The 72,089-nt window shown below is 36.6% G+C and overlaps 4 protein-coding genes and 1 pseudogene across 9 annotated transcripts; 1 reads left to right on the top strand and 4 right to left on the bottom strand.

Annotated features, from left to right (window-relative positions):
- Positions 1 to 18,575: 18,575 nt before the first annotated feature.
- Positions 18,576 to 23,336, top strand: LOC110817646 (EEIG1/EHBP1 protein amino-terminal domain protein). 4 transcript variants are annotated; one of them, XM_088207648.1, is made up of 3 exons: positions 18,576 to 18,782; positions 19,225 to 21,513; positions 21,635 to 23,336. In XM_088207648.1, exons 2-3 carry the CDS (start codon positions 19,238 to 19,240, stop codon positions 22,776 to 22,778), a joined length of 3,420 nt encoding a protein of 1,139 aa, XP_088063774.1. In that variant the 5' UTR covers positions 18,576 to 18,782; positions 19,225 to 19,237; the 3' UTR covers positions 22,779 to 23,336. The 4 variants fall into 4 exon arrangements, 3 of the variants coding, with proteins under 3 accessions (XP_088063774.1, XP_088063775.1, XP_088063776.1); XM_088207649.1 differs by having other exon boundaries at positions 18,918 to 21,513; XM_088207650.1 differs by having other exon boundaries at positions 18,900 to 21,513.
- Positions 23,337 to 25,889: 2,553 nt separating this feature from the next.
- Positions 25,890 to 32,986, bottom strand: LOC148252978 (uncharacterized; annotated as a pseudogene).
- A 4,232-nt stretch (positions 32,987 to 37,218) lies between these two features.
- On the bottom strand, positions 37,219 to 43,871 carry LOC110817645 (PHD finger protein ALFIN-LIKE 4-like). 2 transcript variants are annotated; one of them, XR_002540234.2, is made up of 6 exons: positions 43,507 to 43,871; positions 43,309 to 43,341; positions 39,430 to 39,658; positions 39,060 to 39,195; positions 37,521 to 37,849; positions 37,219 to 37,355 (listed from the first exon to the last, which is right to left on the bottom strand). XR_002540234.2 is itself a non-coding variant. In XM_022046275.2 (5 exons), the coding sequence occupies exons 1-5, from the start codon at positions 43,601 to 43,603 to the stop codon at positions 37,586 to 37,588; spliced, it is 759 nt and encodes a 252-aa protein (XP_021901967.1). In that variant the 5' UTR covers positions 43,604 to 43,870; the 3' UTR covers positions 37,338 to 37,585. The 2 variants fall into 2 exon arrangements, 1 of the variants encoding a protein (XP_021901967.1); XM_022046275.2 differs by having other exon boundaries at positions 37,338 to 37,849; positions 43,507 to 43,870.
- Positions 43,872 to 47,518: 3,647 nt separating this feature from the next.
- On the bottom strand, positions 47,519 to 52,138 carry WAV2 (alpha/beta-Hydrolases superfamily protein). Of its 2 annotated transcripts, XR_002540249.2 has the most exons (9): positions 51,761 to 52,138; positions 51,146 to 51,181; positions 50,875 to 50,953; positions 50,681 to 50,735; positions 50,471 to 50,587; positions 49,206 to 49,370; positions 48,518 to 48,761; positions 48,274 to 48,374; positions 47,519 to 47,874 (listed from the first exon to the last, which is right to left on the bottom strand). XR_002540249.2 is itself a non-coding variant. In XM_022046359.2 (8 exons), exons 1-8 carry the CDS (start codon positions 51,996 to 51,998, stop codon positions 47,858 to 47,860), a joined length of 951 nt encoding a protein of 316 aa, XP_021902051.1. In that variant the 5' UTR covers positions 51,999 to 52,138; the 3' UTR covers positions 47,519 to 47,857. The 2 variants fall into 2 exon arrangements, 1 of the variants encoding a protein (XP_021902051.1); XM_022046359.2 differs by lacking the exon at positions 48,274 to 48,374.
- Positions 52,139 to 53,034: 896 nt separating this feature from the next.
- Positions 53,035 to 59,126, bottom strand: LOC110817685 (phospholipid:diacylglycerol acyltransferase 1-like). Its single transcript, XM_022046325.2, has 7 exons — positions 58,210 to 59,126; positions 56,208 to 56,430; positions 55,791 to 56,071; positions 55,335 to 55,656; positions 54,624 to 54,883; positions 53,894 to 54,386; positions 53,035 to 53,386 (listed from the first exon to the last, which is right to left on the bottom strand). Exons 1-6 carry the CDS (start codon positions 58,725 to 58,727, stop codon positions 53,903 to 53,905), a joined length of 2,088 nt encoding a protein of 695 aa, XP_021902017.2. The 5' UTR covers positions 58,728 to 59,126; the 3' UTR covers positions 53,035 to 53,386; positions 53,894 to 53,902.
- Positions 59,127 to 72,089: the final 12,963 nt, after the last annotated feature.

The following is a 72,089-nucleotide window of genomic DNA, read 5'->3' as shown; positions in this document are numbered from 1 at the left end:
ACCCTTCTTTGCCAAGTGTTGTGGTTGAAGTTTTGCAGGAATTTAGCGATGTCTTTCTCGATGATCTATATCAAGGTTTACCACATTTGAGAAGGATTGAGCATCAAATTGACTTCATTTCCGGGGCTGCCATACAAAATAGACTAGCCTATAGGAACAATCTTGAGGAGACCAAAGAGCTTCAAAGGCAAGTGGATGAGCTCTTATAAAAGGGATACATTCGAGAAAGTTGAAGCCGCAGTGCCCGTCTTATTAGTACCCAAAAAGATGGTAGTTGGTGTATGTGTGTTAATTGTAGAGCCGTTAACAAAATAACGGATATGTCGTGAGTGCAAAAAGAATCGAGGTAGATAGTGAAAAGGTAAAGGCTATTCAAGAGTGGCCGACACTTAAAAGTGTAAGTGAGGTGCATAATTTTCATGGTTTGGCAAGTTTCTATAGGAGATAAGTAAAAGATTTTAGCACCATTTTTGCCCCTTTATCTGAAATTATAAAAAAAGATAAAGGGTTTGTTGGGGAAAAAGAACAAGAACATGCATTTTCCTTATTGAAAAAAAAGTTATGTAATGTGCCTTTATTAAGATTGTCTAATTTTGATTCAACTTTTGAAATTGAATGTGATGTCTTTAGGCTTTGGATAGGTGTTGTTCTTATGCATGATAAAAAACCCATTGCTTACTTCAGTGAGAAGCTCAATTGTGCACAATTGAATTATTCCACCTATGACAAAGAGTTTTATGCTTTGGTAAAAGCATTAGAGACATGGCAGCATTATTTGTTACCAAAAGAATTTGTGATTCACACCGATCATGAATTTTTGAGGCATTTGAAAGGGCAAGGCAAGCTTAATAAATGACATGCAAAATTGGTGGAATTCATAGAGTCCTTCCCATAGGTGATCCAATATAAGCAAGGAAAAGAAAATGTGGTAGCTGATGCGCTTTCAATAAGGTGCAGTCTTATCTCTGCTCTTTCTACAAAGTTATTAGGATTTGAGCATTTCAAATAATTGTATGTGCATGATAGTGATTTTTCAAATATTTATGTGGCTTGTGAATATGTGGCATTTCAAAACTTTTATAGGCATGATGGTTTTCTATTTAAAAAGGAAAAATTATGTGTGCCTAATAGTTCTATTAGGGAGTTGCTTGTTCGTGAAGCACATAGTGGTAGTTTAATAAGACATTTTGAGATCGATAAAACTTTTAGCATTTTATATGAACATTTCTTTTGGCCTAATACGCGCAAATATGTTGAGAAAATTTGTGTGCAGTACATCTCATATAGGCAAGCTAAGTCTATAGTTTAAACACATGGATTATATATGTTATTACCCATTCCTACACATCCTTGGGTTGATACTTCTATGGACTTTTTGTTGGGTTTGCCTAGAACTAGAAAATGCTGAGACTCAATATTTATTGTTATTGATCGTTTTTTCAAAATGGCACACTTTATACCATGTCATAAAACAAATGATGTCACACACATAGCGGATTTGTTTTTCCGCGAAGTTGTTAGAATGTATAGCATTCCTAAAACCATTGTGTCCGATAGGGATGTTAAGTTTTTAAGCCACTTTTGGCGAGTTTTGTGGTCCAAACTTGGGACCAAACTTTTATTTTCTACTACTTCACATCCACAAACGGATGATCAAACTGAAGTAGTAAATAGAACACTTGGTACATTATTATGTGCTTTAATTGGAAGGAATGTTAAAACTTGGGAAGATGTGCTACCATTTGTTGAATTTGCTTATAATCGGAGTATACATTTTTCTACCGGGTTTTCTCCTTTTGAAATTGTGTATGGTTTTAATCCCTTAACTCCACTTGATTTATTGCCTATTCCTATAAGTGACATTTCTCATTTGGATGGAGATAAGAAAGCCAAAATGGTTAAAGCAACTCATGAAAAAACAATACAGAACATTGAAAAGAAAAATGAACAAGTAGTATCACATGTCAATAAAGGAAGGCACAAGATTTCATTTGAACCCTGAGATTGGGTGTGGGTTCATTTGCACAAGGAACGATTTCCATCAAAACAGAAATCTAAGTTGGATGCTCGTGGGGATGGTCCATTTCAAATCATAGCCAAAATCAATAAAAATGCCTGCAAAGTGGACCTATCAGGTGAGTACAGTGTTTCAGCTACATTTAACATATCTGATTTATCCCCTTTTAAAATTAATACAGGAATTGATTCGAGGACAAATCCTTTTGAGGGGAGGGGGAATGATACAAACAATGCTAAAAGCACTCAAGATACTCAAAGAGCATCAAATGGTGACTTGGAGCAAATTTCAAATGATGTAAACACAAATAGATATCACACTATATCATCCGGTCAACATCTTCCCTAAGCGAACATCCCAAGCTGCTCGGTTTAAGGGGGGTCTTCCTCTCCTCATCTCTCTGTACCTGTATTTCACAAGGAAAGATTAAGTGATAATTCATTATTTTGATCTTTTCCTAAGTATTATTGTGTAAGGAACAGGTCCGAGGAACTTGGCTCTAATACCAACTGTAACGGCCCCGAAAATCCAAAAAGAAAGATATAATAATTTAAGTGCAGAAGCAAAATAAAAGGTTATGGTTTACATCCCTTACACAATAACTTAAAAGTACTAAACAAACATTACGGAATGAATTCTCTGAAAGAAACACGAGAAATAATAAAAGTAATGGAAAATATAAAGTATATAGCATCTACTCGCAATCTTCTTGCGAATCGGGCTCTGAAATCTGGTCCTCTTGATCTGAAATAGTTAAATAAAGGATGAGCTACACTAGCCCAGTAAGGATATCACACTATATCACCCATACAGAAATAAATGTTGGTATAAAATCAAAACAACTAATTGAGCACTAAATTTAGCAAATTCGTTTATCAATCATAAAATCATTTACCGTTCACTTACCATAGTGGAATTTATGAAAACAACCTATAAAGACAATAATATCATACAGATCATAACTTTATGAATAATCAACAATATAGAACATATCATAGATTCGTATCCATTAACAATAAACCAAATCATAAATGTTTCTCATTTCACCAGCCTACTAGTATCCACAGGGATTCATAGGGATGTTTTCGCTACACGTGAACTCTTTTCTTTAACAATCTCAATTACAGTGTCGTCTCCATACCCCATCCGGTATGAGTACCGAGACATTAAACCTCAATACCTCGTCTGGTATGAGGGTGAAACGGGCCGTCCCCATACACATCTGGTATGAGTGCCAAATTACCAAGTCTTCATACCCTGTCCGGTGTGAGACAACATTCACGGTAGGGTTCTTCATGTACCAGATCCATCCACCATCTCCTAGGATATCTAGTGAGGCTGTCATTCCATCTGTTTATTTGATCACTCCCTTTCTTGTTTTCCTTTAGTCTCCATTACCAAATCAAATATAATCACATAAACAAATAAATATGCATCCGGTAATGCCATCATGTCTCAAACCCCAAATCAAACAATGGTCAGGTAAGGAAGTAATACATGCATTTATACCATAAAATAGATAAATCAGATACTATCACACTTTTAGACTGTAAAATAAATCAACAGAGAACAACGTCCGATTCGGGCTCCATTAGAAATTCGTAATTACTTATGCACATTATTTAATTTGTACAAAATATCATATTATTATTTATTTAAACTTCAATTCTATGATAGGGAATATAGGGTGAGGAATCCTTACTCGATTTAACGCCGAAAAATTAAATAGTTTACTGCATCTACGGGCGGTCCCTAGGTTCCCTGAATTTTTCTCCGGGAACTGAAACGCGCTTATAGTACCTACAAATGTCCAAAATAAACCCAAAATCAGTCCTAGAGCCTACACGACCAATTTCGAAAATCCAGCATAGCGGCTCCCCCGTGCTCTAACAATAGCACCACCGCCTGCGATGGCGGTCCGCCTTGGGTCGGTGCTATTTTTGGCTGATTTTACATCGATTCCTGCAAGCACACACGCTAAAGGGTCTCGGTGGGCTAAAAAAATACGAAAAACTGAAACTCACTGACGGTGAGCTCTCCGGTGCGGCGGCTCCTCCGGCTCACGTTGCAGTTGGGTGTTTCACTTTGGTCAACCTGCAAAGAAGAAAATAGTGATCACAACGGTGAAAAAATTACGTAAAACAAGAATCAAAAAGGGTCTCATCGGAGACGGTTTGTGAAATTCCCCGCGGCAACGCTGTCGGGCTTCGTCGATGTTTTTTGGTTAATTGGCGGGTTCTTTCATTAAGATTTGGCCATGGGTGGGTTTAAAATTGAATTTCATTCAAAAAGGAAAATTTTTACCTTTTTTGGCGGTCGAAAAGGGTTCCGGTGCGACAAAGGGTGGCGGCGGTCGACTCCCCAACAGCTAGGTTGTCTTCTCCAGCGAAGGGTTCTGGCAGCTAAGGTTAGGGTTTGGGTGCGGATGGGGTTATTTATACTCATCTGCTTTTGATCTGGGTCATCCGTGCGCGTGGGAACGGACCTCAACCGTTTGATCGCGCACACGCGGATCGCCCACGTGGCTCTCCCCCATGTCAGCGCCTCTGCCACCTGGCGCATCCTGGTTGGTCGGGGCTGCTGACCGAGCTTTGACGTGGTAAAATTTTTTTAAATTACATTTTTACCTCTGGTTTCTGATTTTTCTTTCAAAAATACCCCCATAACCCAAAGTTTCACCCCTTTTTCCCAAAATTATTTTCAATTTAATCCTTTATCAATTTACTCAATTTTTTCCCATTAAATTAAAATAAAACAAAATATAATAAAATAAATTAAATAATTCAATAATTAAAAAATTATATTTATTAATAAAAAAATAAAAAAAAATATTTTAGGTGGGTGTTACAGCTTCCCTATTCTCTTCAATATTAGCCCTTATCATGGCTATCTCCATCTCTTTGTAGTAGTCTTCTACACTCTTACTCCGTTGTATAAGGCCTTATAATTTTTTATGTAAGTCCCTATAGTAGTGAGTAGGAACAAAGCACCTTCTCATGATAGCCTTCATTTCGGCCTAAGTGGAAATAGGTCTCTCTCCATTTCTCCTTTTACTTGTGATGAGTTGATCCCACCACACAATGGCATACTCTCCAAACTCCACGGCTGCAAGCTTTATCTTTTTCTCCTCCGAATATTTGTGGCACTCAAAAATAAACTTCATCTTGCACTCCCATTCAAGAAAAGCATTCGGATCATTCTTGCCTAGAAACGATGGGATTTTCATTTTGATGCTCCTAATGTTTTTATCAAGATCATTTCGACCCCTACCATAATTTCGACCTTTATTGACCAAAGTAGCTGAGGAATCAAATTCTTCCTCCACTTCCTCATCAAAAGGTGGTGTTGGAAGTCTTATTGCCCTTGGATTGGTTTAGGAAGCTTCCCCTCTCATAAAATTTAACTCACGTTGTTGTTTCTCTAGTTTCTCATTCACGTTGCCAATAGCTAGTTGAATCCTCTCAAATTATTGTTGCATTGCTTTGAGGATGAATTCTTGATCTTTAGATGTTCTTTCACTCCCTTGTGGCTCCATCTTCAAATCTGAAATTTTAATGACAAACAAAATAGATTGCAACCTCACAAATCACTCCCTCACGTATTTACTCTTGTAGTTTGGGCACTCGTGTTTTACTAAATTTTAGTTTTTACCTTCTTTTGAGCTCACACTCTCTTGCTTTTTATAACTATATACAAAAGAATCAATTCAAACAATAATTAATTATCACTATGTACTTAATTTTAATTAGAGATAACAAAGAATTCTTAAAAAAATAAGATACACGAATTCAACTTTAGAAGTAAGCTAGAACAATCTAAACAATGAAGAGCATACACTTGATAGAGAAATAAGTGTATGATGATTTTTATGTTAATTAGGCAACAACAAATCAATATTATTACCTCAAGATGTAATAAGAAGGAAATGGGCAGAAATATTAAATGAAAACTAAATATGCAAGAAAAAAAATGATAAATCTGAAATTTAATGCACGAAACTCGTAATTCTCTAATAGAACCACAAATTATCACCCAAAACACTCAAATTAAGTGAAACAAATAGTTTTGGATGAAACAAACTCAAATTGAGGTGAGTTGTTTCTAAACAGCCTCAAAAATTACACAAACAATCTCAACCAAACAAACAGCCTTGAAACGAGTTTCTCTTTTAAATTTTAAATGTATTTGAATGTTATATGAGATAAATAAAAGGAAAATAACAGCATGTGTTTCAATTACACAAGGTATAATTAGTTGAAGTGTGTTTTGCACAATTAAGCAAATTAGGCTAATCTGATTTTTTTTTGTTGAATGCAAATTTGTCTCTTTCTTTTTTTTTTGCAAGAAATAATGAAAATAAAGACAACAAAATAGGGATAGACTAATTTACTTGGTGAACCAATGCTCAGATACCAAATGATGCAGAACCCCAATACCCTTACTTGAACCTTAGAACTCTTCAATCGGTTTAAAACAGAATTTAGATCACAAGTAAAAAAGAATCAAATTTGTTCAATCACCCAAATGGTAGAAGTTAAATAGAACCCAAGAAAGATAAATGATATCCCTTGAACCCAATCCAAACAAGCACCAAGAACAATTAAAATAGAAAATCAAAATTAAAATACAAGTGATAACAATTGTATTCCAAATCAACACCTTGTGCATAAAGTGAAACAACTCAATTTTAAAATATTTGATTACAACTCTTGATGTCCATAAAGAAGAGTTCCTTTGGTATTTATAGCTAAAGAAATAAATGATAAGTTACAACACAATAACTATAATTATAACTTCCACAATAACTAGGCTAATTATGTGATAATTACAATTGTAACTCCAACAATAACCAGGCTAATTATAGGCATATAATTGTTATGTAACTCCTTCTAACTCCAATCTTCTTGTCAGTATTGATGGCAAGAAGGCAGATTTGGTGAGGCCTATTCATGATAACGCTATAGCTCAAATTGAGAAGAAGAATGAGCACTATACTAACCAAAAGAATAGGGGAAGGCGTGTGATGCAATTTGAACTGGAGATTGGGTGTGGGTGCATCTTCACAAAGAGAGGTTTCCATTTAAAAGAAAATCTAAGTTGGATGCTATGAGGTGATGGTCCATTCCAAGTGCTGGAGAAGATCAATGACAATGCCTACAAGATTGATTTGCCAGGTGAATATCAGTGCTACTTTTAATGTTGTTGATCTATCTTCGTTTGATATTGCAGACTATCTGATGCGGAACCCAATTAAAATTACGAATTTGGACTGTTCAAAATGCTCACATTTGAACTTTCCACAATTGGCCAGTCCATCATCCACATGTTTTTGAGTGAAAACTTGGAGCAACTCTTTAAGCTTCTTTGCCTTTGATCTTGTTACAGGTCCGCTGAAACTTTCCAAGTTTGGAACTCTATTTGTGTTTACGTCATTTAAAATTTGCTCCAAGTCACCTTTTTTATGCTCTTTGAGTATCTTGAGTGTTTTTATCTTTGTTTGCATCATTCCCCCTCCCCTCAAAAGGATTCGTCCTAGAATCAATTCCTACATCAATTTTAAAATGGGATAAATCATATATATTAAATGTAGCCGAAACACTATACTCACTTGGTAGGTCCACTTTGTAGGCATTTTCATTGATTTTGTCTATGATTTGAAATGGACCATCCCCATGAGCATCCAACTTAGATTTCCGTTTTGATGGAAATCGTTCCTTGCGTAAATGAACCCACACCAAATCTCAAGGTTCAAATGAAATCTTGCGCCTTCCTTTATTGACATGTGATGCTACTTGTTCATTTTTCTTTTCAATGTTCTGCATTGCTTTTTCATAAATTGTTTTAACATTTTGGCTTTCTTATGTCCATCCAAATGAGAAATGTCACTTATAGGAATAGGCAACAAATCAAGTGGAGTTAAGGGATTAAAACCATACACAATTTCAAAAAAAGAAAACTCAGTAGAAGAATATATACTCCGATTATAAGCAAATTCAACAAATGGTAGGATATCTTCCCAAATTTAACATTCCTTCTAATTAAAGCACGTAATAATGTACCAAGTGTTCTATTTACTACTTCAGTTTGACCATCTGTTTGTGGATGTGAAGTAGTAGAAAATAAAAGTTTGGTCCCAAGTTTAGACCACAAAACTCGCCAAAAGTGGCTTAAAAACTTAACATCCCTATCAAACACAATGGTTTTAGGAATGCCATGCATTCTAACAACTTCATGAAAATAAAAATCCGCTATGTGTGTGGCATAAAGTGTGTCATTTTGGAAAAATGATCAACAACAACAAATATTGAATCTCGGCCTTTTCTAGTCCTAAGCAAACCCAACAAAAAGTCGATATAAATATCAACCCAAAGATGTGTAGGAATGGGTAATGACATATATAATCCATGTGGTTGAACTCTAGACTTAGCTTGACTACATGAGATGCACTGCGCACAAATTTTCTCAACATGTTTGCGTATATTAGGCTAAAAGAAATGTTCATGTAAAATGCTCAAAGTTTTGTTAATCCCAAAATGTCCCATTAAACTACCATTATGTGCTTCACGAATAAGCAACTCCCTAATAGAACTATTAGGCACATAATTTTTTCTTTTTAAATAGAAAACCATTATGCCTATAAAAGTCTTGAAATACCGCATGTTCACAAGCCACATAAATATTTGAAAAATTACTATCATGCACATACAATTCTTTGAAATGCTCAAATCCCAACAACTTTGTAGAAATAGTAGAGATAAGACTGTACCTTCTTGAAAGTGCATCAGCTACCACATTTTCTTTTCCTTTATTATATTGGATCACATATGGGAAGGATTCTATGAATTTCACCCATTTTGCATGTCGTTTATTAAGCTTGCCTTGCCCTTTCAAATGCCTCAAAGATTCATGATCGGTGTGAATCACAAATTCTTTTGGTAACAAATAATGCTGTCATGTCTCTAATGCTCTTGCCAAAGCATAAAACTCTTTGTCATAGGTGGAATAATTCAATTGTACACCATTGAGCTTCTCACTGAAGTAAGCAATGGGTCTTTTATCCGTTATTTTATTAACGGCTCTATAATCAACACACATATGCCAACTACAATCTTTTTTGGGTACTAATAAGACAGGCACAGTGCATGGGCTTAAACTTTCTCAAATGTGCCCCTTTTATAAGAGCTCCTCCACTTTCCTTTGAAGCTCTTTAGTCTCCTCGGGATTGTTCCTATAGGCTGGTCTATTTGGTATGGCAGCCTCGAGAATGAAGTCAATTTGATGCTCAATCCCTCTCAAAGGTGGTAAACCTTGAGGTAGATCATCGGGAAAGACGTTGCTAAATTCCTGCAAAACTTCAACTACAACACTTGGCAAAGAATGGTCAATTTCGTCAGTTGAGAAACAAGCTTCCTTGTACATGAGTACAATCATTGGCTTATTAGAAAATAAAGCTTTTCTCACATCTCTCATTTTAGCATAAAAGCTCATTTTCTTTCCGTCATTATTTTCTATGGTCGAATGCACCTCTCTTTCTTTTTCCTTTTGATCTTCATTTTTCCACTCTAATTTTCTCTTTCTCTCTTTTCTTTTCTCTTTTTTTTTTCTTTTCTTTTTCTCTCGACCTCTCTTTGTGCGAATTCATCATGGGACTTTTCAAGTTGCATTTGGTCTTCAAAAACTTGTTTAGGGGTTAAAGGAAAAAGAGTATACTTTTTGCCCTCTTTTTCTACCATGTACCTATTGAGATTCCCATCATGCATCACTCTCCTATCCCATTGCCATGGTCTACCTAACAAAATATGACTAGCTTGCATAAGAACTACATCACATTCACCTCATCACTATACCTCCCAATAGTAAAAGGCACCCTCACTTGCTTATTAACTCTCACCACCCTACTATTGTTAAGCCATTGTAATTTATAGGGTTTAAGATGTTTTGTAGTTTCCAAATCCAGTTTATCAACAAATAAGGTACTAGCCACATTTACACAACTACCCCCATCAATAATCATGCTACACAATTTTTCATTCACTAGACATTTAGAATGAAAAATATTCTCTCTTTGCAACGTAACCCCCTCATCATCATTCCTTACTTGCGTATTTACCTTCCATAGGTGTTTCCCCATCACTACAATCCTCTAAATGAGGTATTTCATCCTCCATATCACTCTCATCATACGTTTCAACACCATCACCATGCATCACCATTACCCTTTTATTTGGACATTGGGATGCAATATGACCAAAACCCAAGCATCTAAAACACCTGATATCTCTATTCCTAGGAGTTTGGGAGTTAGAAATACCTTTGTTTTTATTATCATTAGCATCTTTTGACTTGGTTTTGTCATCTCTTTTGAATTGGACAGCCTTGTTATCTCCCCTCCAATTCGACCTCCAATTGAAACTTTGGGCCGAATAAGTGTTGGTTTGCCTTGTGTTCCCCTTTCGCTTTAATTGTCTTTCAATCTTCATAGTCATGTGCACCATATCATCAATCTCTACATAATGTTGAAGCTCTACAATGTTGGCTATGTCTTTGTTAAGGCTATTTAATAACCTTGCCATAGTAGCTTCGCTATCCTCTTCAATATTAGCCCTTATCATGGTTATCTCCATCTCTTTGTAGTAGTCTTCTACACTCTTGTTCCCTTGTATAAGGCCTTGCAATTTTTGATGTAAGTCCCTATAGTAGTGAGTAGGAACAAAGCGCCTTCTCATGATAGCCTTCATTTCGGCCCAAGTGGAAATAGGTCTCTCTCCATTTCTCCTTTTACTTGTGATGAGTTGATCCCACCACACAATGGCATACTCTTCAAACTTCATGGCACTCAATCCAAATAATTGTGGCACTCAAAAATAAGCTCCACCTTGCGCTCCCATTCAAGATAAGCATTCGGATCATTCTTACCTAGAAATGATGGGATTTTCATTTTGATGCTCCTAATGTTTTTATCAATATCGTTTCGACCCCTACCATAATTTCGACATTCATTGACCAAAGTAGCTTGGTTATCAAATTCTTCATCAACTTTCTCATCAAAAGGTGATGTTGGAAGTCTTCTTGCACTTGGATTGGTTTGGGAAACTTCCCTCTTATGGAATTTAAATCACGTTGTTGTTTCTCTAGTTTCTCATTCATGTTGCCAATAGCTAATTGAATCCTCTCAAATTGTTGTTGCATTGCTTTGAGGATGAATTCTTGATCTTTTGATATTTTTTCACTCCCTTATGGCTCCATCTTCAAATCTAAAATTTTAATGACAAACAAAATAGATTGCAACCTTACAAATCACTCCCTCACGTGATTTGGTATCAGAGCATTGGTTCACCAAGTAAATTAGTCTATCCTTATTTTTTTTTCTTTATTTTCATTATTTCTTGCACACACAAAAAAGACAAATTTGCATTCAGCAAAAATAAATAAATAAATCAGATTAACCTAATTTGCTTAATTGTGCAAAACACACTTCAACCAATTCTACCTTGTGTAATTGAAATACCTGCTGTTATTTTCCTTTTATTTATCTCATATAACATTCAAATACATTTAAAATTTAAAAGGAAAACTTGTTTCAAGGCTATTTGTTTGGTTGAGATTCTTTGTGTAATTTTTGGGGCTGTTTGGAAATAACTCACCTCAATTGAGTTTGTTTTCTTCCAAAACTGTTTGTTTCACTTAATTTGAGTGTTTTGGGTGATAAGCTGTGGTTCTATTAGAGAATTACAAGTTTCGTGCATTAAATTTCAGATTCACCATTTTTTCTTCTTGCATCTTTAGTTTTCATTTAATATTTCTGTCGTTTGCTTCTTATTACATCTTGAGGTAATAATATTGATTCGTTGTTGTCTAATTAACATAAAAATCATCATACACTTATTTCTATATCAAGTCTGTGCTCTTCATTATTTAGATTGTTCTAGTTTGTTTCTAGAGTTGAATTCGTGTATCCTGTTTCTTTAGGAATTCTTTGTTATCTCTAATTAAAATTGAGTACATAGTGATAATTAATTATTGTTTGAATTGGTCCTTTTGTATAAAGTTATAAAAGATTGCCTGAGTGGTAAAAAATAAGAGAATGTGAGCTCAAAAGAGGGTAAAAGCCAAAATTGAGTGAAACACAAGTGCTCATACTACGAGAGCAAAACGTGATTAGTTGTAATTAAATATTTCAGAATTGAGTTGAGAACGTTTTGGCTTTCTTTCACTTTATGCACAAGGTATTAATTTGGAATACAATTGTTATCACTTGTATTTCAATTTTGATTTCCCATTTCAATTATTCTTGGTGCTTGTTTGGATTGGGTTCAAGGATGTCATTTATCTTTCTTGGGTTCTATTTAACTTCTACCATTTGGGTGATTGAAAAAATTTGATTCCTTTTTACTTGTGATCTAAATTCCGTTCTAAACCGATTGAAGAGTTCTAAGGTTCAAGCAAGGGTCTTGGAGTTCCGCATCACTATCATTCGAGGTTGAATGCTTTTGAGGAGATGGGGAATGACACAGATATTAAGGGAAATCAAGAGGATTGCCCAACGTTGAGGCCTGGTCCAATTACTAGAAGTATTTCCAAACAATTGAAGACCAACATTCAGAGCTATACGCAAAGGATGCTTTCTAATTATCCTGGATCGAGTTATGGAGACAATATCTAAGAATCCAATTTGGTGCATTTAATTGGGCCTTTGGGCCACGACCTTGCTTAAGCCGAATTGGATTACAAGCTCATTCTTTGTGTTTTGAACATCAAGAAGATAATGGGCTTGCACAATACATTAACAACAACTATACAAGTAGTTCAGCGTCATCATTGTGATTACTTGGGCTCCAAGAAGCTTATTTTCATTATGACCAGCCCATGTATATTGTTTGGGCCTTAAGTAGCTGCTTTTTTTAGCCTACATTCAAGTTGCTTGCTGACCAAGAAGCTTCCCTAGAGTCTTGGACGAATTTATGCCTATTTTAAAGGATTTGTTTCCTTTTTTTTTATTTTGTATTTCCTATCTTAATAGGGAGTTTAGTTTCAAATGGAAGCATTATCTTTGACCAGATATTAATCCTATTTAGGTTAGGATTTCTATTTTTTTTTTGTAATTAGGAATATGTTATTTCGGAATTACCATAGCTTGACTAAACCCTAGCCCTATATATATGGGTGTTCGGATTATTCATGGCAGAAAAATTTTTTAAAAATTCTCTTTGATTTAAGTGAGCTTTGTCTTTCTTAATCATATGTTAAGGTGTTTCAACCTGTTTAGTTAAGTTTAAACTTAATAAATAGAATTGATTCTTCCTATTTAAAACATCTTTGAAAGCTTTGTCAATTAGGTTTAGGTTTCAGTCTAAGTTTAATTGAAAACGTGTTTCAAGAGTGTTTTGACAAACCCTTTTGATTACTTGAGTTCAGCAAGAGTTGGCAGTACCTTGGTGACCAAAAAGTTGAGGAAAAAATCATTGGTTTCCGCATCAAAAACTACTTTCTAAAATGAAAAAATATATATATACACATATAAATTTTGAATTTACAGAAGGCTAACTTATTGAATTACAGTTTTCTTTAAATCTTAGAAAGCATCATGAAATTTATATAAATGTCTAATCAATTTTTTTATTAAATAATTACTCATGTTTTAAAAAATATCTCGTAATAATCATTTATTCAAAAGTAAAAGTTAATTTTTGAGTTCATGCACAATCTGGCCCGCACTGATTTTTCTACTTGAATTATTACTCCATTTTTTTTAAAGAATTCCTACTAATCATAACTTATACAAATGATAAAAATTAGTCTTTAGATATTCCTATACAATTTAGTATTCTCACATAATGTAGAAATTATAAATATCAAATTTGTCTTATTGGAGCACCTCTCTCCAATATGTCTTGTTTAATCTTTATATTTGAAGCATTTATCTTTTATTATTGATGTATTTTTTACCAATCTCTAATTATTGATTCACTTCTTACTAATCTCCAATTATTGATGTACTTCTCACCAAAATTTGTTATTAATTTTCTTGGAACACTTCTCTTTAGTTTTCAAAAAGAGACTCTCATTCTTGACAAAAATTTGCTTACTTATTATTAAACCTGTAATTTTTTGTATATACCCAAATCTTTTACAATTAAAGCACTGTAGTTTATCGTTACGCCAATAATCTTTCTCATCATGGTTCTCTTTCTTGCATACTCTGCATGGTGAAAATTTTTGCTTTTCTGATGTTGATGAAGACTTGTTTGGTGTCTTAGCGATGAAGGCTCCCTCCATTATGTTTTCATCTCTCATTCCTCTTCTCTGCTCCATGGCTTGTAAAGTGTTGATTAATTCTACAACTGTAATTTTTGAGAGTTTCTTGGAATCTTTAAGTGATGAAATGTTTGACTCAAACTTTTTAGGCAAGCTTACAAGAATTTTTTTTCAACAATTCTATTGTCTAAAAACACTTCACCAAACAATTTAATTTTGTTAACAGTTATCATGAGCTTATTAATATACTCATTGATTCTTTCCCATTCCTTCGTCTTTTGAATCTCAAATTCTCTCTTAAGATCGAAAACATGCATCAATTTGGTTTGCTTATTACTTAAATACTCAGTTTTAAGTAAATTTTATATTTCTTTTGGAGTTTCACAAGTCATGACATTAGTGAAAATCACTTCAAAAACTGAATAGTACATACAAGTTTTTTATTTGAACTTCTTGGATTCTTTATTGTGACTCTTTACTTGAGGTATAGTTGAATGAAATGGTAATAGTGAGAGTTCACCATCATTTTTAATCACATCCCACAAATTTAAAAAAAAAAATTGCAAATATGTTTGTATTTTAACAACCCATAATTGATAAATTTTCCAGATGAAAATTGGAGGTGAAGCTAAAAGAGAAGTGTTTGGTACTATATTTAATGTAAGGGATTCATTTATTTTCTCTCTATTTTTTTATTCTCATAGACCCATGAATAAGAAAGACTCTAATATCAATTGTTGGAGTTTTTCTTAGTGAAGAAAACTTGAATTTCAATTAACTCAAAATTGACAACTAAATATGTCTTTAAATAGACTTACATATGAACAAATCTCGAAAAAAAATAAGCTCCCACTAACTGCATGATATCTAAAAGATAAACATGAATTAAATCTTTTAAAAATAAACTTCATTAATTATATGAATTTAAAAGATAAGCATGAACCAAGTCTAATTAAAAGATAAATTCTATTTGACTATAAATTAATAAATAAATAAATTATAATTTATGCATTAATCCTTAATAATTTTTGAATGATTTAATCGAATAGAATGTTTAAAAAAATAATTGAGTTATAATTTTATGTAAACAAAGATTTTTTGATTCAGTGTCTACCATATAAATGTTCATATCAATGGCGTGCATAAATCCAAAGTTTAAAATGTGAATTTTGAACATAAATAATGGTCACTTTGGGTTTAGTTGTGTTTATTTTATATATACACATAATTTAAAAATCTAGAAATCGTGGTTTTGATGCTAATAAATATAAGAATTTAAGTATATGGTAACACAAGATGTGTTGAAAATTAGATTACAAATTTTTTAATTTCTATACAGTCAATTCAAGTTAATGGTAATAAATTGAATATGTTTATATGTTACAGGAGATATTTTGATTAAACATGAGAGAATTGAGAATTGTAGAGATATATAGTTAGCCCGACTTGTACAAGTAGGAGCTCCATATGGGTGAAAATTACCAATAAGCACCTAGTACCTGGGCCCACAAACAAGAATTCAGAAAAATTATTGAATTATATATATAATATATAGAAAGCTAACTTATTGAATTACGTTTTTTTTTTTTTTATAAAGGATCATGAAATTCATCCCTATACATGTCTCATCAATTTTTATTAAATAATAACTCACATGTTTTTAAAAGTAAAAATATCTTGTAATAATTATTTATTCAAAAGTAAAAGTTAATTTTTTGAGTTCATGCACAATCGTTACTTTTTTTAATTGAATTAGAGTTATTACAAGCATTTTTAAAATAAAATTCTTAACAGTTATATTCATTCAAACGAACTATAGAAATTATTAATTTTTAAATATTCATACATAATTTAGCTAGTATACATTTTAATTTTTGAATATTCATGCACAATCTGACTAGTTACTTTTTTTAATTGAATAATTACTATAGTTTTTAATAAATTCTTACTAATCATCATTTATTCAAATGATAAAAATTGATATTTGGATGAACATTCATGCAGAATGTGTTTTTATAAAAGAATTTGTTTTATTTCTATTCAATAAATAAATCAAGAGTCTAATGGTGGGCGCGTCATTTTGAAATTCGTGGTGGGCCCACGTTTGCTTGATTTGATTTTGAATAATTCATGAGATTGGCGTGATGCATGTATAATATAATGTTTAATTATTAATGATCCGCGCCGTTTTCGGCCTGGCAATTTTCAATATATATTTTTGAAAATATTTGGAAGAAAGCATAATACTTTGTATATAACTCATTTTAAATCATAATGGATTTTTTTTTTCCTTGAATCTTTTAGTATTTGGTATTTTACCACATTTTTTGGGTAGATGACCTGAGGCTCTTTAAGCCTCTATTTCTTAATAATATATAATCTATGTTCAAGTTTGTTTCATTTTAAATTATATTTTAATAGTCAAAATTCCAAATCTATAATCTCGTAATCGCTTTTCATTAATTAATTCATTAAATTTGGAGCAAGGAATCTATCTTCGCCAAAAATATATTTTTTTTTAAAAAAAAAAAGGTCAAAAATATGATTATGTGAAATTGAAAAACAAGAAAATAGTTTACCAAACAATTCCAGCATAAAATTAAAGAATTTAAGAATATTTTCTTATTATTTTTCTCCAAAAATCCTACTAAGACGTTTTTAAAATTCATAAATATTGGAATTTATTGATATATAATGATAACAATATTTAATAGGTAGTTTAAAGAAATTTGTTTATTATTATTACATTAAATTAAAAAAAATAATACAATAAATATTTCCAATATCAAAAATATAATAACATTTTTCCTTCATTTTTAATAATAAAAAAAAACTATGTAAAGGAGAGTTTATTGAATAAAGAAAAAAGTTAATATACTTTATGAAGATGTGATTTTATATTGAATATTTACTGATAAAATAATAATAATTAATTAGAATCAATAATTATTTTATAATTATATTATCTCTTACTTAACAATTTAGATGTTAACATGAGCTTTATTAACTTACACATGTGACCTTTATACTTCTCTAGTTTTCACAAGTGTATTTGAAAATAAATTTAATTTTCTCAAGAATAAATTTTATTTTACAATCATAGAGGTAAAATCTATAAGAAACATAAAATCTGTAAGAAACATTATTATTTCAACTGTGACATACTATTCATATAAATTATAGATTTTATTAAGTATTTTTTAAATAAAATTTAATTCTCAAGTATCACAATAAAAATAACTCACGTCATATATAAATAAATAATATTTTCCTACATGATACTTTTTTTTTTTCCAACAAAATGTAAAGAAAAAAGTAAGTCCCTCATAATTCTATTAATTCCAATCATATCCCCAAAATATGTTACAAATTCTTTTTCTTAACAATCTCCTTAGTTAATAAACCTTCTAAATATTACATAATTTAGTTACTAGAAAATGGACTACATGCTTATGATCAATGTAATTATATTTTTTTTCAAAATATTTTTTATATCATGAGACTAATAGAGAAAAATGTCATCACATGTTTTTGTAATTTTCATACCTAAGATAAATTATGCCTCACTAAAATCTTTAATATCAAAATGACTTCTAAGAATATATACTTGTAGACAAAAATGATATTTTGAATTTTTTTAAAAAAATATTATAATAAATGCATTTATCACATTCGTTTGTGCATTGTAAGGTACTTGTAATCATGTGAGTGCAAGCTTTTAATGCCACTATTTAGAAGCTTGTTTTTAAATTGCAAGGGAATTTAATAAGTTTGCACTCTTTATTATTTATTTATTTTTTTAATCAAGCTTTATAAACTCTTTGTGTTAATTAATATATATATTTTATTTAAATATTTATTTTAAAATTTTATTTTGACATCTATAATTAACTCTAGAAATTTGATCAAATAAATATTTTTTTTAATTTTTTTTTTAAAATGATGTGATAAATGTATTTATTATTATAAAAGTATTATTTAATTATTAAAATATATAAATTTTTATTTAAAATTTAAAACATAATTAATTAATTATATAATTTATTAAAGAAAATATTTAATACATACATTACATAAGTCTATTTAACATAACTATATTAAATTAAAAACATAGTAATAAATATTTTTAATATTAAAATTATAAAAATTAAGTCAACCATAAAATAAATTCAACGTATCTGCCAACTTATCTAATATCTTATTTTAGTTAACAAAATAATATTTTATATCTGTAAATATCTTTTTTTTTAAAATATTTTTTCTTCTAAAAATGTAATTTAACCTCAAAATATAGACAAGAGCCGAGGGGGAGATTAAGATAATAATCTTGCAAATGTTGGGTAAAGAATAACATAGGACGAAACAGTGTTCAGGAGATCGTATTTGTTCAAAAATGGAGGGGCACCAATCGTCAAATACTTCGTATTGACTAGCCCTCTTGGTTTGAAGCGTTGATAGAAAAAGGCAGCGGTAATTTTCACAGATAGAATTTGCCAAGTAATCTGCCCCTGTAAGATACCGATATCTCTCTCATCTTGTTTCATTTTAAATCTATTCGTTGATATCTTTTGTTTATTTGTATTTTGTTTTTAATTCTTTTGAACCCCTCTTCCTTTTCATGCGTAAGTCGCAATTTGAATTTCAGATTGAGAGAGTCAGAGAAGGTGGGGCGATATTTTCGATGAAGTAATTTAGGGTTTCTCTTTATTTTTTTTTTTAAATTTTATTCCAGTACCGGTAATTCAAATTTTGGGTTGTGGATGTTTTAGTTTTCCTTTTTTCCTTCTTCTTCTTCTTCTTCTTCTTCTTTATTTTGGTGTTTGCGTTGCAAAGGCAGAGAAGAGAAGGATTGTGCTGTAACATTGAATCTTCCGTTTTTGTATTTATTTGATTTATATAGAGGAGCTTTAGTTAATCTGATTAGAGATTCTGTGTTTGGGTTTGGTTTTTAGCTTGAAATAAAAGATGATGTTGTCAAAAGTTGACTCTGGGAAGAAGATAGGTGACGATTCTGGTAATAGGAGGTTGTTGAATGAAATAGAAGCTATAAGCAAAGCTCTGTATTTGGACAAAACCGCTGCACGGAAAGCAATTGCTTCCCCTAGTTCACGGTCAAAATCAACGGGAAAAGCCCGTTTTCCTGAACCCAAATCCGAGCGTAATGGTAAGTATGGAAATGAGGACCCATCTCGAAAGGACAAGAAATCCATTTGGAATTGGCCCTTGAGAGCTTTTTCACAAGTACGTAACCGGAGGTTTAACTGTTGTTTCACCCTTCAAGTCCACTCCATCGAGGGATTGCCTCCTAGTTTCAATGGCGTTAGTATTCGTGTGCACTGGAAGAGGCGGGATGGGGGTTTAGTAACTCGTCCAGTGAAGGTTCTTAATGGGACGGCTGAATTTGAGGAGAAGTTGACGCACTCATGCTTGGTTCATGGAAGTAGGAGCGGACCTCACCATTCAGCCAAGTATGAGGCAAAGCACTTCTTGCTGTATGCTGCTGTAAACGGAGGACCAGAGCTTGATTTGGGGAAGCATCGGGTTGATCTTACGAGGTTGCTTCCTCTCACGCTGGAGGAATTGCAGGATGAAAAGAGCTCCGGGAAGTGGACAACAAGTTTTAGGTTGTCAGGAAAGGCCAAAGGTGCGACCATGAATGTTAGTTTTGGATATCTGGTAATTGGGGATCATTTTATTCCCCCTGGAACTAAGCAGAATGCTGCTGAAGTGTTAAAAGCAAAGGAGAACGATCTTGATGTTGTGAAAGCAGTCAATAAATCTGATCAAGGTGGTGGCCAGGGCTCAATGAGGCGTGCTGGAAGTCTTCCTGCTATCACTAATCAGCAATCAAGTGCTTCATCACAGTTCATGGAGGACATAAAAGAACTTCATGAAATTCTGCCAACATCACAGTCAGAACTAGCCACTTCAGTGAGTGTGCTATTTCAGAAATTCGATGAAGAAAAGATGAATCAATCAGTTCCTTCTGGTGTTGGGTTTGGTAATGAAAATCTTGAGCCCCCTTCGTCTCCAGTGGCTGGTTCTGATAAAGAAGTAATTGAAAATGAATGTGAAGGCAGTGACTTTTCTGTAATTGAGAGAGGGATAGAATTACCTTTAGAGGAACATATCAGCTTGGAGGAATTCCCAAAGAAAGCTTCTGATATGGTAGCAAGTCCTGAAGTTGTTGAAGTTGATACTGGTGTACAAGTAGCTTGTGAAGAGGGCAGTGAACTTCATCAGCTGAATGAGGAAAGTGATAACTGTTTGGATCAACATGTGGTGCATGATTTCCATTCTCAAGAGGATGCCGGATTTTCAAAAGAAACATTGATGAAAGAATTGGAATCAGCTTTAGAGATTGTATCAAATTTAGAGACAGCAGCACTAGATTCTCCTGAAGACCAAGAAGACTATATGGAAGTTAAAACAAGTTACAGATCAAGTCAGAAAGGGAGGTCACTCAGCTTGGATGATGTTACTGAATCTGTGGCGAGTGAATTCCTAAACATGCTAGGGATTGAACACAGCCCATTTGGTCTGAGTTCTGAGAGTGAGCCTGAGTCCCCTAGAGAGAAGTTGTTGAGACAGTTTGAGAAGGAAACCTTAGCTGCTGGTTGTTCTTTATTTGATTTTGATCTAGATAATGTGCACCAGGCAGAATCTGGCTATAATGCTCCAAGAGTGTCTGAGCGGGGAAGCTTGAATGAGGATTTTGAACTGTCGTCAGTTATTCAGGATGCTGAGAAGGACCATGAGATGGCAGCTCAGGTGATGGAGAACAAAACAGGGGCCACGTTGTTGGAAGACTTAGAAACTGAAGCTTTAATGCGGGAGTGGGGGTTGAATGAGAAGGTTTTCCAGTATTCTCCACCTCACAGAGCTACCACTTCTGCACCAGTTGATTTAGCTCTTGAAGAGCCACTTGAATTACCTTCTCTAGGAGAAGGTTTGGGCCCATTTCTTCAAACAAAGAATGGAGGGTTTTTGCGGTCTATGAATCCCACACTTTTCAAAAATTCGAAAAATGCTAGCAACTTGGTCATGCAAGTTTCTAATCCAGTTGTGGTGCCTGCCGAAATGGGTTCTGGTGTTATGGAGATACTACAGCAATTGGCCTCAATTGGAATTGAAAAGCTCTCTATGCAGGCAAATAAGTTAATGCCTTTAGATGATATAATGGGGAAGACCATGCAACAGGTAGCATGGGAAGCTGGAGCCAACCTGCCGGAACCTGATAGGTTTGTCAGTCCCTTTCTAGTCAAGTCATGCTTTTTAGAATAAGAAAATAGTTCATATCTTTTCTAAAATGTTGTTTGCAGAATGATATCTATGTTTTATTTTTTTTTTTCTTTCATGCAGATTGAATATATTGCAGCATGAATCTAATATTGGGCAAGATATATCTGTTGGGCAAAAGAGACCTTCAGGCAGTTCCTCCCTATCTAGCAAGCTTAATTCAAACTCTGGTAATGAGGGATGCTCAGAATATGTATCCCTGGAAGATCTTGCTCCTTTGGCTATGGATAAGATTGAAGCACTTTCGATAGAGGGATTGAGAATACAATCTGGCATGTCAAATGAGGATGCTCCTTCAAACATCAGCGCTCGCTCTATTGGAGAAATTTCAGCTCTTCAGGGTAGGGGGGTGAACATAAGTGGGTCCCTTGGTTTGGAGGGAGCTGCTGGATTGCAATTGTTGGATGTAAAGGACAGTGGAGATGATGTTGATGGATTAATGGGTCTGTCACTAACTCTTGATGAATGGATGAAGCTGGATTCTGGTGAAATTGGTGATGAGGATGAGATCAGTGAGCGTACATCCAGAATTCTTGCTGCCCATAATGCTAGTTCCTTGGACTTAATTCGTGGAGGATCCAAGGGAGAGAGGAGAAGGACGAAAGGACGTGGTCGTAAGTGTGGTTTGTTGGGGAATAACTTCACTGTGACACTAATGGTGCAACTTCGTGATCCTTTACGAAACTATGAGCCTGTTGGTGCACCGATGCTTGCTCTGATTCAAGTAGAGAGAGTTTTTGTCCCACCAAAGCCAAAAATATACAGTACGGTCTCAATGTTGACAGGAAACAGTGAAGAAGATGATGAATCACAGTTAGTGGCGAAAGTGGAAGTAAAGAATGAGGTAAAAGAAGAAAAGGAGGAATCAATTGCTCAGTTTAAAATTACAGAAGTCCATGTTGCTGGCTTGAAGTCTGAATCGGGCAAGAAAAAGCTTTGGGGTAGTGCAACACAGCAACAGTCCGGTTCTCGTTGGTTGGTTGCTAATGGGATGGGCAAGAGCAATAAGCATCCACTTATTAAGTCAAAGGCTGTCCCTAAATCGTCAGCCCCTTCGACAACAAAGGTGCAGCCTGGTGATACTTTGTGGAGCATCTCGTCACGAATTCACGGTACTGGGTCTAAATGGAAGGAACTGGCAGCACTTAATCCACATATAAGAAATCCCAATGTTATTTTCCCAAATGAGACAATCAGATTGCGTTGAGTCGAAAGAGTTCCATTCTTTTATGGAAAAAATAATCTATTTCTCAATTTGTATTATTCCGATGGAACAAAGGGTAAAGGACTTCCTGAGGGAGGAAAATTCTACTATGTCTATAGTAGAATAGGCGTACAGTACAGATGACAGTCTTTAGAAGACTACAAAAAGGCTAATGGGTTCAGCTTATTGAGTTCTTGTGTAAAGTTTGGTGAATCAATAATCACCATCAAATACAAGATAAATACAGGTGATTTTTGCTACATCTGCATTTTTTTTTTTATAAATCTTGTGATAACATTCCCTTGTGCATTGATGTCGATGTCACTGGAAGGAATAATATTTTGTTTGATAGCAGTTGTGCAAGCAGCCAAGCACTGATAGTAGTATTGATAGTGAATCAGAAACTTGATGTACTTTGAATGGCCGTATCGCGGGCACTACATGATACTCATGGATTTCTGTTTATGTAAGTTCTATTCCTTCCTGTACTTGGTTTGATACTACTGATAAAATTGTGGCTTGTACTGGTTAAAAAGGCTTTGGTTCATCTTATTTTTGGTACGAGAATCTGTCGTGTAATAAGTTTTTCTACAAACTGAAGTAATTAGTACAAAATTAAAAAGACATGACCTAAAAACTTGTTTAGGATTTGGTTAATTATTATCTTATATCGGTTTGTTGGTCAATTTGCATGTTCAATCACATTAATAAATTAAATTTTCAATCCTACTAATATATACATAATTGTAAGGCAAATATAATGCGAATTATTCTTTAACATTTTATTAAAAAAATTTACATATTCATTATTTTAAGTGGTATACACCCATTTCATTTAATATATGTAATTTTTGAAATTATTGAAATATAATTGTTAAATACTTTTACTTTTCTTTTAAGTTTATTTCAAAGAATATCGGTTATCTTTCTTGTACTAATCACTAAGAGCAAAAACTAACGGAAGTGCTTATATATTTGATGCAGAGGGCAAAAATGAAAGTACTGAGACTTTTTCTTATTATTATCAACACCTTTCAAATTCAAAAAGTGGAATTCTTGAAGTTTTCTTCTATTCAATGGATGAAATCTATGTATTTTCAGTCAACAAAATTCATGGTTGAATTCCTTTTATTCAATTCCGTGTGCACCTGCACCTGTAACGCCCACAACTTTTATTTTATTTTATTTTAATTTTTATTAGAATTTTGTTTTATTTTATTTTATTTTAATAATTAATTTATAAAGTTTTAATTTAATTTAATAGAAATAATAATAATAATAATAATAAAATGAGATAAAATTATTTTTGGAATTTAATTGAAATTGATTTTTGGAAAAATGGGTGAAAATTTGAATTCTGAAGATGTTTTTGAAAAGAAAATCGAAAATTGTGAGTCAAAACACAATTTAAAAAAATAGTGCCACGTCAGCAGTCCCGGCCAACCAGGACACGCCGCGTGGCAGGGACGCTGACGCGGGGAGCCACGTGGGCAATCCGCGTGCACGCGATTGGATGGCCTAGATCCGTTCCCGCGCGCACGGACAGCCCAGATCAATAGCGCGTGCGGATGACCCAGATCAAGAGCGCGTGCAGACAGCCCAGATCTCACGCGTGCAGACGACCCAGATCTCACGCGTGCAGACGGCCCAGATCGCATCGCGATGGACGGTCCAGATTCATTCTTAATTTAATCGCGATCAGACGACCCAGATTAAATCATGATGGACGGCTCAGATTAAAAGGGGAGGGTTATAAATAATCGCATCCACACCCAACCCCAAACCCTAGGTGCCAGAACCCTCGCCGGAGAAGACGATCCAGCCACCGGAGGAATCGGCCACCGTCACCTGCCGCCACACCAGAGGATTTTTCGGCCGCCAAATGAGGTAAAATTTCGTCCCTTGGCTCATTTTTCAATGCTGAACCTCCCTGTGGCCAAATCGGAGCCAAACTACCAGCCAATTAGTCGAAAAATACCGTTGAAGTCCAGCTGCGCCACCGCAGGTTTTCTTGGTTTTTGCCTCCGATGAGGCCCTTTTTGGTTCCCGTTTGATGTAATTTTTATACCACTGTGACCACCGTCTTTTTCTCTACAGGTTGACCGGAGCAAAACACCACATCGCGACTCGCGCCGGAGGAGGCGCCGCACCCGAGATGTAACGGCCCCGAAAAATATTAAAATGAAATGAGTATTTAAATATATCAAATGCGGAAGCGGGATCAAAATTTCAGTTAACATCCCTTACACGAAAAACCAGAAACGTACTTAAAATATAAAAGATTAAACTAACTAAGAGAGAAACTCGAAAATAAAACTATGAGTATGACTACAGAGTCTCTAGGTATCCCCTTCGTCGTCCTCCTGCGGAACGGGCTCGGGAACCATGTCTTCCTGATCTGAAATGGTTAAATAAGGAGTGAGCTACACTAGCCCAGTAAGAACATCACGATATCTCACCGTCACGGAGGTAAAGGTGGGTAGAAAAACACAAAAAGACCAATGGAGCATAATTTACAATAAACTCGTTTATTAACATGAAAACCTTTACCATCCACTTACCTTGGTGGAATTTATGAAAACAATATGAGAAAAACTATAACATCATCATAATCATTGAATAATCTAAGCTGTAAAACATAACACTTATCACGCCTCTTGTAATTCAATCATTGTACAACATATCTTTTTCTCATTTACCAGCCTACTAGTATCCGTGGGGGTCCATAGGGGTTCCGCTACCCGTTAACCTTTAACATTCATAATCAGTTTCCAGGACCGTCCCCATACCCCGTCCGGTATGGGCGCCAAAACCATAAACCTCAATACCCCGTCCGGTATGAGGGTGAAACGGGCCGTCCCCATACCCCGTCCGGTATGGGCGCCAAAACCATAAACCTCAATACCCCGTCCGGTATGAGGGTGAAACGGGCCGTCCCCATACCCCGTCCGGTATGGGCGCCAAAACCATAAGATCTCCATACCCCGTCCGGCATGTGAGACCACAATCCCGGTAGGGTTCCCTACGGACCCGGTCCGTCCACCATCTCCCAGGATATCTAGTCAGGCTGACCCCATCATACAATTATCAGTCTATACAATGTTTCATTTCCCTTTTTCCTCAATAAGCATCATCAATTCACATTTAAACAAGCAAATCGTAATTCATGCCGAACAGACAACATACAGTATCAGTTCTTCAGTCATTCAACCCATAATTAATGAAACAGTAATATATGCATTCGAAACTATAAAATGAACACATCAAACCCCATAATGCATTTAAAGCTGTAAAACAGGCCAAATAACAGTAAATCATCAATCACACTAGACTCGGGCTCCATTAGCAACCTTAAGCAATTTCACACATGCGTTAATTCAAGAAATACCGTTTTATCATTTTGAACTTTAATACCGTGATAGGAAATAGGGTGAGGGGTCCTTACTTGTTTTCGGGATCCGAATACGATTCACAGTGCGCCTGCAGGCTGTCCCTAATTTTCCCTGAATTTTTCCCGGGGAACTGAAACACACTAACAGTACCTGCACGTGTTCCAAAAAAAATCCAAATTAGGCCCAGGGCCTCTTTCGGCCCAAATCGCAACTCCGGCAAGGCGGCTCCGCCGTGCTCCGGCGACGGCGCCGCCGCTGGCGGCGGCGAGTCGCCTCGGGTTGGCTGTTTTCGGCCGTTTTCGGCCGAATTCGGCCACACTCGCATTGGTCCTTGTCAGAAAACAACCTTAGGGCCCTCGGGGGGCCAAAAAATCACGGAAAAACGGAGCTTACCGGCGGCGGCGCTCTCGGGTGCGGCGACTCTCCGGCGAGGTTCGTGTTTTGGTGATTCGGCTCCGGTCAACCTGTAGAGAAAAGAATGGTGATCACGGTGATATAAAAATTGCATCGAACGGAGGCCGGGAAGGGCCTCGTCGGAGGCAAAAACCGAGAGGGGGCGCGGCGGCGCCGCTGGGCTTCGGCCGCGTATTCCGGCCGTTTGGCCGGGATTTCGGCTTCGATTTGGCCATAGGAGGAATCAGTGGGGAAAAACGAGTCGGGGGTATGAAATTTACCTCGATCGGCGGTCGGAAATTTCCCCGGTGCGGCGGCGAGTGGCGGCAGGTGGCGGCGGTCGGCCTCTGGTTCGTCTTCTCCGGCGAGCGGCTGGCGGCTAGGGTTTGTGGTCTGGTGTGGAGGTTCTATTTATAACCCCTTGCCTTTTGATCACAGCCGTTCATTTTGTTTTAATCTGGGCCGTTCGTTTTTGATTGAATCTGGGCCGTCCGTGCGATTGAATCTGGGCCGTCCGATCGCGTGATTGATCTGGGCCGTCGGATCGCACCCACGCGGATCGCCAACGTGGCTCCTTTTGGAGTGACGCGGTCTTGCCACGTGGCAGGCCCTGGTTGGCCGGGACTGCTGACCGGGCCTGCTGACGTGGCTGCTGACGTGGCCGCCTTTTTTTTTTTTTTTTTTTTTTTTTTTCTTCTCCTCCTTTCCGGGTGCTACAACTCTCCCCCCCATAAAGAAATTTGGTCCCCAAATTTGCCTCATTACTCTTGATCAAACAGATGAGGATATTGGGCCCTAAATTCTGATTCCAGCTCCCAAGTCGCCTCCCTAGGCGTGTGGTTCTGCCACAAGACTTTTACAAATGATATTTCCCGGTTACGGAGTATTCTGCTTTCTCGGTCCGTGATACTGACCGGTACTTCTTCATAAGACAAGTCCTCTCGGAGTGAAAGCGGTTCATGAGCCACGACATGAGAAGGGTCCGGATTGTACTTGCGCAGCATAGATACATGAAACACATTGTGAACCCGGGAGAGCTCAGGGGGCAGTGCAAGTCTGTAGGCAGTGGTACCAATCTTGTCTAAGATTTCAAAGGGTCCAATGTATCTGGGGTTTAATTTTCCCCTTCTGCCGAACCTACTAATTCCCTTGAAGGGGGTGACTTTAAGAAACACACGGTCACCTTTCTCAAAGGCCAGGTCTCTCCTCCGGGTATCAGCATAGCTCTTTTGCCTACTCTGAGCTGTCTGGATGTTCTTCTTGATCTTAACTATCTTGGACGTGGTTTCTTCCACCAAATCCGGGCCAAACAATCTTCTATCGCCCACTTCCTCCCAACAAATCGGTGACCTGCACGGACGCCCGTATAGCGCCTCGTATGGGGCCATGCCGATGCTTGCTTGGTAACTGTTGTTGTAGGCAAACTCTATCAGGGGTAGGTGGTCGTCCCAATGGCCTCCGGAGTCAAGGACACAAGCTCGGAGCATATCCTCCAGCGTACGGATTGTCCTCTCTGATTGTCCATCGGTTTGGGGGTGGAAGGCAGTACTGAGGGACAGCTTTGTTCCCATAGCTTGCTGGAAACTATTCCAAAACCGAGAAGTGAATCTGGGATCCCTGTCGGATACCACTGTTACTGGGACCCCATGCAGTCTGACTATTTCCCGGACATACATTCTTGCCAACTTGTCCAACGAATCAGTCATTCTAATGGCCAGGAAGTGGGAAGACTTAGTGAGTCGGTCAACAATTACCCATATGGCATCGTGTCCCGATCGTGCCTTGGGTAGTCCCGATACGAAGTCCATGGTGATGTGTTCCCACTTCCATTCTGGAATCGGTAAAGGCTGAAGCAACCCCCCTGGGCGTTGATGTTCTGCTTTGACCTGCTAACATACCAAGCACTTAGATACAAAGTCGGCTATATCTCTCTTCATCCCATTCCACCAGAATCGGGGTCGCATAGTTTGGTACATTTTTGTACTTCCTGGATGCATGGCGAACCTTGAACTATGGGACTCTGTCATGATGTCTCTTTTTAATTCATTGTCGTCTGGGACACACATTCTGTCCTTGAAACGAATCAATCCGTCGGCAGAGATCTGAAATTCTGAGTTCACTCCCTGTTCTGCATCCTTCTTGCGGTTTACTAGGGCGGGGTCGATTGACTGGGCTTCCTTTATTCTTTGGATTAACTCGGGTTGGACTGCTAGGTGGCTCAAACATGTGGCCCTTTTCAGATCTTGCAGTCGAACCTGCTGCGTAGCCCCAATGGACCTGCATTCCGAAACCATCAGATGGGCTAGGGTGCCTGCACTCTTCCTGCTGAGGGCATCGGCTACTACGTTGCCCTTACCTGGATGGTATAGGATGTCACAATCATAGTCCTTGAGGAGTTCCATCCACCTTCTCTGACGCATGTTGAGATCCTTCTGAGTGAAGATGTGCTTCAAGCTCTTATGATCGGTGTAGATCTGAAAGGTCTCTCCATACAAATAATGGCGCCAGATTTTCAAGGCGTGTATGATTGCGGCAAGCTCCAAGTCATGGGTAGGATAGTTCTTCTCATGATTCTTTAGCTGTCTAGACCCATATGCTATAACCTTTCCATGCTGCATCAGGACACAACCCAGGCCCAGATAGGAGGCATCACTATAAACTGTATACCCTCCTGATCCGCTCGGTAGAGCCAGCACGGGTGCAGTAGTCAGTCGCTTCTTCAATTCTGAAAAACTCCTTTCGCAGTTCTCATTCCAATCAAACTTTGCATTCTTCTTTGTGAGTCGGGTTAGAGGGGCCGCTAGACTGGAGAACCCTTCGACAAACCGGCGGTAATAACCCGCCATCCCTAGGAAACTGCGAATTTCCTTAACTGTTGTCAGCCTTTTCCAACCAAGTACCGCTTCAACCTTTTCGGGGTTCACCGACACCCCTTCCTTCGATATAACATGTCCTAGGAAGGCGGTTTGCTCGAGCCAAAATCCACACTTGCTCAACTTTGCATACAACTTCTTTTCCCTGAGTACCTGGAGGACTTGGGCAAGATGATGAGCATGTTCTTCTCTACTTTTTGAGTAGACTAAGATATCATCGATGAACACGATGACAAATTTATCCAAGAACTCTCTGAAGATTCTGTTCATTAGATCCATAAAGATGGCCGGGGCGTTGGTTAGCCCAAACGGCATAACCAGGAACTCATAGTGTCCGTACCTGGTTCGGAATGCCGTCTTGGGGATGTCTTCTGCTCTCACTTTTACCTGATGGTAACCTGATCGTAGATCTATTTTAGAAAAGACCTGTGCACCCTGCAACTGATCGAAAAGGTCATCAATCTGGGGGAGAGGGTACTTGTTTTTAATTGTTACCTTGTTTATCCTTCTATAATCAATACACAGTCTCAACGTTCCATCTCCTTTCTTTGCAAAAGTAACCCCGGCACCCCATGGGGAAATGCTGTGTCTAATGAAGCCACTGTTTTGTAGCTCAGTGATTTGTTTCCTTAGCTCTTCCATCTCGATGCGGCTCATTCGGTAAGGAGCTACCGAGATGGGTTGGGTTCCTGGCTGTAAGTCTATGGTAAACTCGACCTCTCTGTCCCCTGGTAGACCGGGCAGTTCATCCGGAAATACGTCTGGAAAGTCTCGGACTACTGGAATCTCTTGGATACAAACTTCCTTCTTGGGTTTACCTAGTTAGGGAAAATACAATATCAACACACTGGGAATTAAGAAGAAAAGAATTTGTCATTAGGGAGAATCAGTACCGAATAATTTTATTAACTTGTAAATGGCTCCTCGTTGGGAGGATTAAATACAATCTTTTTATTAAAGCAGTCTATGGTGGCGTGATACGCCGCCAGCCAATCCATTCCTAGGATTACATCAAAATCCCCTGTGTCTAACCCTATCAGGTCTACCCTCAATTTCCTATCTGCTATCTCCACGGCACATGCCCTGTAGACAACCTCTCCTAGTAATGTCTCCCCCCCAGCGGTAGATACAAACAATAATGAATCAAGTCTATCAGGTGGTACACAAATTTTGGAAGCAAGAACATGTGAAATAAAAGAATGTGATGCACCAGTATCAAACAAAATATGAGCAATGTGGCCAGAGATAGTATACATACCATGTACCACGTCCGGGTCTGCATCAGCATCCTTCTGGGTAAGGTTGTAAACTCTGCCCTGGATTGGAGGCCTCCCTTGATTCTGGTTCCTAGGACACTCCCTCGCATAGTGCTGGGCACTGCCGCATATGCGACAGGTGTTGTTGAGGCGGTAGCAGGGTCGGTCCCCATGATCCCTGCCGCAGTACTGGCAGATCTTCCCACGAGCTGCCCCCATAGCCTGAGGAGGGCCCTGAGCGGCAGGCCTGGGTCTCTTGCTGGGTTGGACCGGCATGGTAGGCGCTGGCCTGCGGAGCGGGGCTGAAGGTCGGGAACTTCCCGCTAGCTGAGGGCGGGTGTCGAAGCTCCTTTCTATGATCTGCGCCTTTGCCAGGACTGCCGAATATGTCTCGAGCTCCATCACCAACAAGTGCTGTCTGATCGCCGGGCGGAGACCCCACTGGAATTTCCTGGCCTTTCGGCCCTCATCCAACAATGTCTCCGGGGCATGTCGGCCCAGCTCCAGGAACTTGCGGGCATACTCCGACACTGTCATATTACCCTGGACCAACTGAGCAAATTCAATTTCCTTTAAATGTTGGATGTGCTTAGGGAGATACTCCGCATGGAAAGCCGCTAGGAACTGCTCCCAAGTAACTGGTACAGGCAAGGTGGCCCGCTTGAGCTCCCACCAGCGTACTGCTTCCCCTACCAGCATGTAGGAGGCAATGGCAGCCCTCTGCTCAGGAATTACTCCCAAGGTCTCAAATGCTCTCTCAGTCTCCGCCAGCCAGTATTGGGCCTCTTCGAAAGAGGATCCCCCTGAAAAAGTAGAAGGGTTCAGTCTCCTGTACCTCTCTATGAAGCCGGGGTCGATCAAGGAGGGAGCGGGGTCCCGAGGTAAAGGAACCGGGGCCGGCTGAGGGTGAACTGGGGGACCCTGTGGTGGCGCCTGCTGATGGGGTGGGGGCACTGGAATATGCTGTGGCGGTACCTGTTGGTACTGTGGCTGTGGTACCGGGTCGTACCGCGGCTGTGGTGCCGGGTGGTACTGTGGAGGAACAGGCTCCTGCCGGGGTGGCTCGGGATCAGCCTGCTGTAACGGGGGCTCAACCTGCGCTAGCGGAGGAGGTCCGGGTAACTCCCTTCTCTCCTCTTGCCTTCGCTGGGCAGCTACGAGAGCTTCCACCATCTCATATAATCTGTCCAAATCCTCCCGAAGTGAATTATCTTGGGCCGCTCGGTTTAGTGGGGGCCTTCCTCTCCTCATTTCTGTGTACCTGCATTTACAAGGAATGGTTGAGTAACGACCCATCGGTGAGTATTTTTTTTTTTAAAGGACTATAGTGTAAGGGATGGGTCCGAGGAAATGCGGCTCTGATACCAACTGTAACGGCCCCGAAAAATATTAAAATGAAATGAGTATTTAAATATATCAAATGCGGAAGCGGGATCAAAATTTCAGTTAACATCCCTTACACGAAAAACCAGAAACGTACTTAAAATATAAAAGATTAAACTAACTAAGAGAGAAACTCGAAAATAAAACTATGAGTATGACTACAGAGTCTCTAGGTATCCCCTTCGTCGTCCTCCTGCGGAACGGGCTCGGGAACCATGTCTTCCTGATCTGAAATGGTTAAATAAGGAGTGAGCTACACTAGCCCAGTAAGAACATCACGATATCTCACCGTCACGGAGGTAAAGGTGGGTAGAAAAACACAAAAAGACCAATGGAGCATAATTTACAATAAACTCGTTTATTAACATGAAAACCTTTACCATCCACTTACCTTGGTGGAATTTATGAAAACAATATGAGAAAAACTATAACATCATCATAATCATTGAATAATCTAAGCTGTAAAACATAACACTTATCACGCCTCTTGTAATTCAATCATTGTACAACATATCTTTTTCTCATTTACCAGCCTACTAGTATCCGTGGGGGTCCATAGGGGTTCCGCTACCCGTTAACCTTTAACATTCATAATCAGTTTCCAGGACCGTCCCCATACCCCGTCCGGTATGGGCGCCAAAACCATAAACCTCAATACCCCGTCCGGTATGAGGGTGAAACGGGCCGTCCCCATACCCCGTCCGGTATGGGCGCCAAAACCATAAACCTCAATACCCCGTCCGGTATGAGGGTGAAACGGGCCGTCCCCATACCCCGTCCGGTATGGGCGCCAAAACCATAAGATCTCCATACCCCGTCCGGCATGTGAGACCACAATCCCGGTAGGGTTCCCTACGGACCCGGTCCGTCCACCATCTCCCAGGATATCTAGTCAGGCTGACCCCATCATACAATTATCAGTCTATACAATGTTTCATTTCCCTTTTTCCTCAATAAGCATCATCAATTCACATTTAAACAAGCAAATCGTAATTCATGCCGAACAGACAACATACAGTATCAGTTCTTCAGTCATTCAACCCATAATTAATGAAACAGTAATATATGCATTCGAAACTATAAAATGAACACATCAAACCCCATAATGCATTTAAAGCTGTAAAACAGGCCAAATAACAGTAAATCATCAATCACACTAGACTCGGGCTCCATTAACAACCTTAAGCAATTTCACACATGCGTTAATTCAAGAAATACCGTTTTATCATTTTGAACTTTAATACCGTGATAGGAAATAGGGTGAGGGGTCCTTACTTGTTTTCGGGATCCGAATACGATTCACAGTGCGCCTGCAGGCTGTCCCTAATTTTCCCTGAATTTTTCCCGGGGAACTGAAACACACTAACAGTACCTGCACGTGTTCCAAAAAAAATCCAAATTAGGCCCAGGGCCTCTTTCGGCCCAAATCGCAACTCCGGCAAGGCGGCTCCGCCGTGCTCCGGCGACGGCGCCGCCGCTGGCGGCGGCGAGTCGCCTCGGGTTGGCTGTTTTCGGCCGTTTTCGGCCGAATTCGGCCACACTCGCATTGGTCCTTGTCAGAAAACAACCTTAGGGCCCTCGGGGGGCCAAAAAATCACGGAAAAACGGAGCTTACCGGCGGCGGCGCTCTCGGGTGCGGCGACTCTCCGGCGAGGTTCGTGTTTTGGTGATTCGGCTCCGGTCAACCTGTAGAGAAAAGAATGGTGATCACGGTGATATAAAAATTGCATCGAACGGAGGCCGGGAAGGGCCTCGTCGGAGGCAAAAACCGAGAGGGGGCGCGGCGGCGCCGCTGGGCTTCGGCCGCGTATTCCGGCCGTTTGGCCGGGATTTCGGCTTCGATTTGGCCATAGGAGGAATCAGTGGGGAAAAACGAGTCGGGGGTATGAAATTTACCTCGATCGGCGGTCGGAAATTTCCCCGGTGCGGCGGCGAGTGGCGGCAGGTGGCGGCGGTCGGCCTCTGGTTCGTCTTCTCCGGCGAGCGGCTGGCGGCTAGGGTTTGTGGTCTGGTGTGGAGGTTCTATTTATAACCCCTTGCCTTTTGATCACAGCCGTTCATTTTGTTTTAATCTGGGCCGTTCGTTTTTGATTGAATCTGGGCCGTCCGTGCGATTGAATCTGGGCCGTCCGATCGCGTGATTGATCTGGGCCGTCGGATCGCACCCACGCGGATCGCCAACGTGGCTCCTTTTGGAGTGACGCGGTCTTGCCACGTGGCAGGCCCTGGTTGGCCGGGACTGCTGACCGGGCCTGCTGACGTGGCTGCTGACGTGGCCGCCTTTTTTTTTTTTTTTTTTTTTTTTTTTCTTCTCCTCCTTTCCGGGTGCTACACGAGAGCTCCGCCGTCAATAAGTCTCGGTTTTTTGTAATTTTTTGGCCTACCGAAGACCCTAGGGGTGTTTTATCACAGGAACCAATGCAAATTTGGCCGAATTCGGCCGAAAACGGCCAACCTGAGGCGGATTGCCGCTGTGGGCGGCGGCGCCCTCGCCGGAACACGGCGGAGCCGCTGTGCCGGAATTTTGAAATTGGTCGAAAAGGCCCTGGGTCTGATTTAGGATTTTTTTTGGGACATATGCAGGTACTGGAAGTGTGTTTCAGTTTCCGGAAAAAAAATTTAAGGAATCTAGGGACTGCCCGTAGGCGCAATCAGAACCCGATTTCAAACTCCGAAACAAGTAAGGATCCCTCATCCTATTTCCTATCACAGCATTAAAGCTTAATAAATGATAAATCGATATTTTATGAATTAATATATATGTATAATTAATTAAGATTGCTAATGGAGTCCGAATCTAATGTATTTTTCGGTCAAGTGTTGTTTGATTTATTTTACAGTTTTGAATGTAGTATGGTGCCTGATGTATTTATTATATGGTTTCGTATGCATGAATCATGGTTTCATTTATTATGGTTTGAATTATTGTGAACCCGATGTTGTGTTCATTACTGATTTATGTGTTTATGTTTGATTGGATAATTGAGATTAAGAAACATGGAAAAATGTATGTGAATTGATAAATGGATAATGTCGACAGCCTAACTAGATATCCTGAGAGATGGTTGACGGATCGAGTTCATAGGGAACCCTACCGAGAACGTGATCTCTCATACCGAACGGGGTATTGAAGTTTATGGTTTTGGTGCCCATACCGGACGGGGTATGGGGGTCCTAAAATTAAGTTATTAATGTGAATGGTTCACGTATAGCGAGAACCCTCTATGGATCCCCATGGATACTAGTAGACTGATAAAAGAGGAAATTTGTTACCTGATGATTGAAATACAAAAGTATGATATGTGTTATGTTATAGAGTGTGCATGATCTTATGATATTTATGATGTTATTGTTTCTCGTAAGTTGTTTTCATGAATCTCACCGAGGTAAGTGGACAGTAAAGGGTTTTATTATTGATAAATGAATTGTTTATAAATTCTGCTCCATTGGTCGTTTTTGTTTTCTACCAACCTTTACTACTATGACAGTGAGATAGTGTGACATCTTTACTGGGCTAGTGTAGTTCATTCCTTACTTAACCATTTCAGATCAGGAGGACTTGGTTTCCGAGTCCGTTCCGCAGGAAGACGGCGAGTAGAAGCCTAAAGATTTCATAGTTTTATTTATAACATTCATCTCTAGTATTTCCTTTAATTAGTTTATCCTTTCATGCGTTTAGTACGTTTGGATTATTGTGTAAGGGATGTTAATCATAATCTATTTTATTTCGCTTCTGCACTGATAATAAATATATACATTTCCTTTTAATTTCCGGAGCCGTTACAGCACCTCTTACAAGAAGGGAAGATTTGTGAGACTATGGTTAATGGGTAGTGTTTATAGGAGTTTGTTCTTTCGTTGTGTTTTAGCAATTGAACGAATAGATACCTTTTGTTTGTAATGTTTATACCGTAAAAATATATTGTCTAACATATTATAGTTGAAGTTTACAATTAACTAGAGGTAGTCAAAATATTAAACATATATTAGTCGGAATCGAACTATGATTTTCTTTATATTATTTATATAACAAGTTAAAGCACCTATTCACTTTAGGTATTTATTCCTACTAATATCTTGTAATAAAATTGTAATAGCAACAATACTTGCAATGCAAGTAGGATGTGGTGGTAAAGTCGGATAGTAACAATGATAATGAAAATAAAACTCACAGCAGTATTAATAATAATAATGATAATAACGCTAAAGATATAGTAATTTGAAAAAATTATAAACAATAAATAATTATCAAAATATTAGCCAAATAAGTAATACTTGCTCATTTCTTAAGGATTTACAACATTATTAACATGAGTTGTGTTTATTTAACTCTTACTCTTAAATGGTTATTAAACCTAAAATGGTTGCTGGTTTACTCTTTCCATTGTTAATTTTTTTTTTCCTCACATATTGGGTACGATAAGATTAAAAACCTCACTCAGTAATACAATGAAACAGAGTATAAGTCTATAAGTATTCCACAAGAAATACAAATTTATATAGAGTTATAAGGTAGAGATTCTCAGAAATTTCTCTAAATATTTTTGTGTTGTTATACTTGAAAATTGATTGTGTTTAAACAACGGCTGGGCAATTTCCTGTAAATTTTTAACACGACAGGTATATAGAAAAGAAAAGGAAGGATTTAAATAATTAAATTGCATTCTAAATAATTAAAATACAAAATATAGATAATATAGCCGTGTTTAAGCAGCTAAAAACAACTGAATGCGAATTAACGAGAAGCTAAACTTGCAACATTAAGCCATCCTTTTTAACTATGGCAATCCAAACACATGGTGGCCCTGCCTAAGCTTCCAGATCAAACTTTGGCGCCAGGGCTACTTATCTCTACATTGAAGCTCACCATTTTAATCTAGCTTATTGCTCCTTTGGAATTTCTTTTCTTTTTTCTTTCCAAATCATAGTACATTCATGGCATGTCAAAAAGGAGCAATCTCATCTCTACTTGCTCAGTTTTCAGAAATTGGTAGTTACCATCTTCCAGGTTTCAGTTACCTCAACTGATGAAATTTCCACAAGACGCAGTACCAAAAATGGAGGAAGTTGATGAAGGGTGCGACTTCCCCAGTAGCATGCATCACAAATTACAAATTGAAAATGGTATACATATAAGACCTAAAACTCAACCAAAGAATCACAACAGAAATTCACAGACGCATTTCAGAATTACAACACAAGCAGGAACGTCCAGCACATGGCAGCATGCTCCATATTTCAACAATTGATGATCAGGCGGAGAACTGAATAAATTAGAGCATTCTGCAATATGGAAACATTTTCTACAGTGGGAACTACGGAACCACCATAATCAAATGGGAAACAAGTCCAGAGCAAACTACTAAATGCTACTAGCTAAATGACATTCTACCATACCAAATTACACATGGCATGCTGACTGACATGACACAACAGTAAAAAACTTACCAACTAAATAGTTAGATTCGAGCTACAGGAAAATACAAGAGGCGATGAGTCACCCATCAATTCTCTCAAGGCCGAGCTCTCTTGTTGCTGCATGACGGGCATTTGTATTGCTTGATGTGCTCAGCCCTGGCAGGAGTGATCTTCACGCACTTGCCATGAAACCACTTCTCGCATATGTCACAACAAATCCAAAACTCATCAGATGCATAGTTCTCTCCACATGCCCCACACAAGGTTTCCCCATGCTCCTCCTCCTCCTCCTCGTCCAATCCCTCATCCTCGTCCTTAGACTGCAAATTCTTTGAATATTTTCCAGATTCCGAACCTCGCTGTTCTCATATCCACAAAAGAAAATTTCAGACAAGAAATTTTGTATGGCTTGACCAGACCAAATATACTTGACGAGATCATCCTTTTCCTGAGTCCAATAGTTTAAGCGGAAAAAAAAGCCAGAAGATGCAAACCAGTAGACTGACTTTACTAGTACAAGACTAAAGGCAGAACATTTAAAGAGAAGCAGGTAGACCACATAGCCTAGATAGCAGATTGGACCACCCATTCAGAAAACAAGGCCTAATTAGCAGCAGACAAAGTAACCACTTAAATACACCAGCAGAAACCAAGAGGAAAAGGGGGATGAAAAAGAATGAAAAAAATTACTACAAACAGGAATTACCATCAATAACCATGTGAGGAATTTTAAATCTTCCTTTCATGAATCATGCGGACAACTTTCAATTGTAGATCACTGCTCCAAAATTGATTCTTGATGTTCCAAAAATAAGAGACTGCTTGTTTTTTAAAAGGAGGCTTTTTCAGTTGGAATTTTTTTGTGATTTGTAGCAAAATCTCATATTAAACTGAAGTGCAAAGCTAATAGTCTAATCATTACTACCTTCAATCCCCTGCCAACCAAACAAGAAGAGCTATCAACACCAGTACCTGGACTCTCAGAATTGCTTCTGTCTCAACCTATATGTAAACCAGATTACTGTACTTTTCAAGTTGTTAAATCAGATCTAGCCAACCAAATGTTATGACGCCAACTATTTAGAAGCTTCTACTCTAAATATCTGTCTTTAGAAAAGAAAGCTCCAAAGAAAAAAAAGAATAAAAACTTAGAGTTGGCTAATGCAAATGAGACAGACAAGCATACAGTACATTAACAGTCACATGCTGCCAGTCAAACAAGGATAAAAAGTGCATATATATAACAAAGTCTTGATATCCACAACAAACATTAAGTGGGAGACCATAAGAGGTGAAAAGGACTCCATGTTATGCATAACAAATGTAAGTGTTCTATTTGACCCTATGGTAAACCCAATAAATAGGATTGAAACTGTACAATACATTTGTGATCAGTAAGGTTTAAGAAATTCAAATAGAAAAATGGCCACTCTGAATAACATTAAAATTCTTGAGTAATCTAATAATCAAAGGCTAAGTCATCACATCCATGCGATTTCATCATTGGCAACATGAACAGATTTTCATTTTTTTTATTTAACATAAGAAAGAAAATTATAAAAAAATTACCCCTTTTGAACTTGATTTGGATTTGTTACTGCTATGATTTGAAACTGATGATTTTTCCTTAGCCTGCTTCTTTGCACTTCCGGTAACTACTTCAAATATTGTCGGGAGATCATTTATCATGTTGAAGAGTCGCTTTCTGCATCAGCAATGCATGTTATTAGATTGATGATGAAACACTGAGTATGCATTCGACCACCAACAATGTAATTTTTAACCAAAAAAGACCTTTCAAGTTGAGGTAGATCATATTAAGTAGAATACATTTCTTTGAAGGAAAAAGAGGTGAAACCTTGGGGAAGTTTATGGTTCAGCAAAGGATTTGGACAAAGGTTGGAAGCAAAACTAAGAGCATGTAGATGAGAAAATATACCGGTCAGCTTTATCAAAACCAAATCTAGCACCAAAGTAGAAAGCCACTGCAAGCAACCAAGCATCACTGTGAACAGCAACTAAGGACAACCAGTCCTTTTCCTGCATCCCATCTCTGGCAAAGTTGATACCCAAAGCAGGCTCTGGGAGCTCCGGAGGCACTTCTTCAGCAGGTAAATTAACTTCCCACTGTTCATTAGGGTATCCATACAAGCAAAGATTTTCCTTCTCTGAAAGATAAAACATGCAGTCAAGCACAATAACCATTGAATGACAAGCTAAAGTTTTTGTTGATGATTACAAAGCACCATATACCAATGCATACGCGGGAGAAAGATAATAATTGAAGAGCACTGACAACCTCCTATCAAGCACTAAATTTTGTGATGAAAGTGTTTAATGTAATTTTTGGCATTTACTCGTGACAACAAATAAAAAAATTAAGGCTCCATTTGGTACATGAAATATTTTATAGGTTTCATTTTCTCACATGTGTTTACATTTTAATAAATTATTCGAAAATAAAAGTAAAAACATGACATGAATTAAATAAGAAAATATTTTGTGTTAATAAAATATTGTTTGCAATTGAGTATCATTCGTGCACATACATATATACCTATATGTACATATAAATACATGCATGCTTCTACATACATAAAAATATATACATTGCTTTCTATTTATGCAGATAAACATACGTATATAATGATACAGGAGAAAGAAAGTTTGAGCACAATACTTAAGAAAATTTATTAAAAACTAAAACTGAAGATCTAAACTTTAATAATCAAATTAATAACTTAGTATTCATATAATAACCGCATGAATGGTATACCAAATAACTAAAATAGGAACCCTATTTATAGGTACCAAATATAATCAAAATACGAATTCTTAAGTCTATCTAGGAATTTTATTAAATAAGAAAATAAGCTAATTACTTGAGTGACCTATAATAAAAACTAACTAAATAGGATACATAACAAAAGCTAGTCATGGTAGAATAACATCCTCCACAAGCTAGTCATGAAAAGCGATGCATATATAACAAAAGAACTAGCTCCTAAATATAAAAGCTTCTCAATTTCGATTCAGGTTACCGATGCTAATGGTAGAATAACATCCATGGACCTTAACCCAAAATGCAGCCAAAAAAGTAGCTCTTTCCACAGCCCTTGGAAAAAGGTGATCTGGTCATTAAAGATCTGATTATTCCTTACAAGCCAAATGCTCCAAAAACTATCAAAGAGTGCACCTTTCCCTTGGGGTAAGGCCTCTGCCTGTAGACCCTCCTCCTTCAAAAACAACTCATAAAGACCTCCACCATCAGGGAGGTCACCCAACATAAACCAAAAGCCTTAACCAATTTTGTCCAGAACCTCCAAGATGTATCACAGTGCAAGAACAGGTGTGAGTTTGTCTCTACTCCTGCAAAACACATCACACATGTGCATGGAGACAAGGCTCGGTGAGGTCAGCAGACTTGAAACATCTCATTTATATTTCGCTTCTGATTGATAGCAGTCCACGCGAACACCCTGACCTTGGAAAGAGCTGGAGATTTCCAGAACTTTTGGCCTTGTAAAGTGGAGTATATTTGGTATGGAAACAAGAAGTCAAAAAAGAATTTGCATATAAATATAACCGAAGGTTCCAAGGTCCATATCCTCATGTCAGGTTGGGTATTCAGTTTAATTGGCTCCAAGAAACTTAGAAGGTTTACCATGTCAGAAGCTTCCCTATCAAAAAGGTTATAGCTGACATGGAAATCCAGGTAATGTTACCTTCATTGTTCAAAATGAATTCTGAGACAAGAATATCATGTCCAAAGAACAAGTTGAATGGGTGTGGGAACTAAGCGGCTAGCAGTTTATTCCCTGCCCAAGTATCTTATCAGAATTTGGCGCTAAAGTCATCTCCTAGATGGATGCAGGTAAGAGGGGCGAAAGATGTGTAAGCTTGAGAGATGGCTTTCCAAGGACTTCGGTGACAGGTGGTTATTGAAGTAATGCATTCCACCCATCCCTTCCACTCTCATAAATGCTTTTGATCACCTTCAGCAATAGGGAGTTTGGTTCTTGAGGGAAGCGCCAGAGCCACTTAGCCAATAATGATAGGTTCTTAGATCTGAGATGTCTAAACCTAACCACCGGAGGATCTATGTAGGATACATGTATCCCAGGTCCCTAAGTGATCCCTCTCTCCAGCCCTGGTCATACAAAATTTCTCATTCCTCTTTCTGATCTCCCATCCACTCCTGCAGGAATTCTAAAAAGGGACAGGAAGTACAAAGATATACTAGAGAGACAAGACTAAATCAAGGTAATCATCCCAGCTAAGCTGATTTTCACCAGATTGATCTTAAGACCTGATATATTCAAAAACTTGCAGGATGGTAAAAGCATTTCCAATGGATCTATTATTATGTGGTATAAACATGATAGTGTCATCTGCAAACTGAAGATGGGACACTTCTACCGTTAATCCTATCACTCCATTCCTCTCCATTGCTTGATTAACATTCATCTCAATACATCCACCACCAATGTGAAGAGGAAGGGATATAATGGGTCTCCTTGTTTTAACCCCCCTGAGGCCCGAAACTATTGATGAGGTTTACCTAATATTTAGAAATCTGCCACATCCAAAAAGCAATGGACTGATGATGGAGACGGAGCTAGAGGCTTTTTCTGAGATGAACAAATAAATCAGGAAATACAATATGAAAAACAGCCTAGGATGGTAGCAGTTATTCAATTATTTAAAACTCGTTAAGCCCAAAAAACTTATAATTTCAATTGTAAGCTTAGCAAAAAAAATAAAAATAAAAATTATCATTCCAATAACTAAGTAAAAATCATCATATGTACTTGCTTGAAAACTGATGGTACAAAAAAAAGTACAAGACCGAATTTTGTCGTGTAGGTAAAATAAATTTCACGATGATATGCTATCAAATATGACTTAGTAATATGCAAAAGAGAAAAATAACCTGACACTCAGAGGAATGGTTGATATACCTGTATGAAAGTAAATAAACTGGAATCAGGTCTATGCCTTAGACCACTTTGTAGTTGGGTTTTGATGGATGAAAAGCTTTTAAAACTTTATTGTAACAAGAGAAAAAAAAACATGGGACAATTTGGTAGGTAAGCATTTTCGTTTTTGAAATATCATTCATCATAATCTAAACAAAATCAGTGATCAACTCAAGATGCCCCAATCAACACTAAATGCAGGATAAGAACTCCTGTCATTTTACCAAAAAACGCACAACATGCAATTGCTTTTACAAGAGGGCGTGCAATGAGCTGCTACTATTTTCAGCTAGTAAGGCAAGAATTTAGGAGCCATGGTAGTAAAAGTATCCTTCAGTTCTCTAAATGACACTACTACGCACGTAATTTCTATCTTGCCAATGGTTACCTCATAAAGTAATAACGAGTGGAACCCAACAGCAAGCCTTACAATCAATAATCGATAGAAAAAATGGAGCTGCTACAGAAGGTAGTAAAACACACTATACAACCTATTAATTACGGCATTCAATAGTATAACCATATTAGCGTATAATTTTTTTAAATAGAAAGTACAAGTCTATTTCAAAATAAATAAAAAAAAAAGTACAAGTCGAAAGCAAAATGTCTTCATTTTTTCAGAAGAAAGATAGAAAGAAGAAAAGGATTTAGCGACACCAAGAAGTTTACTTATGTTCTTCGTCAGCGAGCAGTACACATTAAAGATATAACCAAAATATGTAGAAGAAAACAAAAGGGCCGAGCACAAACACTATGGACTTAGCTACTAATTAAGTACACGAATTCAAGAGAGAGAGAGAGAGAGCACAGATGTGACGAGGACAGTTAGAAACCCTAACCAGGGTCGCACTGCTGATAAAATTCTTCAACATCTGCACAAGGGAGAAGAAAATCAGACTGTAGACAAGAAATAAATTCGAAAAACATAACATATAGACCCATAAAATCCTTAAAAAAATTTAATAAAGAGAGAAAATGATACTTCAAATTTTTAAAATGTAAAAAAAAAGAGAGCAGGAAATGAAAGTAGGAGAGACCAGTAGTTAGGGCTTTTATCATGCCAGCTCTCCGGCCCTTGAAATCCCTGAAAACCTCCTCTACTGTTCGCGGGTTGTACTGTGCGCCTCCGTCCATGACAACCACACTCAAAAGCTCAGTTGGAACTTCAAAAATAAATTTAGTAAGAAACGAAACAGAAAAGATTGCAAGAGAGAGATAGAAATTTTGGAAGGTTGTATCCAAAAGCAGAGGTTCGAGTAGCAGAAAAGATAATTGTACAGGGGAGGGAAAACAAGAAACGAAGAAGTAATGGTTAACACAAAGCCTACTACTGCTCTGCTACTTGACTTCACAGATTGGAATATTATTGCACAGAGAAAAAGAGCGAGAGTCAAATTTGTATTTTTAACGAGGAGAAAGAAGGGAAATAATCTAGTGTTGATGACAGAGACAGTCCGTACTACGTGGCTTCCACTTATTGGGTAGAATTAGTCGCTGTTGGCCTAGCGGATTTTAATCCATTCCAAAACTGGATTTTAGCTGCGACGTGGGGTCCGGCTCTGCGGAAGGAGAAGAGTGGAGAATAGGGACCACAGCATGCACACGTGTACCTCCACGTGGATGTACGGAGGGAGATTTACTGACAGACGGCGGCAGCCACCGTCTTTTATTGGCGAGAGAGGGAAGTGGTGCACCGTGGACGGTTACGGATTTTAAACGATTCTTCATTTTGGAAGTGTTCGGCGACAAGGAGAGCTCCGGTGCGGCTTTTCATTTATATAGGGTTTCATGTTTAACGTGGGAATTCTTTTTAGAATGACGAAAATGCCATTCTTTCATACTGTTACGGCGTCGTTTTACAATGCACAGGCCAGAGCTTTTAAATTCCAATAATTTCCATTGAATATGGGGGTACAGGGTAACGGCAATCATGGTTAGAAAGGCAAGAATAGTGATGCTTTGGATGGTCAAATTTGTGTTTAGGATAATTGAATAACTTTAAATGATCATCTTAATTTTTTAATATTTTATAAAAATAAATAATTATTATAAAAATAGAATATCAATAATTAATTTGAAATATATAAAATAATGTAACAATGAATATATTGATATATTTACATTAATTTCGATTAATAACAATATTTAATTTGTATTAATATAGCGCTGAATGAGTTATTTAAAATCCAAACTGCAGTAAAGATCAAAATAATAGTAATGAACTTCGAGATTTCAAAGGACAAATGGTGAAGGATAAAAAAAAAAAATTAATATATAATACAAATTATTTTTCTTGTAACTAGGGATTTAAATTTTGACCAAAAAATTATTCTTTTTATACTTTTAAAAATTAATAAAAAGATCTTCACAATTTTTTTTTTGAAAAATTTATCTTTACAAAATTATGAGAAATTTTTTTAATATATATTATATGATAAAATACATCATACAATTTTGATTCATCAAAATAATATTCAGATTATATGATAAGAAAACGTATCATATATATTAATATAATGAGATATGATCAAGTGACATGATATGATGAAACATATCATGTTATTTTGATCAATTAAGAAATGTCGAGATAATATAATTTTTTAAAATGTGTAATGTCATTTCATCATATATAAAAATTTTATATTTTTAAAATATTTGTGATAAAGTGATGTAATGAATTTATCACATTATATATGTGATAATAGCATTTTAAGGCACAATTTTTTAAATTATTAAATGCCTAAATGGACTTTTTTTTGGTGTAATAACTCTTTCTCCCTTTAAATCAAGCAAAAGTTCTCTCTTTTTTTTTTAATGAGCTTATATTAAATCCTTAAATGAGTTTTAACTTGTACATTCACTCTTATAGAGAACAAATGTGAAATTTCTTCTTACATTCTTTAAAATCTTGTAAAAGATATGTGAAAAATCATGTTAAATGATTTGTATTTATGTAAAATACGTGAATGGTGAGTTAGGTATTACTAAAACTATATATTGTAAGAGTTTGTTGGAATATTAAAAAACTCAAGTTATTGACTTAAGATATAGAACTTAGGGACAAGTTGATAGTTGAATTTTTATAAACCCGTGTTTTAATCTTAACTCGTTCCATACTGATTCTACTTATTTCTTTAACATTTTGTGTTCTAAATTTTTATATATTTTTTGTGTGAAGATTTTTATATAGAAATTTTCAACTTTTTTGAAGATTAATTTGCTTTATTCTTGATTTTCTTAAATATATAGGCTAAAAAGATAGATATTAAAGTTTTTATTATACATATTCTAAATTTAAAAATATTAGTCACGATTTGTAAGTTACAAATTACAATTTTCTAATTACGAATTGTGGCCAAACTCTTCAGATTTGTCTAATAGCAAATAATGACTATCTAGTTTAGCAACTTTATTTTGTCCAATTTAGTCTAATTTTAGCTATTTTTACCTCTTTCTAATCTTTTTTTTTTTTTTTTATAGTTTTATGTAATACTCGATAACAAGATGATAGTGTAAAAGACATACTCCGGTGGTCCATGCTAATTATAGTTATGTAATTAATATTATAGTAATGATTAAATGTAAAAAAAATAATAATCTAAATATTTTAAAGTATTATCCAGGTGAATATTTCTAAAATAGGTAATGTATTACCCTATCAAAACAATTTTGGATTCCCAAAATAGATAGGGTAAATTAAAATTTCTTATCCTATCTACCACCAAATTCAATTATCTTAGTATTATCAAAATTTAAATATTTACATGATATATATATGTGTGTGTGTGTGTGTTGTTCTTTTTTATCTTTTTGCCACACAAAGACAACTTATTATTATTACCATTGATTTGATAAGGCATTTTGGGACTTGATGGAAACTAATATTTAGTATCACATTGCTAACTTCTCAAATATTTTAACTTCTTCAATGGTGGGCTTAATCTTGAGCTATTTAATCAACAAGATTGCATGAAGTTATTCATAATTAATATATTTTTTTAAAATAAAAAGTATTAAAATGGATCGATGCATTCAATGTTATTAATAAGTTAGAATATTTCAACACCTTGCACTATTTTTTTATGGGATAATAATATGAGGAGGAAGCTCAAATGTTATTAATAAGTTAGATATTTAATTATTGTTTTGAGTTTTCTAATTCTATGATCCACATTTATTCATTTATCATATTGATTATGAAAAAGACTCACTTCACTTATTTTAAGAAAAATGAATCTTAAGTTTTTATAAAGTAAAATATTTTTTATGACTCGTTCGAATAATCTTTATTATCAATATAAAATTTTGAAAAAAAAAATATATTTATTTTTGAATATAAATCACTAATTCCAATGATGAAGTTTTGCAGAGAGATGATAAAAGAGATATACTTGTCTCAAGTGAGAGGCTAAGATTGCCTATTCCCTCTTTTATCAATGAAGCCTTTTCATAATTACAATTTTGTCCTATTCTAACTAACTCCCAATGCTAGCAATCTTGGTGAGTTATATAGCAACGTGACAAAATATGAACTATTCTTTTTTATTAAGATATTCAAGAATCTATTTTTCATTTTACGTTATATGAGATTTTTTTTTCAATTTAATTTAATTTTATTTATTTATTTATTATAATGGGATCAAACAAGTGGAAAAAATAATTTTTTTTTGGATTTTTGGAAGCAATTCTTTTTTTTACAATTTTATTCGAATCATCTCCAAATATTGGTGAAGAGCCTCTATTTATGAGGGGCAAGAGTTTATTCAAAAATTTTGTATGGAACTTGTTAGTACATGTATCCATATATTTTACCAATATATATATTTAATTAAAGATAGCTTCATATTACACTAAGACTTTAACATCTTAAAATATTTTATTTAACTAAATCTCATTCAAATGCGAGTAAGCCTAATCAATTAATAAATTTATCCATTACTTTTTTTTTTATTTAATTAATCAACTATATTATTTTCATTGACTAATCAAATAATATTTTGAGTAGATCGTAAAATTTGAGTGACTAAAACACTCAATTCATCCAGATCATATGTTGAAGAGAATTCTTATTTGATACAAATGCCAACTGGTCAGACTTTTTGATTGAATGTCATAGTCTGTCAAATGTCTTACAATATACTCATGGGCATTTTCACGCCTTCCAAGTACCTCCTACGGTTTGTTATACCCAAAATTAATTTTTCCTAAACAAAGAAAAATCTCAACAGTGATCCTGACGGGAACAGAAGAACACAGCAGATATCAACTTAGAGAGTTTAGAATAGCTTCCACTATCTGCAACTTCCAGAAAGTTACAAAGAGTTGGAGGTCCCTGCTGTTATGCCAAGTAAATGAAATTTTCAAAGTTCACATGCCAGCTGCTTCTGATCACCTCTCCTTGAGATCTGCAAGCATGACATAAAATAAGCAGCGAGTGTAAAACATAAATGCTAAAGTCATAAGCTTATTAGATACACGTACAAATCATAACCTCATCCACTCTTTCGAAATTCTAATTCCTACTTCTCAAGATAGAAATTGAACCCCTAGCATCAATATTCCAGGAGGGATGAGAGTGAATAAGAAACAAAAAATTAATATTGTCATTCTATATATCAAAACTATTATAACAATTAAAGATATGAATTAACTAGGAACGAATTAGGAATTGAACCAAGTGGATATAACTCTGATGTGCACTCGGTCCCAAAAGAATATTTGGTCTCAGTTTGAACAGATAGGCAAATATAAAGAACTAAAGATAAACCCAAAGCAATTAGCAGCATATATATCTTGAAACTGACTGAAGATCTCATTAAGCCAATAAATTGACGTTGGTATCATTGTCAAAAAGACAGTTGAAATCATTTATTCTCTCTGTTGCCACTTTCTGCTATCCAATATCCTGAGGGAGGGAAGGATTTTGATTACCATTTGGAAATCAGAGATATGAATTTCGAATGATTAAACAAAAAAATTATAGTCATGTTGATTAACCAATTAAGAATTCAGGCCATGACCTGGGGGAACCAAACGAACAGAACTTACCATTGTCATTTTGCTGTGATTCACTTTGCTTTTTTTCTGGAACATGCTTTTCAAGGAATTGCTGAATTGTTCTCCAGTAGTGATCCCCACCAGACAGCCAAGTATCCATATGCATCCCATTTGGAAATTCCACAAAGGTGCATTGTCTGTTACGAGCTGCTGCTTTAGCATACAACATTTTCATGTGCACTGGGGGAACCATCTCATCTTGCAATCCAGATATAAAAAGGATTGGCTGCTCAATCTGTTGTTAAGAAACTCAAATTATGGAACACATGCACGACTAGCAAGAGATGAAACAATTATAAGAACATAAAGGAGAAAATTAGAAGAATATCATTAAACAAGACATAAAAATCTTTGTTTCCAGTGCTCTCCAGATTCTCTTATTTGGCAAATTAATAAAGTCAATATAAGTAAATGGACCAGTACTGCCTTTTTTAAAGCTAATACATGTTTACAGTTGCTCACCAAGATTAGCAAATTCTTTCTTCCCCGCCCATATGAGCTGAGATTGTGCATTCACAAATCAAATGCAAAGAATAAATACAAAAAGAGAGAACAATAAAACAAATATAATTTAGATGGAGAAACAGGAACCCAACAAGATCAAAGATTTAGATGCATTAGCAAAACAGTCCAAAAGAATCGGCAAGAAACCAAGAGTACTTGCAGCATGTAGTCTTACCTTACCAATGACATCTATGGTGCTCCATGGAGAACGGACAAGAAAATTAAGAATTTTTGGACCTTTTGAGCCACTTCCCCCAATAAACCACTTCAGGAAAGGCAATAGAACCCCAGCCATGTCTAGAATAGATGTGAAAGTGTTCTCCAGTATCAATGCAGAAACCTGAATCACAGAGATTGGACAGAATGTGATAAACCTAGAAGATTATATGAGATTTGTTTTTTAAAAATGAAATAAATAAAGGTTCAGAAAAACAAAAAAAGAGAAATTTGAGAGGGATTAACTGAAACTATTAGTTGAAGCAGAAAACAGTTGTCTGAAAAGACAAAACTGAGTAAGAATAGATCCAAAACCCTGATCCAAGATGACTTGCAAGGATCAATTATAGAGTGCAGTGTGAAAAACCTTTCACAACTAGTGGGAATATCAAATTTACTGTCTGGACAGAATGTATACACATGGAGCTGAATCATCTACATAAATCAACCAACAACAGAGAGAAAAAGATAACCTAGGAGAAAGTAGTATTTAATCATGTCATTCTTTCTGAAAGGAACAAATCTGTCTCATTGGAATGACGCTAAGCATCTCACTGTAAGGCAACGAAAATCCCATTGTCATATGTACATCAACTTAAACGTAGGAAGCTTCCACAGAAGGCAAATACGGCTGTGATTTCCTCAATCATAAATTGACCTTATTAATTGGTGTCACATTATTAGAGTTATCTTGTGCTGAAGTACCTACTTTTGCTTGTTAAAGTAGTTAAAAAGATTTTTTCATGTGGACAATATGCATCTAATACCCACTTGTTATTCCAAGAAGTGCTACCATCACTTACTTTCAAATTACGCCACCATTTCAACTGATGAACTATGAGGAACTGCTGGAATTAATTTCACAATATCCTATTCAGGCTAAGCTAAATATTGTTCTAAACAAACAGTTAGTTTTGCACATACTGCTAACCAAATCATTTTCTTTTTTTTTCTTAAAAAAAAAAAAGAAAAACCACTGGATGAATTTCATGTCGCACATATGGCAGCACAAAAAAGTGAGGGTATATCCAACTTGTATATAAAGTGGAAGATCAAAATGTTGCTCCAACATCCAGGAAAAAAATAACGCATTTGATGATTGAACGGCACTTAAAAAATGGAGGGATCCAGTTGCAGAATAAAACTTAACAACCTTCCCTCTTGGTAATCCAGAGTAGGAGAAGACTAGACAATAATATGAAAACAAAATTACTTCAATGTTACCTTATCAGGATTGTTTTTGGTAAGCGTAGCTCCAACAGCACCCCCAAGGGACCTTCCAAATACAACTATCCTAGATGTGTCAATATCAGTCCTTTGATAAAGATAATCCAATGCAGCCTAACAAGAATCAAGTTCAAGAATAGCAACTGATAAATTAGGAGTTTAACATAACAGCTTTTCATGAATACAAGAATCAAGAGGAATTCCAACCTGAGCATCCTGTATAATTCCATGCTGAGAAGGATAGCCATCGCTCGCCCCATAACTGCATAAATGAAAAATGAACTACATCCAGTTACATATGCTGCATGCATATGGTAATTCCCCCAAACTTAATTAAAAAAATAAATCAAAAAAAGTGCCACTAAAGAACAGCATTCACGTAGAATGTAGCATATACACACCCTCGATATGAAAGCATGAAGACATTGCAATGCAACCTCTGCAACAATATCCGAATCATTTCTAGACGGTGCGCAATATCTGTAGCATGTTAGTTAGGGACCTAATACAGGGTTTTTTTAGCAACAGTAACGGAAGCTTCTTGATCGCAAAGAGAAAAAAGGAAGAAAGCTAATGTCAAATGAAGTGAATATGTAGAACAAGTAGCAAACATAAACAAAGATCAATATCCTCGATGAGCAACAAGAATAACGATGAAGTTACTTAGGATACTTCCAGCATTCTCTTGGAAGAACAGAATGGTTGGACCTGTAAAATCAACAGAACAATTTCTAAGCCTTTGATAGCTTTTACTAATCAGAAACAAGAACTGCAAGAGTGCGTGCCAAGAAAACCAATTGTTTGAAACAAGTAAAAACAACATCTTAAGGGAAGGGAACACAAAATTGGTCTCGTTCGCTAGAAATCTGAAAGTCTAGCATTTTGAATTTCCACTCAAATTTCTAGGAAATCATTTAATTCTAAAGCTAACTAAATTAAAGCAACAAAAATGGCAACTTTTAGTTCACGAACAAAATCAAGGACAAGCCAAATTCTTCTAATGAATGCAACATCGAATTAGCTAAGATCATGTTTGGGAGCATAGATTTCTCGTTTGTTTCTTAGTTAATTTAAGGCCAAATTAAACTTGTGATGCTGAAATATTTTACAGATTGGAGGTGGTAAACCTCGAAGCAAACCAAATTGGGAAAGAAGCAATAAATTTGCAAGGCTCAGCACACTCAAAATTCAAATCCAACTGAAAAAAAAACCCTAACAAGATTTTAGAAAGCATAAAAGAAAAGAAAGAAAGAAATTAGGTGAAGAAGAGGAGAAAATGGATCGGACCTCGGCAGTCGGGGAAGAGCCTGATGAACCAAGAGTGGAGGCGGATGCCGTCGGAGGATCGGAGCCAGACGTCCTCATAGATGAGACGGAGGCGGGCGGGAGTAATCGGGTAGGACTTAGTGAGTCCGGGAAGCACCGGGACGTAGACAAGTTTCTCTTGAAAGGCGACGAGCAGCGCCATACCAGCCATCACTATGCCCCCAACTCCGTACAACAAGGCACTGACATACGACACCATGTTTGACTCGGCTTTTTCTCCTTCGCCTTTACTCTGTTGCGGATGACAATTTGTATCTACGTGGTGGTGTTTGTTGGATTGGTTTCCTATTCAGTTTGCTCTGATGCGCTGAGCAACGAAGCTCACAGGGGGGGGAATATTTGTGGGGGGGTTTTTTTTTTTAAAGACAAAAAAATTTTAAAAAATTGATTTCAGATATTATTTTAATTTTAGTTGAATTAATGTTTATCAATTTTAAATAAAAATATTATTTCTTGATTAAACAAAAAATAAAACGAAATTTTGAAAATATTTTATTTATTTATTTTAGTCTATTTGCATTTCGTAAAAATTTCTTTTTTAAAATAATAAAAAAAGCAAGCTAATACCGTGTTATTATAAACAATAAGTTTTACCTGTAAAATATAATAAAGGAGATATAACTATCATTAATTATATATTATATTGATAATTTTAGCAATAAAGAGTGATTTTTTTTTTTTTTTGTGGGGGGGGGGAATTTATGGGAAGATGAGTGAAACTATCGTGACTTTTAATTTTATATTTTATTTAGTAAAAATTATCTTTTATCTCTTCTAATTTTGTATATGTAATTATTAGGCAAGTAAGTTTTTTTAAGGGGATTCTAACGTAATTAATAATAGTAAAAATAATGATATTGAAAACAACAATAAAATTATTTTTATTTGTGTGTTGATTGTTCTGTAAATATGAGCGAGTAGGTAGATACATACACGATGGCTTTTTTTATTATTTTTGTATTGTATTGGCAATGAGTAGAAAGTGCATCAATGTTAAAAGTGTGATGGAATAACAAGGTTTTAATAATTATCAGCCGTCCAATTACTAGTTGTTCGATCTTTTTTTTTTTTTTACTTGTTTTAAGAAAAAGAAATAAAGAGAAGGGAGAGAAGAATAGTAGTTAATTATACATGTCAATCAAGCTTTTCTTTCTTTCTTTTCTTAATGTGAATATGATATTTAATTAATAAAATATATAAATTTTTATTAATTATAATCTATCAGTTTATGAATATTGTAACGAAGATGAAAACATTTTATAGATGTTGATAAGATTGGTTTCAACATGATTCTATGATAACTAACTACTCTGAAGCTTATTACAACAAATCAATACTAATTTTATAAATAAATAAACCCTCTCAGTCTTATATAGGACCCTTCAATTTACCAAGGGGAAAATGAACCTGATTTAATGCTTTCCCAGACAAGTAAAGATTTAGAATACAACAAAAATCTCTACCCATTTGTGACAGTAATTGATTTGAATTTGAATTTGAATTTTCACGCCCACCACCGCTTATTTCTTGAACGTCAATCCTGACCCAAAATCAAAGCATTGGTTCTATCACCACCACAACTATTACCTGCGGCAGAAGAACCAAGTACAATTTTTACATCACTGAAACATGGTGAAGAAAAAACATGGAGTTAAATAACCAAGAATACCGGGAAGTTATCGACATTAAATATGTAAGAAAAGATATAAGATACATAAGCAGAAATGGCCATCTTTGTGCTTTGGCAAATAACCATAAGTGCATCCTGATGATTGGATGGGAAACTTGAAAGAAACTAAATTTCTAATCACACGAGGACCAGAAACGTATTACAGCTAACATGGGATTTGAATAATCACACAAAAATGGCGGAAAAAAAAAAAAAAAAAAAAAAAAAAAAAAAAAGAAACACCCATTATGATCTTATATACTGGAACAAGTGAAAATTTTGAAGAACTTCACCAAAAAGATGATAAGCCCTTCCCCTTTTATAATATTGCAGTAATTTTATCGGATTGCTTGAATCAATGACAGTATGTTAATTATTGAACTATAGATACTAATCCTTCTGGAAATGGAAAAGAAAGTACTCACCTTTTGAATTTAAAGCTTTAAGTCAATGTTTTCCGACATTTTGAAGATATCAGAATAAACTCGGTCTCCACCTAAGTCCTCTCCGCTAGCCCCTGCTGCAACTCGTAGTATATCCTCAATCAATGCAAAGTTCCCCATTATATCAACATGTGCACCACTCTGAGTGCCCCGCCCTTCCAGAAGATTAGCAGGTGGGGCATGATCATATTCCCTTATGTAAGTGCGAATTCCTGAAGGATTGAATCGAGTTTTACCACGCCAACCTTTTGCACACATGAAACCAGCACTCAAGACAGGAACAGTCTCATCTCCATTGGCAGAGAAAACTCCACCTTTTAGACATGGGTCGTCATTTCCACCATCGGCCGAGGTATCTATTTGAAAGGGAATATAACACTCAGAAGCAGGAGTCAATTTGTAGACATATGCTCGTTCCGTAGGGATTCCAACCCCATACATCGAATAAATTTCCATGTCCGGAGCATTTGGCAACCTGAAAAGTAAAGGATATTAGGAGACCTAAAAAATGACTACTAACACAGCCAATGAACTTCTATCATGCAAACTCAAACAATAAGTTTAGCTGTCATAACATAGGACAGACAATTTCAAAGCAAAAAATAACTGCCATAGGACTATATATTGTACATATATAAGGTTGTAGCTTTAGATCATCATAGGCAAGAAACAAACAGCTAAATCTTAACAAAGAGAAGTTGAAAATTATCACCTGCTTTCCAAGGGATTTGACCAATATTTGTAGTGTTCATATTTTGGGTCATTCAAATTATCAGCTATTCCATGCGAAAAATGAGCACTTCCCCGTGACATCAGCTTTGGGGCAACAAAATGGAGGAGATCCAATATTGATCCAGCTGTGTAAACTTTGTAATCTGCAATAGCTTTGATTCCTTCAAAGCCCATCTCATGGTATTCTGTCCACACATCACATTTGCTCCTGTTCGTAAGGTTATTACCCTTAACAGCATCCTGTCAAACAATAACCATTAATTACAACACCATCCAACAGATCTATGGGACAATTAACTAAACCAAGGGGATTCATAGAGTACAATGAAGACAATAATTTCCCCAAATGTGATATGTATTATCAGAAATCAAATATTAAAGGAGCAGAAAACAAGATGCTAAGATAACTAAATCAAGGTGCATGATAGAGTACAATAAGACAATAATTTCCCGAAATATGACATATGCATGACTAGAGATAAATAGCAAAGCAGCAGAAAACGAGGATACTAAGATCAGTTGATAAGAAAGTGGGGAGAAATCAAACCTGTCAGCTAAACTTCTATGTCATATCATAATCCCAAATAACAATTTTGGAGGGAGATATTGACAAGCAAATGTTAGACTTCTTATAGATCACATGAGAGAAGTGATAGTAACAGTAAATAATAAATTTCAAGTTGAAGATTACCCTAAAATCCACCCTCTTGATCTTGGAGGAAGGTGCTTCAGCCACATCTTTTCCAAATGATATAATTCTCCCATACTTCACTTTTTTCATTTTGACTGAATTCTCATTCCCATTTTGGCCTGCAATGTTTGAAACATTGTTCTTTGGCTTCTTACTACATTTATCGGTTTCTTCAGGTGACCAATCAAGACCACCCCATATAGCATCCCCGCCTTTTGGAATCATTGACATGGTTGAATCCCATGTACGTGTCATTCGCATCATATGTTGTAGAGTTTGAAGACCAAATACATCCTTATCCAAGACACCTGGTGCAAAAGCCCTGTTTGAGAATTAGCATATCTCAAGATCCGAAAATGAAATAGAACCTGGTCTTAGATTACTTTATGTTTTAAAGATTTATATGAAAATCAGATAACAACTATTTAGTCAGATCTTTATAGTTCCATGGAAAACCTGGCCATTGCAATGTCTTTGGCTTCAATAGAGAATAGCCCTGCAACTGCTTTTGGAACACCTAAAAAGGGTCCTCCAATATTCATAACTGCCTTTATATGTCTGGCACACCAATCTGATCCGCCACCACCACCCATGGGCATTGGTGCCTCAACCCATTTCATAAAATGCAGAAAATATAGGACCCCCATTGAATGTGGAATAATAACAGCTTTTTTTCCACTGGTAGCTACCATGAGTTCTACGTAACTCTTTATCCTACTTAGTGTCTGGTCTCTCACCTGATTATCCAATTAGGCACGGAAAGAATGAGCTAATTTGTGGAACAGAAACCGCAGAAATTGCTTAACAAAGACAATGCACTAACAGCTCAGAAAATGTCTTGGAACTGCGAGAATTAAAATTTTCACATAATACCTCAGTGTTCTGAAATGAAAGTCTCCAATCATATGCAGCCATATACATGTTTTTTTCCTCATACCCAATGCGAGCCAAATTAGCAATTAATACAGCCCAGACAAAGTAGCCAGCTGCAAAGTAATCCGCTGCCACGAGTCCAGATACAGGCCTGACCCTTATACCAGGAGAGTCCAGTCCAGTTTCATTATCAAGTGACATGTGCTCAACCCAACATAACGGTCTGCATAGGAATGGGAAAAAACAATGGGATAAACACCAAAAGATTATAAAATGCCTTGGGTGACTTAACTCTGAGAAACATCCAGGCCAGGTAATATACAATTATACCAAGTGAATGATAATCAAATAGAATCTTTTAAGAAAAATTAATAAAGTAGCAAACCACAAGGAATGAACCATTATTAGACATGAGATGGTTAGTTTTTTATTTTCTTACAGTGTTTTTTCCTACTCCCAGTAACATTCATGCTCTTAAAATTAATGATATGCTAGCTCCAAGATCAAGGAGCATAAACCCTGCACTTTCTACCAACAGTCTATTTCTTTTTCATTTTTGAAAAGAGCCAAAAGTCTATTTCTTGCAAAGAAACTGGGCTTGCCTCAGTGAGAATTTCAGAGTATACCTCTGAACACTCAAAAAGTGAAACACGTTCTTTCTCATGTCATTAGAAAAGCTGGTTTAACATCAGTAAATTAAAAGAAGAATTGCTTATACTCCAGAGCTCTGCTTTGCAGAATAGGCAACTCATACTTGAAAAATGAATCAATAAAACAAGAGACTGAAATGGATGGGAGAAAGATTCCACAAGCCTGTAGTTAACGAATGTCAAGAGACATAGGATACAATAAAGACCCATGGTAGATCAACAGGAATCTTAACTACATAAAGGAGAAAATTGGCCATAAAAAACATAATTCATAATATTTAATGGATTTCCAACAATAATCCTACATCAGAATTCTATGGATCTTGATATTGTTAATGATTCTCAACCTTTGAACTATGTGGAACTTATTTGCTAGCAGCAAAAATTAACTACTATGGTAGGCATTATTCAGGACTTTAGACCTCTTAAGTATGATTTTCATCCAATGTCTTGACCAAAATGTAAAAAAGTTCACTAAACTAGTACAACGCAATTGGAAAAAAACACCACCATTGAAGTTCTCTGCTCTAAAATACACCAGTTACAAAACCAAAAAGTTTCTGAAACATTAAAAGCTCAAAAGAAAAATCCATCATATACCCCCGCCCATTTCAACAAAATGTAAGCAGCCTTCTAAAGTTCCCTATTTCCTACAAAACTTCTGACACCAAACAAAGTAAGAAGAGACCAGACATAACATTTGAAACCTTAAAAAAGAAGGAAATACGTTAAGTCTCCCACAACTTTATACCTTGCTTTTAAATTAGGTTGACCTAAACCAAGTTTAGATGATTGAACACTGAATTAGGAAAATAATAGTCTCATTAAACAACAATATGTGAGATAGAGTGGAACCAACTTCAATCTTCCAAACCAAAATTTATACAGTATGGCATAAAATAATTTGCAACCAATAATTGATTGAACGTGAATCGCTCACCTCTCTGTAGTCTACAGATCCTGTATCACCACACACTGTGTTCAAACTCCATATCCATGAACATATAGGAGACAATGCATTTTGAGAAAAACTTTGCAAATTCAAGTGAAAGCAGTAGAAAACTTGACAAAAAGTCTACTGTATCGTCACTAAGAAGGCTTAAGTCACTTGGGTTTAATCCATTAGCCTTTTAAAGACAGCAAATAAAGCTTAAGAAACAACCTGACCCATTGCTTCCAAACGATATAACCCATAAGGAAAGGAGCTTTCAAACTTGCTGCTCCTACTTTTTTCACACGTTATTATTCTAAAGAAGATTGAAAAAGTAAATAAATAAATAAATCTAAAATTTAAATCCCCAACCAAAGGGTGTATCAATTATAAACCCAACAGTATCGGAAAAGCCACTAACCTTTTATACAATTCCCCAAATGAACCGCCCCATAGTCTCTTCCTAAACAACCCTTCGGCGCATTGATGGCCTTCCCAAAGCTCGAGGCCGCCGGTGACAATTCCGGGCACGAACACCACAGGGTGCCTCGACGTCAAGCCCTCCTTTCTCAATTTAACGCCTGGCGGATCCGGCAATGGCCCCGTGATGGCCTCCGTGACGTATTGAGGGAAGGATGGCGGCACTGCGTTGTATAGAAATAATAAAAACCACCACATGGAGCATATGAAGCCAATAAACCAACAACAGGTATTGACGCAGGACCATTTGTTTGGATGGGCGTTGTCGTCTTGGTCTTGATTTCTCTTGGGTCTGTCTTTCTTCGCATTTTCTTTTTCAATCTGAGAGTGATCTTCATTCTGCTTTCTCTTGGGTCTATCCTTCTTGTTGCCATCTTCTTTATCAATCTGAGTGGAGGAGTCGTCTTCGTTCCGAGGTCTGGAGGCGCCGGGTGCCTTTCTGCGCCTAGCGGACGACATAGTTCTAATTCTAAGGATAAGACCTCGTTACAATAAATGCTTCGATAGTTTTGTTAATCAAGTCAAAAGAACAAAAAGGGTCATAATAAAAAACATCATCAAATAAATTTGTGATGAACATAAACGTAAAACATGTGTTTTAAGATCTATGAAATGGGCAATGGAGTTTTGTCGTTTCTTCCAGAGATCTTGGCCTTGGGACCCGCCGTGACGGGATGAACAGGTGGCGGGAGGTGGTTACTTCATGAGGGTAACGGTGGTCAGCGAATCAGAGGTGAAGAGGAAAATCAACGGTGAGAAATTGCGTGTTCATGGATGGATTTAACCTAGTAGCTAGTACAACCCAGAAGCTGCTGTCTGCTGCTGCCGGATTCTAATGGTAAATTTTAGAAAGTCGATTCATGGGGAATGAGCTTTAATTATTACCACTTTAATACTTTTTCTTATAAAAATTGGAAAAAAAATTAGAAACAGAGAAGTATCCATCCAATTCTGGAAATTTTATCACGTGCATAAATTCAGGTTTATTTTCAATTCACATTTTAAGTTTTAACTATAAAAACATTTTAATGCTTTAATTTTCAACTAAAATCATAAATGAATTATAGACAAAATATTATAAATTAATTTGAATTAACAATCCCAACTCTAAGGTCTTAAATTTTTAGACTTTTTAACACTTACCACCACTTTATATAGTAATGTACATTATTACTTATTAAGAAATATATATGATGCGGAACCCTAAAACTCTTGTTTGAGTCTTAGAACTCTTTAATCGATTTAGAACAGAATTTGATCACAAATAAAAAGTAATCAAATTTGTTTAATCACCCAAAGAGTAAAAGTTAAATAGAACCTAAGAAAGATAAATAATATTTATTGAACCCAATCCAAACAAGCACCAAGAACAATTAAAATAGGAAATCAAAATTGAAATACAAGTGATAGCAAGTGTATTCCAAATCAACACCTTGTGCATAAAGTAAAAAGAAAGCTAAAACGCTCTCAACTCAATTCTGAAATATTTGATTACAACTCTTAATGTCCACAAAGAAGAGTTCCTTTAATATTTATAGTCAAAGAATTTAATGATAAATTACAACACAATAACTAAAATTGTAACTTCCACAATAATTAGGCTTATTATGTGATAATTATAATTGTAACTCCAACAATAACTAGACTAATTATAAGCATGTAATTGTTATGTAACTTTTTGTAACTCCAGCTTTTTTAACCAACACCACTAATTGTTTGTGACATTATATAGTTATGAGTTCATTCTTATAATAACACTAAGACACGACTTAAGCCCAAATGGGTTACACTTGACTATATGAGCTTAATTAACTCAAATTAAAATAAAATAATTCAAAATACTTAAAACAACTCAATTAATCCAGCCTATACACAAGGTTTATTCACCTATTACCAATAAAACTCAAACAAGCCCAAATTATCCCAAATTATTTAAACCCAATTAAAGTTACAAATTTGAGCTATTCAAAAAGCTCATATTTGAACTATCCACAATTGGCCAGCTCATCATCTACATATTTTTGAGTGAAAACTTGGAACAACTCTTTAAACTTCTTTGCCTTTAATCTTCTTATTGGTCCGCTGAAACTTTCAAGGTTTGGAACTCTATTTATGTTCACATCATTTGAAATTTGCTCCAAGTCATCTTTTGATGCTCTTTGAGTATTTTAAGTATTTTTAGCCTTGTTTGCATCAATATATGATAAGTAGTTATATGTTAATTTAATATATATCATTTGACATGTTGTAAGAAATATGATAGAACTATTGTAAATTTGAAAAAAATATGGTAGTAATATAATAGAAAAATACGAAAGAAATAAGATAAAATATAAAAAATAGACCAAAAATTATTTCTTCAAATTCACCATATCATAAAGTTGTTTATAATCTTTATTCAGGATTAAATTATAGATTAATTAAGATGTTATGTAATAGAAAAAAATGGAATGAAGAGGTATAAACATCTGTATAATAGAAATATATATATATATATATATATATATATAAATAGACAAATATTTCTTCAAATTCATTGTATCATAAAGTTGCTTACAACGTCTATTCATAACAGTATTTGAGATCATTAATTAAATCACAAATTAATTAAGAGATTATGGAATTAGAAGAAATGTAATATGAAGAGGTTTGTGCATCTATAAAATAGAAAAATACAAAAGAAATAAGAGAAGAACATAAAAAAAAAGGATAAGAATTGTTTTCTTTTAAATTCACCATATCACAAAGTTATCTACAACCTCTTTCATAGGGATATGTGTGACTATGAATTTAATTATAAATTAACTAAGAGGTCATGGAATGGGAAAAATGGAATTTGAAGAGATATAAACATCTATAACTTATGAAATTTGAAGAACTCATAATACTCCTTATTGATGTCCATTTTACAATAGAAATATTGTCTACTTAAACCTTACCAAGAAAATCCAGTGGGATAAGATCTTAATCAAAGAAAAAGAGCACAACATGTAACAATTCTTGCAAAAAAATCATTTTACTTCTCTCAACTAACGAGTATTGTATACCAATTTCTCAAATATAAAAATAGGTAATGATTTGGTAAATAAATCAGTCAAATTTTCATTTATGGTGTCTTTTAAAGGTGATGGGCGCATTCTCAAGTGTACAAAATCATTCAAATAATAAAATGACAAATAAAGTATCGTTCTATAGAGATTGTGTATCAAATATCAAAATTATAAAAATTCTAATATTATCTAGAAATCGAAATTAAATTTATGGAGAGAAAAATTCTAAAATAATTTAATCAAAATAAAATAATTAAATTAATGAAAACTATCAACGGAGACATATCAGAGTAATTAATTTCACCTAAATCTTTGGTATATTCGTATTTTAATTTCGCAATTGAGTTAATCTAGTTTGGAAAAGTCCAACTATTTTAATGTACTTTCGATTTCATTCTCAGTATTAAACCACAAACATAATTTTAATTCAAGCTACATCAATTACTCTGGTGAATGAAACTTTAGTCGAATATAGTGAATTGATAAACATAGATTATAATCAAGAAAAAGATAATAAGTTAATAATTGAAATAAATTTTTTTAAAAAATTTCAACTAACATTTAATTTTAATAAGAAAATCATAACAATTTTTACCCCAAAAATATGCAATTCCAAGATTAAATAAATAAATTATGCAATTTATCTTTTCTGTTTACTGCTCCTCCGCTCTTCTGGTCCTGCTCGTCACATTCCAAGTACGCTGCTTCTGTGATGTGAACAAAGAAAATGAGAAGAATTTTTGCTTATCCTCTATTTGGATGATATTATTTTGTGGTTAATTAATGTAAGGTATGGTATTGAGATGACAAAATCCTATTTGTTTCCTGATTGTATGGTTATTTTAGGGTGTTTTATGGTATCCAACAGGAAAATTTTGGGCAAATTTTTAAAACTACCGATTCAGAGGTTTTTTACGAACTCATATTTTTGTTTTGGTTATACTCTGATTTAATTTTATTAATTCCCATTTCACCCTTGAGAAAACCCTCATTTCAGACTGCATTTTCCTTCTTTCACGCAGCAACTCGACCTACTTCTCTTCTTCTCGATCTATTTCTTTCGTCACGCGATCTACTTCTCTTCTTTTTATCTCCATTTGAAATCATCTTCCCTTATCTTCTTTAAAGCATTTTCTCCATCTGAAATCATCTGAAAGCACCATCTTTCCTTTGCAATTTGTTTCTCTTCCACTTCTATAAGACCACACGTTTCCATATGAAATCATCTTCACAGATAAAAAAAAAGAGCAAAAAATATGCTTTTTTTCCCTTTTTTTCTTCCGATAAGTTTTGTTTTCTCTTTGAAAAATTTCTTAGCTGTTTTTTTTTTCATATATTCTTATTGATTTTATGAGATTTTTATGTATATTATTTTTATTTTTTAATTATTATTCATGATGTTAATGTTGTGTTATTTATGAAAATCACTTATTTTTTATTTTTGTATTGTTATTAGTTTGGTGAAGTACATTAGGATTATTCATTTGGTTATAGTTTTCATTTTAGGTCCAATTGCTTGTATGCTTTAGAAACAGAGATCCATTAGAGTTGCTCTTTTCCTAATAATTCTTTTTTTTGGGAGAGAGTTGTTCCATTGCCCGAGATGAAGGTCTTATTTATCTGAAGAGTAATGCCACTTGTCTTTTTGTATTTGAGAAAAAACTCTAGTCTTTAAAAAAGAATGTGATTTGACATCAATTGAATTCACTAGCAGGTTAGAAGGAGATATAGAAACTTTTGTTGGATTGCATGGAATGTTAATGGGGATCTTGTTGAGCATAACTTTTTAAATATTTAGTATTTCTTAATTTTAGACAATATGGGAAGTTGAAATGATGCGAATATACATTTGGATCATTATGTTTGAAAGTAGAATACATTTCATATTCATGCAATATTTTGATTTCAGTTTAGATTATCATCAAGATAAATTTTGTTATTAAATTTTTGGATACATGTTTTATTAGATTCAAGAAGATTTGTCTATATGCAAATAGATCCAATCTATATTAGCTACTTTTGTGTAATTATTGTCCAAGATAGAGAATAAGATAGAGTCCTTTTTCCCTTTTTTGATTTAATGAAGATTTGGTGATTTTTAATCATAATTCAATGCCTCTAACTTTTACTTTCTCAAAACATGAAAATTTTATATAGTGTAAAATATTGTTTTACTTAAATCAGAAGCATATTGTAGTGTAAAATATTGTAGTGTAAAATATTGTTGGGAGTAGTTGGTTGAGGAAAATTCTTAATTCTTTGATGGAAAATATTGTATTTTTAATCAAAAGCATTTCTTATCTTGTAGCATTTATGTTTATTAGAATATGATATGAGTTGGATATGTTCAGAATGATATATAATGGAATATCACAGAAATGGTGGAATGAAAAGAATTATGAGTTTTAAAAGATGATTGAAAATGTTTAGGTTGGTGGTACTATTTAAGATGCAAATATCTAGTAATTTTTTTTTATGTTTAGAAATAATTTTTGGTTTCTTACTGAAAATAGCTTAAACTATTTTCTTGCTCATAGAAAGAACTTGGTGTGGCTTGATTCAAATCATGCAATGTAACACCCACTAAAATCTTTTCTTTTTTTAATTAATAAATATATATTTTTTATTTAATTTAATTTATTATATTATATTATATTTTATTTTATTTTAATGAAAAAAATTGAGTAAAATTGATGGAGGATTAAATTGAAAATAATTTTGAGAAAAAGGAGTGAAAAATTAGGTTTTGGGGGTATTTTTGAAAGAAGAATCGGAAACTGGGGGTCAAAATTGTAATTTTAAAAAAATTTGCCATGTCAGACGCCCGATCAGCAGCCTTGACCAACCAGGACGCGCCAAGTGGCAGAGGTGCTGATTCAGGAGACCACGCGGGGGGGCCACATGGGCGATCCGCGTGTGCGCGATTGAATGGCTGAGGTCCGTTTGCACGCGCACAGACGGCCTGGATGCTCTCCCTCCTAAATGCAATCAAACGGCCAGATTAAAAAGTAATCGGACGGTCCAGAGTGAATCACGATGGACAGCCCAGATTGGATCACGATGAACAGCCCAGATTCACTTCCTATTTAATCGTGATCGGACGGTCCAGATCAAGGACGACCTAGATCAAAAGTGGATGAGTATAAATAACCCATATCCGCACCAAACCCTAACCCTACCAGCCAGAACCCCTCGCCGGAGAAGATGACCCAGCCGTCGAGGAGCCGACCACCGCCACCTGCCGCTGCACCGGAACCCTTTCTGACCGCCAAAAAAGGTAAAAACTTTTTGTTTTACACGAAATTCAATTTTAAGCTCACCCATGGCCAAATCGGAGTGAAAGGACAGGTTAATTGGCCGAAAAACACCGACGAAGCCTGGTGGCGCTGCTGCAGAAAATTTCACAAACCGCTTCTGATGAGGCCCTTACCGATTCCTATTTTTCGTAATTTTTCCACCATTGTGATCACCATTTTCTTCTCTACAGGTTGATCGAAGCGAAACACCCAAACACAACGTGAGCCGGAGGAGCCTCTGTGCCGGAGGCCCCACCACCGGTGAGTTTCGATTTTTCGTATTATTTCGACTCACTGAGGCCCTTTAGCTTGTGTGCTCGCAGGAATCGATGCAAAATTGGTCGAATTCGGCCAAAAACGGCCGACCTGAGGTGAACCACCGCCGCGGGCGGTGATACCGTCGCCGGAGCACAGCGGAGCCACCGTGCCAGATTTTTGAAATTGGCCGAGTGGGCTCTGAGACTGATTTTGGGTATATTTGGAACATTTGTAGGTACTATAAGCGCGTTTTAGTTCCCGGAAAAAAATTCGGAGAACCTAGGGACCGCTCATAGGTACAGTGAACCGTTTAGCTTTTCAACGTCAGATCGAGTACGGACCCCTCACCCTATTCTCTATCATAGAATTAAAGTTTAAATAAATAATAATACGGTATTTTGTACAAATTAAATAGATGTGCATAACTAATTACAGATTGCTAATGGAGCCCGAACCGGACATTATGATTTATTGATTATTTTACAGTCTAGAAGTATGATAGTATATGATTTATCTATTTTATAATTTAAATGCATGTATTACTACCTTACATGACTACTGTTTGATTTGAGATTTGAGACATGATTGCATTACCAGATACATGTTTATTTGTTTAAGTGATTATGTTTGATTTGGTAATGGAGACTAAAAGAAAATAGGAAAAAGGTGTGATCAAATAAACAGATGGAATGACAGCCTTACTAGATATCCTGGAAGATGGTGGACGGACTGGGTACATAGGAAACCCTACCGTGAACGTTGTCTCATACTGAACGGGGTATGAAGACTCGGTAATTTGGTGCTCATACCTGATGGGGTATGGGGACGGCCCACTTCACCCTCATACCGGACGGGGTATGGGGACAGCCCGCTTCACCCTTATACCAAACGGGGTATTAAGGTTTAATGTCTTGGTGCTCATACCGGACGGGGTATAGGAACGACCCAGTAATTGAGATTGTTAAGAGAAAGGGTTCACGTGTAGCGGAGACACCCCTATGAATCTCCATGGATACTAGTAAGCTGGTGAAGTGAGAAACGGTTAAGATTTGGTTTATTGTTAATGGATATAAATTTATGATATGTTCTATGTTGCTGATTGTTCATGAAGTTATGATCTGTATGGTATTATTGTCTCTATAGGTTGTTTTTATAAATTCCACTATGGTAAGTGAACGATAAATAATTTTATGATTGATAAATGAATTTGCTAAATTTAGTGCTCCATTAATTATTTTAATTTTATACTAACCTTTACTTATGTGCCGGTGATATAGTGTGATATCCTTACTGAGCTAGTGTAGCTCATCCTTTATTAAATCATTTCAGATCAAGATGATCTGGTTCCAGAGCTCGATCTGCAAGAAGATTGCGAGTAGATGCTAGATACTTTTTATTTTCCATTAATTTTATTATTTCTCGTGTTTCTTTCAGAGAATTCATTCCGTAATATTGTTTAGTACTTTTAAGTTATTGTGTAAGGGATGTAAACCTTAACCTTTTATTCCGCTTCCGCACTTAAATTATTATATATTTTCTTTTAAATTTTTAGGGTCCTTACAGTTAGTATCAGAGCCGCATTCCTACGACCCATTCCTTGCACAATAATACTTAGAGAAATACTAAAACAATGAATTATCACTCAACACTTGTGAAATGCAGGTACAGAGAAATGAAGAGAGGAAGACCCCCACTAAATCGAACAGTCCGAGATGGTTTGCTTAGGGAAGATGTTGACCGGATATATGAGATGTTGGAGAGACTCATTGCTGCCCAGCAGGGCCAAGAGGAGAGAAGGGAGCTACTTGACCCTCCCCTGCTACCACAGGTTGAGCCACCCCTGCAGCGAGAGGATCTCGAGCCACCCCAGTACGACCCTGCTCCTCCATAGTACCACCCAGTACCATCGCAGAATGATCCGGTGCCCCAGCTACAGTACCACTCGGCACCGCCACAATACAATCCGATGCCCCCATCGTATCAGAAAGTACCACCACAGGGACCCAGTTCCTCCCATGATTGACCCAGGCTACATAGAGAGGATAAAAGACTAAACCCATATACTTTTACAGGGAGATCCTCTTTTGAAGATGCCGAGTACTGGTTAGCAGAGATAAAGAAGGCCTTCAAGACCCTGGGGGTGACTCCTGAACAGAAGGTCACCCTTGCTACCTACATGCTAGTGGGAGAAGTAGACTGTTGGTAGGAACTCAAACAGACCACCCTGCATGATTCAGTTACTTGGGAACAGTTCCTAGCAGCCTTTTATGCAGAGTACCTTCCAGAGCACCTCCGACATTTGAAGGAGATGGAGTTTGTCCACTTGGTCCAGAAAAAATATGACTGTGTCAGAATATACTCGCAAGTTCCTGGGGTTGGGCCGATACTCCCCTAAGACGTTGTTGGATAAAGGCATGAAGGCTGGGAGGTTCGAGTGGGGCCTCTCCCTAGAGATTAGATAGCATTTATTTGTGCTGGAGCACAGGACTTATTCGGCTATTTTGGCCAAGGCACAGCTAATGGAGAGGAGCTTCCGTACCCTCTCTCAGGCAGCAAGGAACCTCAGACTCTCAGCTCCACCCCATAGATCAGCACCTACTGCGCCTGTTCAACAGAACAAGAGGTCCAGGCTGGTGATCCAGGCTCCCCCTCAGGCTCCAGTGGCAGGACGCGATAAGATCTGTCAGCATTGTGATAGGAATCATGTGGATCGACCTTACTACCGCCTCAACAACACCTGTCGCATATGTGGTAGTGCCCAACATTATGCGAGGGAGTGTCCAAGGAACCATAATCAGGGCATACCTCCTATATACGACAGAGCTTACAATCTCACCCAGTAGGATGCAAAAGCCAACCCGGACGTGGTACAGGATATGTACACTATCTGTAACTATTTGGCTCATGTTTTGATTGATACTGGTGCATCACATTCATTTGTTTCACTTATTTTTGTATTAAAATTTAATGTATTACTTGATAAACTTGATTCTATGTTGTTTGTGTCTATTGCTGGGAGTATGACACTATTGGGAGAAGTTGTCTACAGGGCTTGTGTCGTAGATATAGCAGATAGAAAATTAAGTGTGGACCTAATAGAATTAGATATGGGGATTTTGATGTAATTTTAGGAATGAATTGGCTATCGGCGTATCACGCCACCGTAGATTATTTTAGCAAGAAGGTTGTATTCAATCCTCATAATGAGGAGCCATTTACAAATGAATAAAATCATTTAGCATTTATTCCTTCATGGTAAAATTTTCTTATTCATCGAGTACTTTAACCCTACTATTTTCTCTAACTAGGCAAACCCAAGAAAGAGAATTGTATTCAAGAGATTCCAGTAGTCCGAAACTTTCCAGATGTATTTCCAAATGAACTACCCCGACTGCTAGTGGACAGGAAAGTCGAATTCACCATAGACCTCCAGCCAGACACCCAGCTTATTTCGGTTACTTCTTATTGCATGAGCCGTGTTGAGATAGAGGAACTGAGAAAACAGATCACTGAATTGCAGGACAGTGGTTTTATCAGACATAGTATGTCTCTTTAGGGTGCTGGAGTCACTTTTGCCAGAAAGAGAGATGGGACATTGAGGTTATGTATTGATTATAAAGGGTTGAACATGGTCACAATCAAGAACAAATATCCCCTGCCCAGGATTGATGATCTCTTTGATCAATTGTAGGGTGTCCAGGTCTTCTCCAAAATAGACCTGCGTTCAGGTTACCATCAGGTAAAAATTAAAACAGAATACATCCCCAAGACAGCCTTTCGAATCAGGTACGGACACTATGAGTTCCTGGTCATGCCATTTGGGCTAACCAACGCCCCAGCCATCTTCATGGACTTGATGAACAGGGTCTTAATAATTCTTGGATCAATTTGTTATCGTGTTCATCCATAACATCCTGGTTTATTCAAAAAGCAGAGAGGAACATGCTCACCATCTAACTCAGGTTTTGTAGGTTCTTAGAGGAAAGAAGCTGTATGCAAAGTTGAGTAAGTGTGGATTTTGGCTTGAGTAGACCACCTTCTTGAGACACATCATATCAAAGGATAGAGTGTCAGTGAACCCTGAAAAGGTTGAAGCAGTGCTCGACTGAGAGAAATTGACATCAGTTAAGGAGATCCGTAGCTTTCTAGGACACATCATATCAAAGGATAGAGTGCTAGTGAACCCTAAAAAGGTTGAAGCAGTGCTCGGCTGGGAGAAGTTGACATCAGTTAAGGAGATCCGTAACTTTCTGAGAATGGTGGACTATTACCGCAGGTTTGTGGAAGGGTTTTTTAGTCTAGTTGCTCCCCTGACCTGACTCATAAAGAAAAATGTCAAGTTTAAGTGGAATGAGGACTGTGAAAGAAGTTTTTCAGAACTAAAGAAGCGGCTGACTACTGCATCTGTGCTGGCCTTAGGGAGTGGATCGGGGGGATATACAGTTTACAGTGATACCTCTTATTTAGGCCTGGGTTGTGTTTTAATGCAGCATGGGAAAGTTATAGCCTATGGGTCTAGACAATTGAAGAGTCATGAGAAAAATTATCCCACCCATGACTTAGAGCTTGCCGCAATCATACACACCTTGAAGACTTGGCGTCATTATTTGTATAGAGAGACCTTTTAGATCTATACCGATCACAAGAGTTTGAAACACATATTCACTCAAAAGGATCTTAACATGTGTTAGAGAAAGTGGATAGAACTTCTTAAGGACTATGATTGCGACATCTTGTATCACCCGGGTAAGGACAACGTGGTAGCCGATGCATTCAGCAGAAAAAGTGTAGGTATATTAGCCCATTTGATGGTTTCAGAATACAGGCAGATTATGGTCACACAATAGGTACGACTTCAGGCCTTGAGCAGAGTTATATGTTTAGGTCACCTGACAGTTCAACCTAAGTTAATCCAGAGAATAAGGGAAGCTCAGTCCACCGATTCCGCCCTAGTAGCCCTCAAGAGGGATGCAGAATAAAGAGTTAGCTCAGAATTTTGAGTCTCCATCGATGGGTTGCTCAGATTCCAGGATAGGGTGTGTGTTCTAAGTGACAGTGAGTTAAAGAGAGACATCATGACAGAGGCCCATAGCTCAAAGTTTGTCATGCATCCCGAAAGTACTAAAATGTACCAAAGTATGCGACCCCAAATTTGGTGGAACGGGATGAAAAGAGATGTAGCTGACTTTATTTCTAAGTGTTTGGTATGTCAGCAGGTCAAGGTAGAGCATCAACACCCAGACGGGCTACTTCAGCCATTATCGATCCAAAAATAGAAGTGGGAACATATCACCATGGACTTCATGACAGGATTACTTAAGGCACGCTTAGGACATAATGCCATCTGGATAATTGTTGACTAGTTTACCAAGTCTTCCCACTTGTTGGCCATTAGGATGACCGAACCCTTAAACAAGTTAGTAAGAATGTATATCCGGAAAATAGTCAGATTGCATGGAGTGCCAGTGACAGTAGTGTCCGACAGGGACCCCCGGTTTACTTCTCGATTTTGAAATAGCTTTCAACAAGCCATGGGAACAAAGTTGTCCCTTAGTACTACATTCTACTCTTAGACCGATAGACAGTCAGAAAGAACAATTCATACACTTGAGGATATGCTCCGAGCTTGTGTCCTTGACTCCGGGAGCTATTGGGATGACCATCTACCCCTGATAGAGTTCGCCTACAATAATAGCTACCAAGTGAGTATTGGCATGACTCAATATGAGGCATTATATGGGCACCCATGTAGATTTTCGATTTGTCGGGAAGAAGTGGGCGATAGAAAACAGTTCGGCCCAGATATGGTGGAGGAGACTACATCCAAAATAGTTAAGATTAAGAAGAACATTCAGGCGGCTCAGAACAGGCAGAAGAGTTATGCAGACACCTAGAGGAGAGATTTAGAATTTGAGGAAAGCGATCGGGTGTTCTTTAAAGTCACTCATTTAAAGGGAATCAGTAGATTCGGTAGAAGGGAGAAACTGAATCCCCGATTTATTTGACCATTTAAAGTCTTAGATAGAATTGGTACTGCTGCCTACAGACTAGCACTGCCTCAAAAAATTTCCAAAGTCCATAATGTGTTTCATGTGTCCATACTATGCAAGTACAACCCGAACCCCTCTCATGTCGTGGCCCATGAGACTCTTCCACTTTAGGAGGATCTATCCTATGAGGAAGTACCGGTCGACATTGTGGATCGAAAGAGTAAATTATTCCGCAACTGAGTAATTTCCTTTCTAAAGGTCATATGGCAGAACCACACACCAAGGGAGGTAGAATAAGACTTTAGAGTCCAGTATCCCCAGCTGTTCGATTGAGAGTGAGAGACAAATTTGAATGAGCAAATTTCTTTTAGGGGGAGAAAGTTGTAACACCCACTAAAATCTTTTCTTTTTTATTAATAAATATAATTTTTTTATTTAATTTATTATATTATATTTTATTTTATTTTAATTTAATAAAAAAAATTGAGTATAATTGATGGAGGATTAAATTGAAAATAATTTTGGGAAAAAGGGGCAAAAAATTGGGTTTTAAGGGTATTTTTGAAAGAAAAATCAGAAACCGGGGGTCAAAACACCATTTAAAAAAAATTTATCACGTCAGACACCCGGTTAGCAGCCTCGACCAACCAGGACACGCTAAGTGGCAGAGGGGCTGACACGGGAGGCCATGCGGGGAGCCACATGGACGATCTGCGCGCGCGCGATCGAACGGCTAAGGTCTGTTCGCACGCGCACGAACGGCCTGGATGTGCTCCCTCCTAAACACAATCGAACGACCTGATTAAAAGTGATCGGACGACCTAGAGTGAATCGCGATGGATGGCCCAGATTGGATCGCGGCGAATGACCCAGATTCATCTCCTATTTAATCGCAATTGGACGGTCCATATCAAATATGATGGATGACCCAGATCAAAAGTGAATGAGTATAAATAACCCCCATCCGCACCAAACTCTAACCTTAGCCGCAAGAACCCCTCGCTAGAGAAGACGACCAAGCCACCGGAGAGCCGACCGCCGTCACCCGCCACAGCCACCAGAGCCCTTTTTGATTGCCAAAAAAGGTAAAAACTTTTCCTTTTACACGAAATTCAATTTTAAGCTCATCCATTGCCAAATCGGAGTGAAAGGATCGGCTAATTAATCAAAAAATACCGATGAAGCCCGGCGACACTACCGCGGAGAATTTCACAAAGCAACTCCCAT

Source organism: Carica papaya, chromosome 7 (genome assembly GCF_054855325.1).
Source record: "Carica papaya isolate Zhongbai chromosome 7, ASM5485532v1, whole genome shotgun sequence".
NCBI classification, from domain to species: domain Eukaryota; kingdom Viridiplantae; phylum Streptophyta; class Magnoliopsida; order Brassicales; family Caricaceae; genus Carica; species Carica papaya.
Note: the sequence above shows the minus strand (reverse complement) of the source record. Positions and strands in the feature narration are given on the sequence as shown.

Excerpts from the sequence above, each read along its gene's own strand:
- LOC110817645 (XM_022046275.2), bottom strand. The coding sequence starts at position 43,603 with ATGGACGGAGGCGCACAGTACAACCCGCGAACAGTAGAGGAGGTTTTC. Across the intron at positions 43,342-43,506 it reads GATAAAAGCCCTAACTACTG|ATGTTGAAGAATTTTATCAG; the intron begins GTCTCTCCTACT and ends TCCCTTGTGCAG. Across the intron at positions 37,850-39,059 it reads CCAAATCAAGTTCAAAAGGG|CGAGGTTCGGAATCTGGAAA; the intron begins GTAATTTTTTTA and ends ATATGAGAACAG.
- WAV2 (XM_022046359.2), bottom strand. The coding sequence starts at position 51,998 with ATGGTGTCGTATGTCAGTGCCTTGTTGTACGGAGTTGGGGGCATAGTG. Across the intron at positions 50,736-50,874 it reads TTCATGCTTTCATATCGAGG|TTATGGGGCGAGCGATGGCT; the intron begins GTGTGTATATGC and ends TCATTTATGCAG. Across the intron at positions 50,588-50,680 it reads GAATTATACAGGATGCTCAG|GCTGCATTGGATTATCTTTA; the intron begins GTTGGAATTCCT and ends GATTCTTGTTAG.
- LOC110817685 (XM_022046325.2), bottom strand. The coding sequence starts at position 58,727 with ATGTCGTCCGCTAGGCGCAGAAAGGCACCCGGCGCCTCCAGACCTCGG. Across the intron at positions 56,072-56,207 it reads TTTCATTTCAGAACACTGAG|GTGAGAGACCAGACACTAAG; the intron begins GTATTATGTGAA and ends TTGGATAATCAG. Across the intron at positions 54,884-55,334 it reads TCAAGAGGGTGGATTTTAGG|GATGCTGTTAAGGGTAATAA; the intron begins GTAATCTTCAAC and ends ATTGTTTGACAG.
- LOC110817646 (XM_088207648.1), top strand. The coding sequence starts at position 19,238 with ATGATGTTGTCAAAAGTTGACTCTGGGAAGAAGATAGGTGACGATTCT. Across the intron at positions 21,514-21,634 it reads AACCTGCCGGAACCTGATAG|ATTGAATATATTGCAGCATG; the intron begins GTTTGTCAGTCC and ends TCTTTCATGCAG.